Genomic DNA, 72,089 nt, shown 5'->3' with positions numbered 1-72,089 from the left:
TTTTTAAAATCCTTTGCTTCTATTGGGAAGTGAGGAAAAAATAAATCAAACCAATTTCATGATAAAATTTTCATTTCAGCCATTGAATTTGGAACAACGAGTCACTTGAATTTTACAAATTATTTGCTTTGATTTTCACTTTATAAAAAATCATTTCATTATTTTGATATGTTTCTATTTAATTTAATTATTATATTGCTCTGCCGTATTATTTTCTTGTATCCACCTGTAAAGAAATATAATATTTTGTAATTAATATAAAATATTATTAAAAAATTAAAGTCGCTTGTACATTAATGAAAATACGATAATAGAATAAGATAATATGCACGTCATTTAATTAATAAAAAATTAAATAACAAGACCCACTTAAAAAAATATAAAAAATTTAAATACCAAATAAATAAATAAAATTAATTGAAACATGCAAATTTATTAAAAAAAAATTAAACCTAATTAAACCAATTCTAACGTCAAACTCTCCCTGGAGTTTGGATAATTTTTAAGTATGTCTTACAATGAAGTCATGTTGTGTATTTTTTATAAAAAAAATATGTCAGTGGTTGAAAAATTATTATTGTGATATATTTTATTCATGAATGAAGATGGTAAAGTTATGGATTAAAGCTAGAAAAAAAAAACAAGAAAAAATATACTAAAAATATTTGAACACTTGATCACAAAGTGGTGGTGGAGCCAATTCTCACATAAGCCATATGTCACTTCCTTCCTTAACAACTACCAATTGAAAGAATGTTAGAAAATGTGGCTTTCAATTTTTTCTTTTTTTATATTTTCAAATTAAGCAAGTTCAATAATGTTTATCTGAATAAAATAAACATAAACTGTTAAATTCTTTTTGACGAACTAGTTTATGCTCTACTTAATTGTGTATTCTGTCAAGGAAAAAAAACAAAAGGTAAGGAGGGAATAACTACTCCTTAAAGAAGAGATAAAAATTAATAACATTTAGAAACTGTTTTCTAATTGTCTTGATTGTCTTTTTATAATTAAAAGAATTGTGCGTTTTTTTTTCTATTTTTTAAAATATGTAGCAAAAAATGTTTTAAACGGAAACTAGATAGTGACAGGACAAATGACGTGTTTTGTATTATATCAATTAATATTCTATTAATATTCTATTAATATTCTATTTAGCTCTCTCTCTCTCTCTCTCTCTCTCTCTCTCTCTCTCTCTCTCTCTCTCTCTCTCTCTCTCTCTCTCTCTCTCTCTCTCTCTCTCTCTCTCTCTCTCTCTCTCTCTCTCTCTCTCTCTCTCTCTCTCTCTCTCTCTCTCTCTCTCTCTCTCTCTCTCTCTCTCTCTCTCTCTCTCTCTCTCTCTCTCTCTCTCTCTCTCTCTCTCTCTCTCTCTCTCTCTCTCTCTCTCTCTCTCTCTCTCTCTCTCTCTCTCTCTCTCTCTCTCTCTCTCTCTCTCTCTCTCTCTCTCTCTCTCTCTCTCTCTCTCTCTCTCTCTCTCTCTCTCTCTCTCTCTCTCTCTCTCTCTCTCTCTCTCTCTCTCTCTCTCTCTCTCTCTCTCTCTCTCTCTCTCTCTCTCTCTCTCTCTCTCTCTCTCTCTCTCTCTCTCTCTCTCTCTCTCTCTCTCTCTCTCTCTCTCTCTCTCTCTCTCTCTCTCTCTCTCTCTCTCTCTCTCTCTCTCTCTCTCTCTCTCTCTCTCTCTCTCTCTCTCTCTCTCTCTCTCTCTCTCTCTCTCTCTCTCTCTCTCTCTCTCTCTCTCTATATATATATATATATATATATATATATATATATATATATATACACCTGTTTTTGAGTTGGTATATTTTAGTAATTATATATCATGGATTCTAAGTTTTAAGATTAAGGGTATTTTAATAATTTTCATTTTCAAAACTAAAAAAAAACCCCAAACCCTTACTCACCTATCTGATTCCTCTCAACCCTTTGTTTTTCATCTTTCACTCCAACATTTTCTCTATCATCTTATGGTAACCCTGATTTTATAATGAGTTTTCATTTTATAATTTTTGTCTTATCTAATTTTATCCAATTTTCACAAACATAAAGGAATTGATAATTGACCTGAAAAAATTCAAAAATAACAATTTCTTACAAAAAAATAATTTTATAATGAGTTTTCATTTTATAATTTTTGTCTTATCTAATTTTATCTAATTTTCACAAGCATAATGACATAAAAGGAATTGGTAATTGGCCGAAAAAAATCAGAAACACTCGTTGTTAAACAATTTCTTACAAAAAATGATTTTATAATGAGTTTTCATTTTATAATTTTTGTCGTATATAATTTTATGGTTAATGTCTTGGTAGATCCCTGTTTTCGGCATGAATCTCAAATAGGTCTCTTTTCTTTTGGCGTCTCAATTGGGTTCTTTTTTGTGTAAAATTGTAGCAATTAGGGGTCTGCCGTCAAATTGAACAAACGACCGTTTAAGTTTGGTTTGGTGGCATGATGAGTGTATTGATTAATCACACGTGACATTAAAAACGAGTATGAATTGATTTTTTTATTAAAAAATGGATTGCACAGATGTTAAATCATGTAACTTAAGGACAAACTGGGAAAAAAAATTATGTGCAGCCCTGCAACTGAGAAATCGAAATCAGATTGGAGAAAAAAATTGGACTCCAAATTAGGGTTCGTGGGAGAGAAAAAGAAACCCCAATAATTCCCCAATTCAAGCCCTTCAAAGAAATTTCCAAATCCAATTTCATAACCTAACCCCAAAATTGCAACAGTTGAATTCCAAATCATTTTACAATCTGCAGAAAGGGAATAAAAAACCACCACCCCCAATTCGCGGGCCACACGCGAGAACAGAGAACTCAAAAACCCCAAATGAAAACCCTTGCCACGAAACGCAGAAACCCTCGTAACCGTAGAGGGACCGCTGTCGCGAGTGATGAACGTTGTGTGTGATCCGCCGGTTTCGCATCCTCCTCCCTGCAACCAGAACTAAACCAGAAAAAGAAAATGGAAGAAACTCCCTCCCTTACGACGCGAATCAGCGCAAGAAAAAAGGGAAAGGGAAAAAGAAGAAAAATGTCCAACGCGCTGTCGCAAACCACCACAAAAGCCGCTTGGTCGCGCCATCTCCACACCGTCGCCGCGCCATCACTAACGGAGTCATCTCTCGTTCCTGCGATACCCAGCCATACCCCGGAGTAAGAGAAAGGAAGAAATCTCTCTACGTTGCGGTTAAAGCAAAGGAATAGAAAAAGAAAGTGCTTCCAAAGCTGAAATTCTTGATTCAAGCAAAAGAAACAAACGTCCAGAACCCTGAAACTCACCTTCCCCAATTTGATTTCGATTTTGGAATTGCACAGGAGAATAGGGCTTTCGGCACTTTGATTTTCCAACTTTGCCCTTGCTTAAATTATATTTCCACTATGTACATTTAATTTTTTAATTCAAAAATTAAAAAAATATAATTGACACACGTTTTTAATGCCACATAAATTAAAACTACACTGTCAGCATGCTAGGTAATACTCTCCTTAACGACGTTTGATCAATTTGACGGCAAACCTTTATTTGATTCAATTTTACAAAAATAAGGACCCAATTGAGACGCCGAACAAGTCTGGGACCTATTTGAGATTCTGAACGAAAATAGGAACCTACCGAGACATTAAACCTAATTTTATCTAATTTTCACAAGCATAATGGCATATGAAGGAATTGGTAATTGGCCTGAAGGGTTTTTTTTAGAAATGATGATTTAACATATGCAGATGATGAAATTAGAGAGGTTAGTGAAGATGATGAAATTGAAGATATCTTGAATGAACCTTTGCTTGGAACTCTTTATAAAGGCAAATTGTTTAACGGGAAGTGTTTATGATTTTTTCAATTGGAGCTACAGTAGGATGACAGAGAAAATGTTGGAGTGAGAGATAAAATTATTAAAATACCCTTAACCTTAAAAGTTAGAATTCATAATATATAAGGGTATTTTTGTCTACTAAAACCCGGTACACATTGTTAAAATGTACCAACTGAAAAACAGGCGTACGCGCGTTGGCAAACCCATATACACACACACACACACACATATATATATATATATATATATATATATATATATATATATATATATATATATATATATATATATATATATATAAACATAAAATATATTAATATTTTGATATTAAATTTATTGAAATGATATCATTATGATCAATAATTATATATAAAGTATTTTTTGTTTAAATTTGAAACTTTATTACTTATTTATTTTTAAAGAATGTTTTGGAGGATTAATGAAAAAAAAATTAAATTATTTTTAATTTCAATTCTTAATCGATGTAAAATTATTAAAATGGAACATACTTCATTAATATTAACAAAATGTTGATCTCAAAACGTAGTTGTGAAAATACAACCTCAGAATTAAATATTTGAGCCAAATATTGAAACTTATTCATTTATTAAATTAGTCAATTTGTACTCCACCTATGAATTCTGAACTTAGAGGTCACATGTACTAACTCTTATATGTGATATACATAAATAATATGCACTTAAAACATAATAATATAAATCCAATCAAATTGGATGCAGTATGCAATTGTATAATTTGGACATTTATATACATATATGATAGTAATTGATTAAATACAAAAAATATTTCTTAAGTAATCTTACGTCTAATTTATTTTGAATATTCATTGAATACTTCGGTTCAAACAAAAAAAAAATTATAAATACAAATTAGTTCTTCTTAAGTACTCAATTCTCGTACTCACTTGTATATTTAATTCTTTTTTATTTTTACTAACGTGTCAAATTTTTTACAAATATATCTCCTCTCATCATTTTCAACAAACTTAATATTCAGTTATCAAAATACAAACTTAGCTTGCTATGTGAACCGTATTTTTTCAAATAATTAAAGTTACAAACTTATACACTCCAATGACATTATTATTGTAAAAGAAACTAAAAATAATCAATTAATTCTTTTTAATACTATTCAAGGAATTTTTCTTTTGGTGAAGTGATACATGGAGACAATAATTAGATAAACAAACACTGGATTTTCATAGATAGTAGTTGAAAGAAAATTACAAACCAAACTGAAAGTAAAAAACAACAAAGATTACAAACCACTTTCCTCTAGCCATGACTCTAAAAACACTAGCTAGAGGATAAGCTACAGCAACTACAGACAAAACCAAATCATCATAACAACAAAAACAACAACCTTGTAAAAAGTCCCGATCCACCGTAGTAAAAACAACAGGTTTCTCGGGATTTTATCACCAAACTTCATAACATCAAACAGCATCTTCGATTTGTACGAGGAAAGACGTGGACAACGTTATAGAAACAGCAGCGGTAGCAGCTTCAGTCTGCAATAAAAAAGGAACAGACACGAACGCTTTTTTTGTTTTTTGTTTTTAACTTAGTGATAATTTATCTCGAGCACTAGAAACAAGTCTCGTCATATCCCAGAATAAACCTTCAAATTGCATGATCGAGACAGATATTATAGTCTCTGTTATTTTAACGTTCTTCTGATAATTTTGACTTCCGAAAAACCAATCGTTTTGTCTAAAAAGGTGAAAAAGACTGGGTTTTTGAAGGTGGAAAGTATCGGAAGAAAGATAAAATTGGAGGGAAAGAATATCTTACTCGTCCAATTTCAGTGATTAATTTGAAAGTTTAACCGGAAATTGAGACTAGGAAGTGTCGGAGCCGTAATCACTCGGTGGTGGAGTCGATTTTGCAGAGGCACCACCATTGATGTCACCCTTGTTCTCTTCTTCCTTTGAGAAAGTGCTTGCCACAAATTTGAACAAGCTGCTAAATATTTGAGCTTTGATCTGACCCCTTCTTCTTGGAGGAAAACTTGGTTGTTTATTGTGAACTGTTGAGTTATTTGTTGCCATTTTTCGTATCTGAAAGAAGAGAAGCAAGAAAAAGAAGAAAGAAAGATTTTCAGAAACAAGAAAAAGAAGAAAGAAAGATTAATGGAAAAGCCTCTCTGCAGATAGAGATTAGAGAGAGAATGCACAGAGGTGGGAGAAGAAGCGAAAGGGGGAAGAACTTTTAAGCATTGAGAATAGTTCAGATTTCTAGTTTGTTTGATCTGTTTTTATGGTACAAAAAAGTTTTATTTTAATACATTTTTTAATTACAATAAAGTGTAGCATTCTTCTTATTATAAAGAAAAAGAAACGTAAAACCATAATTACGTGGAAAGTACGTTAAGATGGTGGTGCTCACTCGGATACTTGCAAGTGGCAAGTTAGTTTACGAAATTTTGCGGTTTAATTTTGGACTAATGGATATTTTTTTTATTTTTTTATCTATCTTTGGAAGATTTATTTAGTGTGATTTTTTAATTTTTTTTATTTAATTTATATTTTATTTAGAAAAAAATCAATGTATTTTTTTTTTGTAAAAGTTAATGTTGACGCAGTTTAAAAAACATCAAGTATTAATGATTCTGAATTTTTCTAATATTTTACTCTTTTTTTTCGTTTGAAGAAATTCAAAATCATTCACATGCCATAACTTTCCGAATGTCAACGTTAATTTAACAAAACATATTAAATTAACTTGTTTTAAATGAAATAGAAACTAAATTAAAAATTACAAATAAAAAATAAAATCATATTAAATAAACTTCTTAGATATTAAAATAAAAAATCTATTAATTAAAACCGACCAAAATAGTCGTTTCACACCTACATATACCCAATTTATATACTTTCTAGATAGATTAGAGCATTAAAGTACTCGTATTTAGAGGTCAGTGGCGCTTAATTTAACTTATTTTAAACAAAGGATTTTTAATTATGTTGGGAAAGATTAAAAGATCCAAGAAAGAAAGATGTAATTTTATTATTTAATATGAAAGAAAAAAAACTATTTTACTCGTTTTTTCTTCTTCTTTTTTTAATACTAGCAATTTTTTAAAATAAATTGGAACACATTCTAATAGTGAAAGTGTTCAGATTTCAAAAGCCAATAAATTTTCCAACAGCCTCTTATTTTAAATATTATATTCAACAAAAAGTAATTTATTTATTTTTATTTAATAAACCCTGTTATAATATTTGAAATATCAAAATTATGTTTTCTCAAAATTTAAGACTCCTTATCGATAGGTACGCTAATAATAAAAAGAGGTCATAGAATATTCCTTTTCCCAACATATTATGGCGGCTCAATGATGTGGTGGGAGAAATTTCGCCCACATTTTCCATACAAACACCACCCACTTTCTTTATGATAGTTTTTATTTATTTATTTATTTAAATAGCACATATGTACCAAATATTTACATAAATAGTATAATTCATTTTTATATTATAATTTATTTTTTGAATGCTCGAATTATGAACCGTAATTAAAAGAATATTACTTAAAAAAGGATTGTATTTTTATTTTCTTTTTCATTGAAAAAACAAGAAGAATATAAACTATAATATAAAAAACTATATTATCTGTGTAAATATTTAACACAGTATTTATCTCCATGAATTTTATATCCAAATATCTTATTTGAGTGAATATAATCTCTTTCCTATAATCTTAGATCAAACATTTAGGATTTCAAATATATGATTGAATTTTATTTACAATTAATATCAATTTTTTTTCCATTCAAATTAGTTATTTAATCATTTTTAAGCCCTTTATGTTACTTTTATTACGATTGTCTTTTCTATTATGACATGTATCCTATAACCTCAAGTATTGAATAATGGTATATATTAATTATTTTTTATTTGTACTGGCATACATTGTATTATATAAGTTATATCAACATTTATCATAAAAATAATTCAGAAAGTAAAGAGATATCTAAAATCATTTCAGATAATTAAACTAAATTTTTTAAATCATTAAGCATTTACTTTAAAAAAATTGTTTGATGATTAAAATAAAGATTAGTCATATATATATATATATATATATATATATATATATATATATATATATATAATATTTGAAATATATTTAAACCATTTTTGTATGGTAGATATGTATGTGTATAACTGATACAACTAATTTTTGCTAAATTTTCGAATAAAATTTCTCCTTTTTAAATGTCCTTTTATTCACAAAATTCAAAATTAATTTTTGTTTAGGAATCAAACTGAATCCTGTTTAGATCGATGACATGATACTAAATTAATCTGTTTTATATTGTTTTTTCTGTATAGATATAAATACAAGTAATTATATCAAAATATATAGAAAATAAACACGAAATTTGTGGAAAAAATTAAGGTGAGATGATTTATTCTTCGTATGGTACTGAAATACCAAATTAACGAAAGCAACATTTTAAGTCCATTTTTTTAGCATGAGAAAATTAATGTTCGTACAAATAGTGAGAAAAAAAATTGTTGTCTTTTAGATTTTGTTTTTTTTTCAATGTGTATATATGCTAAAAAAGAGAGCTGTAAGGATGATCCATTTAATATAGATATAACGTTTATTTATTTAGTATTTTAAACTATGAAACTTGTAAGACCCATAAAAAAAAAAATCTATATATATATATATATATATATATATATATATTTATAGTAGTAAATTTTAGTATTTTATTAGTAATAATAATTTTAATGGATATAAAATTGTAAATTTTGGATATAAAATTATAGTAATTTTAGAAGGAGAGGTTCAAATTTTTGGTAACTTATTTAGTAAAATTTTTTTAAATGGAATAGTAAAAAGTAAATAGTAAATAGTAAAAAGTAAATAGTAAAAATAAATTTTCAGCATTAAGATTCCTTAGCATGGAAGAAAGTAGTAGGTAGAAATTAGGATCAGATTTGGTGAGAAAATGATTGAAATATTATTTTTAAATAATATTAAAATAATAAATAATATTAAAATATTAATGAATAGTAAATTTTTTTTTACTATAAATAGCCATGGGAGGGAAGGGTATTTTGCACCAAGAAAAGAGGAATCAAGTGAGAGCTTGAGAAATAGAGAAGAAAGAGTTAGGGAGAAATTTTTAGTTGCAAGAAGAGTAGAGGTTCTGAAGGGTTTCGGGGAAACAAATTCGGAGCAGGAGATTAAGTCTGGAATAGAGGTAGGGGAGCTAATCCTTCTTGTATATGATTTTTTTATCCATGTTATGATAATGAATATGAGTTATGAGTATGTTAAAATTTTGGTAATGGTAGTTATCTATTCACTTATATAAATTTAGTTTTCATTATTATAATTTCTTATTTTCGAGTTACTGTTGTGAAAATTTTCTATTAATTGTTTTCACCGTTGGATTTAGCTAAAATTTTAGTATGTGAATCCTAAGACCTATTATTAAACTTTGACCGTTCAGATTTGAAAATAGAAGTCTGTACTTGGAGAAATAAATACTGCAAGTTTGAGTAAATTAGTCACCCTGTAGTTCTGTTACTAAGTTGTCTCGGTAAAAATATAGATTTTGACCTATTTAACCGTTAGATCAACCTCAAAATTTGATATATGATTCTTAGGACATATTAATACAATTTGACCGATCGGATTTGTAATTGAAGGTCTATGTTTAGAGAAAGAAATTTCGAAAGTGTGAAACAATCGGATGAACACTGTATTGTTGTTCTTAAGCTATCATGGTACAAATTTCATATATATTTCATCTACCGTTAGATTGAGCCCAAAATTTAGTATGTAATTCATAAGACATATTAAGTCATTTTGACCGTTCAGATTTGTAATTAAATGTCTGTGATTAGGGAAATTAGTTCCGCATTTTGAGTATAACCGAAAACCACTTAAAATTCTGCACCTGAGTTACCTCGGTAAAAACCTCAATATCTATCTAGTTAACCGTTGGATCAACCTGAAATTTTAATATGTAGTTTATAACAAATAGTGAATTTTTGTGACCATTCAGATTTGAAATCGGAGTTACCGATTTAGAGATATTAATTTCGTATCTTCTCAGGGATCTCAATATTGCTAAATTTCTATTTTTTTGATATCTATATTAAATTTCGGTGTTAATATTATATGCTGTTGTTTAAAATCTGTAAATAAGAAATTTGTTAAAAACTAGTTGAGGAACACTTTGGCTAAGGAAAGACTTGGTACTTAAGTTGTCCATTGTGACGCACCTCTCTTTCCTGGAAGTCTACTCGACAAGTTTTTGACTTAAATCCTATTGAACAGATTTTGTACTGTTAAATTATTATGCAATATATGTTGTTGGAATGGAAATGTATGATTAATTCATGTTATTATGGTAGATATGAAATTATGAATTATAATTGTGATTATTGCATTTTATTATATTGCAATTGAGTTTATGCGTCTGAACATGATATGAGTATTATGGGGAGATTTTGTAAGGATATAATGTGAGTTGAGGAATATGAGTATGGTATGAGTCTTGTGGAGAGATTCAATAATGTTATGGTATTTGTGTATATGTTGATGTTGAGAGTCCCGTAGTTGGGGGTTATCCTGATACTCTAATAATTATCTAGTCTCAAGTAGAGAGGGATGAATTATGTGGTGAGAGGAGCAGGAGGTCCTGGTCTATGTGCCTGTTTTGGACATAGTGAGGGGACTATCCTTGTGGGTGGTATGGAGGGCAGGATGTCCTGGTCTATGTGCCGGTTTTGGACATAGTGAGGGGACTAACATTGTGGATGGTATGAAGGGCAGGATGTCCTGGTCTATGTGCCGGTTTTGGACATAGTGAGGGGACTAAGAATGGCATCACAAGTGGGGAAGCTTTCGTTGAATTACTCAACAACATATCGTCGGGGATAAGTGTATATTGGGTATTGTGAAATGAGTGTCTATTGGGTACTGTGGTGTCTATTGGGTATTGTGAGACGAGTGTCTAATAGGAACTGTGGTATGAGGGTGTCGAACATAATTATTATATGATGTTTATATCAAGGTAATTATACATGTTTTATAAATGATTTGTTGCATGTTAGCTCACCCTACTTGTTTGTGTTTTCTTTTGTGTTTGGGTATGTGCGATGATCGTATAATTCGTTATACGGGAGCAGATGAAGGAATGTCGTCTGAAACAATACCAAGGAAGAAAGAGATCGAAGAATAAGTTAGAAGAATTCAAGTTATATTTAGGAGTTTATAGTTGAAATCTGAGTTTAAAATATATCAACTGTGAATTTTTAAGTGTGAGATTACGGGATGTTACCGTAAATGTAATGTTACAATATATAAATTATGAATTATCCAATGTGGGATATTGGGATGTTACATTAATGGTATCAGAGCAGTTCGTCCTTAGGATGACCTCTGTGTTGTGGGTCTTCCGTGTCTTCTCTGTGAAGAATTGAGTCTAAATGGTATAATTTACCATTTCCTCCAAATCTAGATAGTAGAGTATTATGTCTAACTACTCATGACTTTTACCATAGATGATTTTCCTTTCTTAATTCTGAGGGTTTAAGGAAAGATATTAGAATTAGTTAAAGCCTTGATAGGAGATATAATATTAGAGTTTAAGTTTCAAAGGATGAGTGAAGATGTTGGTGTTTAGAAGTAAAATTTTTAGAAGTTTCTAGAACAAATTAATAGATGAGATATCTTAAGTTTCACAAAAAGGAGTTGAGTTCAAAGGCTAGATTAAGAGAAGCTTTGGATAAGCATGAATGTAGCAAGGTTTGAGAAATCAGTTTGGTTTAGTATATCAGTAACGTTAGAAGTCAGAAGAGAAGGAAGTATTGATGAGAAACAGAGTGGCATTGTGTGAGATTGGTAACATGGATTGATGTATCAGCGATGATTGGAATCTGAAGAAAGAAAATGGTGGAAGATTTGAAGATAAAGTTTAAAATAAAAAGGGATAGGAATACTGAAGTAGATTAAGAATAAATCAAATATTAGACAAAGAAGAGTAGATGAGAAGTTGTATAAGGCATAAAGAGGATTGAGAGAAAGTTTAATAGGAGGAGAAATTTATAAGTTAAGAGAACACGAGGTCTTTAGAGAAGAATGAAGTATTGGAAGGATTCTAAGCTAAATGGATGATTAAAAGGAGATGGTTAGATTTTTTTCAGTAAATGTATTAGAGATAAGATTTGAGAATATGTGATTTTTGTATGAGGAGTAGTGGAGAAAATCCAGGTACGAAAATTTTGGCTTTCGACTTATGCAAATATTTGGTATTTTTGATAGGATTAAAATGTCATGATTTACGGTTGTAAATTTTATTGATTTTGGGATGTTAAAGTTAGTAGAGGTAGTGTAGGTTGAATTGATATTATTATGAACATGGCAAGATAAGGAAGAAGAAGAGTTTGGAAATAGATAAAAAGGAAGGTTGCAATACTAATGTGATTAGGGAATTAGGAATAATTAAGAAGTTGTAGGTTGTGATTGGAGCAATTTCATCAGGCATAGTTATATGGTAGTATTCAAACCTCAATGGTGATGTAAAGGATAGGTAAAGATTTATGTGTCGCACCTTGATCTCTATCAAGTGATGTGTGTGAGTGAACTTGTTGATACTTACTTTTAGTTCGCATAAGATAAAAATTTTAGATTTAGTTAACACTAAATATCCTGGGGTATGGTTTTGATCTCGGGAAGCACGTTATAATTGAGGTGGGTTGTGGTTGATTGCCCTGATAATCTCTCTAGATCGTTTAACTTATGTGGCATAAGTGGTTTATTTAAATGAGTAGGTGCAGTATTGATAAGGAATCTAGTTAGTTTTAAATTCGGCCTTATTGAGATTAAAATAAGTGGTTTCAGAATTTATAACATTGTTGATTGAGTGATCTGTTGAGTCTTATCAGAGATATGCAATTGTTAGGTACTGGATTAGAGACAACATTAAGTTTGTGAATTCATATTAGCTTAGGATGTGGGAAGGTATTTTGAGGACAAGGTTTATATTCCTAAAATTTGGAGTTTATAAGTTAATTCTTGAAGAATGTTTTAACTTAGACTAGAAATGTTTGCTAGGAAAATAATTACATGAAGGTTGAAGTAATTTGGAGTATAATCTTGAAATAAGCTTGATTATTCTAGTTTTGTTAAATATTTCAGAAGTGTTTATCAGGGAAAGAAAATAGTGGTTCAACATTTAGTGTGGGTTAAATAAAAGATGAGGATCAATATTTTAGGGATATCTGACCAATGCAAGTGAAGGATAGACATTATAGTCTAGGGTATGATCGAAAGGATGGTTTGGTTCAAATATGTTTTTAGAAGTTTATGGTCTTCAAGAATTGTGAGTTGACTGTTGTAGTTAAGGGTGAAGGCAGTATTACCGAGAATCAGATAAGTTCATCAAGGACGAGTGAAGGAAATGATGCATGATCTTAAGTGTGGAAGGGTTTATATGGATGTTATAAAGCATACTCAATATAGGTATTACTTTTGGACAAGTTCTTGATAAATGAGTATAGAAAAGAAAACATAAGGATGAATTATTTAGTAATAGTGTTTTGGACTCCGTGTAATCATTAGAGTAATTAGAAATTTTACGAAAAATAGAAGTATAGGGTAAGGTGGAGCAATCTAGTATAAAATTTTGGTAAACATAAGTGGCTTTTGGAGGCGTACGATTTCTAGGAGTGGAAACTGTGTTGAGAAAATATAATGGAAAGTTGTTACGGAAAAAGAATGATTCTTAGAGTTTTAGAGCGTCATGGAAGTCTTAAATAAGGATCTCTAAGGAGAATCACTTTCTGATTATAGTAGGAATGAAAAGTTTTCTCTAATCTTGTGATTTATAGTTTATGAGTGATGAGTTCTTTTAAAACATTAATGGATTATTTTGAGACTAGTGAGGAAGGTTTAATGATGGTTGTGATAGGGCTAAAGTAAGAGTGTTTGGAAGGTTTATGATTTTAATTTTTGTGAGTACATTTCAATTTGAGATGCTAGAAATTTTATGCACAAAATAAGTAGAGAAATGATTCAGGTTATGAGTGTGAGACTTTTCTAGTTGAATGCGTTCAGATGAGTATTAAATTAAAAATTTTTATTTTCGAATTTTCGAGGACGAAAATTTTTGTTGTTGGGGAGAATGTAAGACCCATAAAAAAAAAATCTATATATATATATTTATAGTAGTAAATTTTAGTATTTTATTAGTAATAATAATTTTAATGGATATAAAATTGTAAATTTTGGATATAAAATTATAGTAATTTTAGAAGGAGAGGTTCAAATTTTTGGTAACTTATTTAGTAAAATTTTTTTAAATGGAATAGTAAAAAGTAAATAGTAAATAGTAAAAAGTAAATAGTAAAAATAAATTTTCAGCATTAAGATTCCTTAGCATGGAAGAAAGTAGTAGGTAGAAATTAGGATCAGATTTGGTGAGAAAATGATTGAAATATTATTTTTAAATAATATTAAAATAATAAATAATATTAAAATATTAATGAATAGTAAATTTTTTTTTACTATAAATAGCCATGGGAGGGAAGGGTATTTTGCACCAAGAAAAGAGGAATCAAGTGAGAGCTTGAGAAATAGAGAAGAAAGAGTTAGGGAGAAATTTTTAGTTGCAAGAAGAGTAGAGGTTCTGAAGGGTTTCGGGGAAACAAATTCGGAGCAGGAGATTAAGTCTGGAATAGAGGTAGGGGAGCTAATCCTTCTTGTATATGATTTTTTTATCCATGTTATGATAATGAATATGAGTTATGAGTATGTTAAAATTTTGGTAATGGTAGTTATCTATTCACTTATATAAATTTAGTTTTCATTATTATAATTTCTTATTTTCGAGTTACTGTTGTGAAAATTTTCTATTAATTGTTTTCACCGTTGGATTTAGCTAAAATTTTAGTATGTGAATCCTAAGACCTATTATTAAACTTTGACCGTTCAGATTTGAAAATAGAAGTCTGTACTTGGAGAAATAAATACTGCAAGTTTGAGTAAATTAGTCACCCTGTAGTTCTGTTACTAAGTTGTCTCGGTAAAAATATAGATTTTGACCTATTTAACCGTTAGATCAACCTCAAAATTTGATATATGATTCTTAGGACATATTAATACAATTTGACCGATCGGATTTGTAATTGAAGGTCTATGTTTAGAGAAAGAAATTTCGAAAGTGTGAAACAATCGGATGAACACTGTATTGTTGTTCTTAAGCTATCATGGTACAAATTTCATATATATTTCATCTACCGTTAGATTGAGCCCAAAATTTAGTATGTAATTCATAAGACATATTAAGTCATTTTGACCGTTCAGATTTGTAATTAAATGTCTGTGATTAGGGAAATTAGTTCCGCATTTTGAGTATAACCGAAAACCACTTAAAATTCTGCACCTGAGTTACCTCGGTAAAAACCTCAATATCTATCTAGTTAACCGTTGGATCAACCTGAAATTTTAATATGTAGTTTATAACAAATAGTGAATTTTTGTGACCATTCAGATTTGAAATCGGAGTTACCGATTTAGAGATATTAATTTCGTATCTTCTCAGGGATCTCAATATTGCTAAATTTCTATTTTTTTGATATCTATATTAAATTTCGGTGTTAATATTATATGCTGTTGTTTAAAATCTGTAAATAAGAAATTTGTTAAAAACTAGTTGAGGAACACTTTGGCTAAGGAAAGACTTGGTACTTAAGTTGTCCATTGTGACGCACCTCTCTTTCCTGGAAGTCTACTCGACAAGTTTTTGACTTAAATCCTATTGAACAGATTTTGTACTGTTAAATTATTATGCAATATATGTTGTTGGAATGGAAATGTATGATTAATTCATGTTATTATGGTAGATATGAAATTATGAATTATAATTGTGATTATTGCATTTTATTATATTGCAATTGAGTTTATGCGTCTGAACATGATATGAGTATTATGGGGAGATTTTGTAAGGATATAATGTGAGTTGAGGAATATGAGTATGGTATGAGTCTTGTGGAGAGATTCAATAATGTTATGGTATTTGTGTATATGTTGATGTTGAGAGTCCCGTAGTTGGGGGTTATCCTGATACTCTAATAATTATCTAGTCTCAAGTAGAGAGGGATGAATTATGTGGTGAGAGGAGCAGGAGGTCCTGGTCTATGTGCCTGTTTTGGACATAGTGAGGGGACTATCCTTGTGGGTGGTATGGAGGGCAGGATGTCCTGGTCTATGTGCCGGTTTTGGACATAGTGAGGGGACTAACATTGTGGATGGTATGAAGGGCAGGATGTCCTGGTCTATGTGCCGGTTTTGGACATAGTGAGGGGACTAAGAATGGCATCACAAGTGGGGAAGCTTTCGTTGAATTACTCAACAACATATCGTCGGGGATAAGTGTATATTGGGTATTGTGAAATGAGTGTCTATTGGGTACTGTGGTGTCTATTGGGTATTGTGAGACGAGTGTCTAATAGGAACTGTGGTATGAGGGTGTCGAACATAATTATTATATGATGTTTATATCAAGGTAATTATACATGTTTTATAAATGATTTGTTGCATGTTAGCTCACCCTACTTGTTTGTGTTTTCTTTTGTGTTTGGGTATGTGCGATGATCGTATAATTCGTTATACGGGAGCAGATGAAGGAATGTCGTCTGAAACAATACCAAGGAAGAAAGAGATCGAAGAATAAGTTAGAAGAATTCAAGTTATATTTAGGAGTTTATAGTTGAAATCTGAGTTTAAAATATATCAACTGTGAATTTTTAAGTGTGAGATTACGGGATGTTACCGTAAATGTAATGTTACAATATATAAATTATGAATTATCCAATGTGGGATATTGGGATGTTACAAAACTGTTTAAATTCATCACAGAAAAAGTAAAATTATGTTAATTTAGACACAAATAAATTATTCAATGAAGCAGGATTTAAGAGTTGACTTTTGGTTCCAAAATGTTAGTTGTTCCAACTTTATAATCGCAATACGAGATAAGGTTCATTTACGTGTGCGATAAGTGAAAGCTGAGTTTTTAATTTAATCTGTGTTTAAAAAGAGAAAAGAAATAAAAAGTGTTATGTATTAAAAATAAATTTTATTCTTTTATATATAAAAAATTAGTTTTTCATTTTTTTAAGTTTATTTATTAACTTTGAAAAATTAAGATCATTAAGAAGTTTTTATAAAAGGTACACTGTACATGGATAATCTTCAAAACATTACATTATATTTGACATATTTTAAAAGGTAATTATAATTTAAAAATATGTACTAAATGGTTTTCATATTTCAATGTAGTGACATTATTTAAAATTATCCTTTTCACATTTGTCTTTGAACTTTTGTTAGTTTATGTGAAACCTTTTGACCTGTTCTAGATGGTTTTATAGATTTATAGATAAAGTAATTCATACATTAGAGTTTTCTCTTAAGGTAAATTCTATTATAATGTTTTATTATATTTATTTATAATGATGAAATGTGGGAAGACCTAGAAGATTATATTTTAAAGTTATAAAAGGTTTAATAAAATGATATATAAATATTTTAGTAATAAAAGGTTAAATCATAAATAGGGTTTTATTATAAAGTTTATTTTATAAAATCCTTGTTATTTTTCTATAAAACATTTTTTTTTAATTTTTTTACTTTTTTTAAGCTAGAGAAATAATCTTTAATTTTTTTATCAGTATTTATAGTTGAGATTATAACATAAGACACTCAAACTCTATCTAATCTTTAATTATTAAAGTAAATATTAAAGTTTGCATAATTAATCTCTATTAGTATATTTGAAATTCATAAAAAAAAGTAAAGAGTACCTGAGAATTAATCGAGCAAGATACATACTCACATTCCTTTTTCTTCTGCATTAACATTGGAATGTAGAAATGGGACATTGAGCAGTGACAAACCAACTCATATCCAATCTAATTCAAATTTATTTAATTTTATGAATTAAATTAAATTGATCCCATTTTAAAAAATAATTATATTTTCACTCAATTCAACATGTTTTAATTTTATTGTAAATTACACATCACGTAATGATCTTAGCCATACATCATACTTATGTAAAAAACGAGTAGATCTTTAAAGTTAAAAAAATGAAATTAAACATTCGTTCCGACCTTAATTCGAGACAGCATCACTTTTTCTCTAAAGTTTAGCAATTTGGTTAGTGTTAAAAAATATAACACTGACGGACAAACTTGAACCGTCGACAAAGTACAAATTAAAGAGTACAAAGGACGTTAGAACAAAATTGATGTCGTGAGCGCTTGCATATTGTTTCCAAATCAGCAAACATAGAAAAAATATTAAAAAACGATATTTTAACATACAATTATTTATATTTATTTGATATTATTTTATTATTATTATTTTAAAATATAAACAATTTACTTTTGCTGGTGATAGTTGAAACACTCAACTGGGAATAGACACGATAAGACAACTTTATAAGTTGATGACTCAGCTAGAAAGTGATAACTAAAATATAAAACAGACACTTTCTGGTATGTATATGTTGTTTGAGGAAATAAGGAGGGTCGCGTAAGAAGTTGAAACAAATGAACAAAATATAATATAATACAAATTATCATGTTATTGAATGAGAGTGACTTAGCTCTAGAAAGACGCGTAGAAACACTTTTTTTGTTTGTATTCATCTGTGAGGGAAAGGTTTCAAGACAATAAAAATATTCATTCTTTCTTCCCAATTGTCGGAAACGGAAAATGCTAATGTAATGTATAAAGAGAGTTAGAGTGATGTTTTCTGAATAGCTAAACAAATTATACATAACTGGTGTAATTTATTGTAGTCTTCTTTATTTAAAAATTAAGAAAAATCAATTAATTTTGTAGGTTTCATTTATTATTTTATAGAAATGTCTTCTGACTTTAATTTTATGATAAATTTTATTGAATAAAAGATTATAATTGGAACCCCTAAAAATTACATCCGTGATTGCTTAAAAATTAAAATAACGATGAAACAGGAGCTGTTTGACCCTGTACCTTCTTGATTTCTGTGCATAAATCCAACACATAAGCAATATTTAATACTTCACCAGAATGATCAATCATAAGCTGATTTTTTTAAAAACTAATTCAGCACTTAATATCTTGGCCGAAATAAATAAATACGAAAAATAAAATAAAAAGAAAGACACTGGCAGCTGTTGCGTATGTATGCGCCAGTATTGAGTTTCTAAGAAACACAACAAATGTTGTTATATTAGGCTTTTGATCTTTGTGGTGCTTGCTTAATGTCGAGGTTCTTACTAGAGAAATGCCACCATGGGGCTGGGGCTGGGGCTGGGGCTGGGGCTGGGGCTGGGGCTGGGACTGGGGCTGGACTGGGCTGGGCTGGGCTGTGGTTGTGGCTGGGCTAAGGCTGGGATAAAATATGGGTGTTACTCTCTCCACCACCACATTTTCTCCCTCCACCTCCCCAATCCTATTACATATTTTTTGAATTACAAAACTAACCTTTTATAATTACAAAAATAACCTTTTTACTTTTTAATCTTAATTATTTACTTTAACCCTAAAATCTATCTTTCTATCACCCTTTCTCACCCAAACTCCATCACATCCGTTTCTCATCTTCCATTTTTCCTCCATATCAAAAGTTTTCTTCCTCCTTCAGCGGTTCGGCGGTGTATACTAATAACAATAAAGATCCTCAAAAATACATTATTAAAATACATCAAAATATATTCAAAAATAATATAAAAAAATATAAATTATATTATTTAAATATCTTCAAAATTAATATAAAAAAACTGTAAAATATAAACCGTATAATCTTTAAACGGATGTCAACATCCGTTTAAGGGAAAACGGATGTCGACATCCGTTTAAAGATTATACGGTTTATATTTTAGGGTTTTATTACGCACCTTCACGTCTCTGAACCAGCACCTTGAAGCACCACCACACTCACGGCTGAAGATGAATTGCTTTCCCCGCTTTCAATTTTACTAAACACAAAGTCCACCACACTCTCACGTCACAATTCTATAAAAGAGAAGAAAAAGTGTAACACGAGAGACAACCCAAGATAGTGGAACGTAAGAGACAACCTGGGAAGAATGATAAAGAGAATGAATGTCCACGTGAGATTTTAAATAATATTAACCCTAAAATTTTAATAAGGGTAAAATAGGAATAAAAAAATAAAGAAAAGGGTAAAAGGGGAATGGGGTGGTGGAGGAAGCAAGTTGTGGTGGTGGAGGGAGTAACACCCATAAAATTTCTGGAATATAATTTTCAAAACGCGGTTTTCAAAACTTAATTTATGTGTTCTGGAATAATTTTTTTTAATGGAATTTTTGAAAATATGTTTCACACTCTCTCTTCTTCTTTCTCCTGTGTAGCATTTTTTTCTCTCCTTTTCTTCCTCTATACTAGTGCGGTGGCAGTGATGTGGTAAAATGATGAAAGGTGTTTAGGTCTTTTACAGTATTGTGGAAATGCAGTTAGTAATTAGTATTTGCAGGGATGGAGGAAAAAATAGCCTCTTTCCGATCAGAGATCTGGGCCTGGGAAAGGTGACCCAATGGGTTCTGAACTAAGAATATGGCCCAATCTTATTGTTTTTCGCTGATTCGACGGTATTCAGTTTCCATTTTATGTACAACCAAAAAACAACTTATTTTCGTTATATTAAAGTTAAAAAAAAAGGAGAAGAAACCTTTTTATTCTCTTTTTTTTTTCACAAAAAGACAAATAAATAAATAAACAGAAAATGGGAAGGATCACACGCGAATTTCACTGGCCATAATATGTTTTGAAAAAATGTTATGAAAAGAAATATTTATAGAACAAATCACATGCCCATATATATACCCTTTTCTAATTAAATTTAGCTTGTTCATCTTAAAATGCAAAACATACATTTTCTATATTTTATCTATTTTTTCTTCTGTGATTTTTACTAACAGAAACAGAGTAAATATTTATTTTCACACTCTTATTATTTCTACGTAGTTCTTCTACTTAATTTAACGTTATAGAAATTACCATAAACAATTACGAATAACTTTCGTTTTCATTGATGTAAATTTCTCTTTTCTTTCTATCTTGTGTTTTTTGCGTCACTTTTTCATTTTCTGTTATTTATTGGGCTTAGAATATGGGCCGGCCCCGTTGTATCCTTCATACCACATTACTTAAGCTGAACTCTTTTTTTTTATATAGAAACAAAATTACAATAATAACCTAGTTTTAATGTAATGAAAATATATTTTTCTGTTGTTTTTTTGGTCTAACGACTATTTATGCAAACAATTATCTAAACAAAATGTAGTGATAGTGTAAAACTTTTGAGAAATTGAAAAAAGCTTTTCTATACTTTTTTTTTTACCAAGAAAACTCATGGTAAACTGAAGGTATCCTATTCTTTCCTATGAATGACAAAAGTTAAATTGAGCTTAAAAAGTGGAATCCGTTTATTTTATCGAGAAACATCTTAAACTTTATTTTTTACTTAAATTAATGAAAATCTTTGGTATCTAAACATTGGAAGTCACTAGATAGAAGCATGTGAGCTAATGACTAGCATTTAGATTTAAATAAATGCATAATCTCTACTTAAATAATCATGTGAAAGTGACTCCATACTTTATTATAATATATAAACTATAGTATTATTTTCATTAGTGAACCTTGTTCATTTTAGATGTCAACCTCGCACTACCACTCAAACATTATTCCAAGTCTTTTTAGATTCATGACTTTGCCTTTAGGTTATATTTTTTTGAGTTTATTATAAGTGCTAAATTTCTGTCTATAAGGAAAATTTCCTAACAAAGTAATTTCTATGATCTATGATAGCATTAGGTAACTGTTGACATCGCTGGAAAAGTGCATTAAAACTGTTTTTCTATGTTAATCATCATTATGGCTTTTTATATCAATGATTATGTGAAGACTTTGTTGCGAAAATCAGAAATTGCAAAATGGGTGGAACTGTTTTCGCCACAAATGGCCTTGTAGAAACAATTTGAATCATCAAATGTTCTTGTTTTTTAGGGTTGGTTCACGAGTTGACATACTTAAGAACTAAAACAAAATAGTTTAAGTGAAAAAGATAATTGAAAAAAAAATTCGATTTTTATCCTCACTCAATTAATGAATAATTTATATTAAAATTTTGTTATCAATTAAATTATCCATGCAAAAAATTAATTGATAAAGAAAGAAAACGGTAACAATTATTTATGAATTTAATTATATAGATTTGCAAGATCAAAATAAGGGGTCCATTGCATGTCAAATCCTGTTATAAAACAGGCCGAAAACTTTTAAGACACTTTTCTGGATACGATAAATCTCTTTTATATTATTATTATTATTATTATTATTATGTTTTTTAATATATTATTTAGTCCCTACTCTTTTATAGGTTTGGTTCAAAATGATCCTATTTTTTAAAAAAGTTCAACAAGGTCCCATAATTTGTTAAAAAATGTTCAATCCGGTCATTTTCGCTCACGCAGTTAAAAATCTAACGATGCAAATGCCACCGTGACCAAAGCTGACTGAGCTGTGAAATTTGATGAATACGTATTTAACAGTGCCACGTATTCATCAAATTTCACAGCTCAGTTAGGTTTGGCCACGGTGGCATTTGCACCGTTATATTTTTAACGGCGTGAGCGAAAAGGATCGGGTTGAACATTTTTTAACAAATTATGGGACCTTGTTGAACTTTTTTAAAAGGTAGGATCATTTTGAACAAAACCTATAAAAGTAGGGACCAAATGATGTATTAAACCTTATTATTATTATTATTATTATTATTATTATTATTATTTCTTGAATGAAAATATTAAAATTATGGTAAGACTCGTTTTTGTTAAACAATTTGTTGAATGCAAAAAAAGAAATTACCTTATTAATTTTTGTTAAAAATTTTGGGCCTGGCTGAATGTATTAATGAACTTCGCAATTTCATAACTCAAAAATAAGCCGTGAAAGAAGTATTACTTGCACTAAACATCAGGGGTTTAGGTTGTTTTTAAGTTTAAGTTAAAATAATATTTGCTGTGAATTCGATATACAATTACGAATTGTATTATGCCAACAACAAATTTAAGACTAAAATAATGTTTGAGTTTAGGTTAAAATATTCATATCTATTGTCAAATAATAATATATATATAATTGTTTCTGATTTATTTTCCAATAACTCAAGAAAACTTTTGAAAAAAAAAGTTAAGAAATTAAAATTTTTTTTTCATAAGTTAAAATTTGTACCATCCCAAATTATATAGAAGCGTATAATATAGTAAGCTCACATTATAATATAAGAGAACCGTGAGAAGTAGACTGTAAGTAAAATATTAAAGTTACAGTCATCCCAAAATAGGTTCTAATTTAAAACTTTAAGTACTAAAGAGTGATTCAAAATACATGAAATAACTAAGAAAATCCTAAGGAGACTAGGCTCCAACATCATCTTCCTCCAAAGCCTACTCCAGAGGCACCTCATTCATCTCTGCTCACATCTAAGTGGATGATCATTGCAAAAGAAAAGCATATCCAAGCAAAACACAACACAGAAGCAAGGGTGAGCTAGATATACAAAAATCATGTTATAACAATCACAGACAACATGCAAGTAAGGACAGATACATTACATTACACAAACATGAATTGTTGCACTTTAAACTTGACTCTTCTGGACTTAGAATGATTGCCGAGCTACGACGGGTCATGCACTCGTGGTGGCTTCTACTGCTTTGCAAAGTCGTTGCCAATGAGTTTCACCCTACCACACTCACAAGGTTAGTCCGTCATCACTCACCTTGGGCCATACTGGAAGCACCCAAGACTAGGACCTCCTACTACTACTTACGACATGGTTCAATCCTTTCTACTTGAGAATGATTGACCATTGTAGTTTTAGGATAACCCCTAAGACTGAGCTTCCATGCAAATCATTCTAAACACACTAAAAGGGCACCACCATGTATCCCTCCCTTGAGGATCATGGAATTACGTCCAATACTGATACTTTTCACTTTCATCACAACAATACATCATACCTTCACATACTTTCAATTTAACCACATTACAACAATCATACTTTACACGGAAATCATCACACACACTTAATTTACCCAAAACAATAGCTAAAGAACTTGAACTGAACGCTAGGAGCTTTGAAGAACACTGTGAGCTTTCGCCGAATGCTATGAGCTTTGGCCGAGCACTTAGAGCTTTGCCCGAACACTTAGAGCTTTGAGATCGAGTGTTAGCACAAGACCGAATACTCATTAAGAGACCGAGTGTCAGTAGAAGACCGAACACTCTTTAAGAAACTGAGTGCCAGTACAAGACCGAACACTCTTTATGAGACCAAGTGTCAGTACAAGACCGAACACTCTTTAAGAGACCGAGTGCTAGTACAAGACTGAACACTCTTTAAGAAATCGAGTGCCAGTATAGGACCGAACACTCTTTAAGAGACCGAGTGTCAGTACAAGACCGAACACTCTTTAAGAAACCGAGTGCCAGTACAAGACCAAACACTCTTTAAGAGACCAAGTGTCAGTACAAGATCGAACACTCTTTAAGAAGCCGAGTGCCAGTACAAGACCGAACATTCTTTAGGAGACCGAACGGTCATGAACTGGTAAGACTCAAAAGAGACCAACCAAGTTATGACCGGGAGCAGCACAAAACCGAACGGTCAACTACAGCCTTCTGCATAATTATGCATAATTGCGAACAGAACCCAACATGACCATTTCTAACCATTTTTACTAACTTCTAACACCCTTAATTCTTGTTTTATACGTAATTAAACTTATATAAATGATTCTAAACATTCCTACTACCATTCTAAAGTGATTAAGACTCAATTTCAACTCTAAAACACCAATTTTCCCAACTTAGGGATCCAAAACCCAATCCTACTACTTTACACCTATTTTGATCAATTTAGTGACTCAAACAAGTCACAATACACTAGCTAAGATTGCCCCAACAACCTAATTCCGCTTTAGGCCCCAAATGCCCAAAATCACTACCTCACTTCCCCTAATTTGCCCTAAAACACCAAAATTTCACTTAACTTTCCATTTCATTCAAGCTATAACAAATTTATCACTCCAAGCACTTCCAACACGCCCAATTACAGCAACTAGATTCAACCAATGCAGTTTACAGACCTCACGCTACAATTTCATACATCACACGCATCGACATGTATGACCAACTTACTTTAGAGCTTAAACAAGCAAACCAAACAACACACCTAATAAGGAATTTAACATACATACAAATACTGCAAGCAAATTGAAAACAATATCTAGCTCCCCTTACCTTAGGGTTTCACAGCTAAGCTCACAACTTGATTCAACAGTACTTGACTCCGCAAGAACTCAACCAAACCCTACAAACCACTCGATGGGTGATAGAACAACTCTTTATAGCTAATTTTTTAACAAGAAATTGAAGGAGAAGGTTTCTAATTACATGAAATTAGTAGAATAGCATGCCCTAGGTTCCAAAACAGAGGAGGAAAAAGGAAAAATTACTTACCGGTCCGAATGAAGGAAGTAATCGGTTCAAAATAGAGCCATCTATGTTGTGGACGCTTGGACACCACCTAAACGAACATGCACTGAGTCAGTGAGAGTGAAGGTTAGAGAGAAGACAAAAGAACTTGGAATTCTGAATTTTAGAGAGAGATTGGGTGTTTATGCTAATGAACCAGGATATATTTAAAATCCATTTATATTAAAATAAAATATTCTGGTCTCATTAATATAATACACATATTTACTCTTTTAACCCATTTTACAGGTTCTCACAAAATTAATTTATAAATAAGTTCATATTGAAAAATTTTACGATTCATAACTATGTCTAACACGTTTTTGAAAAAGTTTTACAATATGCTTTTTCTAAAATTTGATTTTAAATTTATATATACTACGTAACTTACAGAGAAACTATTTTCTTTATTTTTCTACTTTAAAAGTTTCCATACATAAATTCGTTTTAACATAACTTATATTCTATTTTACTTTAATTTAACAATTATTATAATTATTTATATATATATATATATATATATATATATATATATTTTAAAGTAAATTTTAAGTTTAATTTAATTTCACAAAATTGATTTTAATAAAAGTAAAATTTGATCTATATATTATTATTTCACAGTAGATATGAATATTCAACAAACTCTTTACAGAATCGCATCAGAGTATAAAAACAAAAAGTGATTTAATAATAATTAACATGACAAATTCAATAAACATTGTTATAAGAAGTCTTTGATCAGCTTTGATATCATCCGAATTTTATAAAGTTTACTTCAACTTAAATTATATATATATATATATAATAGTATAATATAAAATTTCGTTTTTTTATTCCAAGATCTCCGCCAGGTTGTTTTTGGTGTGTTTTCAACCTAATAAAAGTTGACTATTAAATAAAATCAGCAATGTAAAGAAGAATGAAGAATTAAAGAAACTAACTATGAGAAGAATTTCTTTATGAAATAATATTAATGTATATATAGATCGAAAAGGTCAAAGTTCAATATTGTATCTTATAACGAAATTGACATATTCTAAATGGACTGTTCTTTGCCACAGGAGAAAGAAAAATATTAAAGAAACCAAAGAGCAATAGATAGAGTTTTATATTACAAAATTGTTTATTTACTGATTAAATAAATATTATAATATATATTAAATAAGTATATTCATGAATTAAATGACCATAAAAGAAAATTATTATATAATTATAACAATACATGTATATATAACAAAAAAAATAGATAAGTGATTCCATATATTTATTAAATGAGTTTTAATAATACATATTATATTTATATATTGATTAAACAAGTTTTACAATTCATACTAAATAAATTTGTCCCTAGTGGTGTGTCTCTTGAAACATATATAAAAATTTACAAAGTAAAAATCTCATATTATAAATAATTGTTGTTGGTTTAATATTATTTTAGCAATGAGAAATCAAACACAAAATTGTTGTTCTGTACCTACTTTTGTACCCTAATATAGTTAAGTCTATTTATTATTTGAACTCATTAGGTAAAGATATATATACTTGAGTTAGAATTTGATTGAATAAAATTTATCATTCAATATAATAAGAACACCCTAAATTACATTAAATTAATTAAGTTTCTATTAATATATTTTTATCCAATCCAATATAACCCTTCTTTACTCATTATTTAGATTATGTTATGATTTTTTTAGATTAAATTAGATTTGTCTAACCCAATAAAATCCCTATGATGAGGTTAATATTATCCCGTACGACTTCAATTATTGATCTGATTTTAATACACCCTAAGGAACATGCAATAAATGAAAATAAAGATAGTTGGAAAAACCAAAAATAAATATAATAAATATATGGGGAACTTGCAAGTACACGTGTTGAAACCCTAATGAGTGGGATGTGGGGTGGTCAAATTGATATTGATTTTAGAAGCTAGAATTAGGTAGGATTATTGTAGGCGTGCTTCACGTGAACTTGCAATCTTTTAAGATCCTTAGAAATCAAATTTGTTCAGCCACTTTTTTTTTTTTTTAACTTTTGCTTAATTGATAATTGATAATAAATCTTTTTAATGTATCTTAATTGATAATTGATTAGTCTTTAATTTAGGATGCTTTTTTAACAATTTCAAACATAACTAGAATAAACTGTCACAAATGAATTGATAACGTAACATGCTAATCGATTAGGTTAAGATAGTTGAGAAAGTGTTTATTTTGTAGTTAATCAATTAAATCCAAATATAATTAATTATTTATGTAAATTGGTAAAAGTATAGTTTTTGCAGTTAATTATCCATATATATATATATATATATATATATATATATATATATATATATATATATATATATATATATATATATATATATATATATATATATATATGATATTGAATTTTTTTTGTCTCTCTGACTTTATTTTGCTTCTCCTACTCATATTTTATTATAATATCTTTATTTTGATTTTAGTGTAATATCTTATAAAAAAAAATCTGTATTTAAGATAAGATATTAACAATTTCGGTTAATAATATATATTTTATCTTATTTTGTAAATATATATTTTAATGGTTTGTTATTGTACTCACCATCATTAGTTTTCAACTTCTGACTAAACAAAATAATTCGACTATGTTTTATCTAATTTGCTTCCCTTATGTAAGTTAACTGATAAAGAATTTAAGGTTTTATATTTTCAAGAATCTCATGGATTTTATATTTAACATTAATTTGTTTTCATGGAATCTACATCAAAATTCTGTCTATAAGACTGGTTAATGTTTCTGACAAGTTGGAACACTTATTGGCTTCTTCAATAAAATAATAGCAAATTTAATCATGTAAAAAGTTACCAAACACCTAGAAATTAGTATGAGAGGGTGTGAAGATGAAGTCTCTTTTCCCTTTAATTTATCCCATTTTACATCATATTTACACTTTTTTAACATTTTTTTATAATATACATATCTGTGTTAAAAAGAATAAAAAAAATGATTTATATGCGTTGAAGTTTTAAAATGTAGTAATATGATGCATATCATAGTTTAAAGGGTTAAATATGTTTTTAATCCATAAACTATTGGACGTTTCTGGTTTTCGTCCCTGTTTCAAACTAATAAGGTATAATTTGGTCCTCATTCTTTTCGAAACGTTCGTTTTAGTTCTCGAAAACTAAACCCTGTTTAAAAATTTGGTCCTCATTTAGCAACAAATGAAGACTAAAACTAAAATTCCGAGGACTAAAACGAACGTTTCGAAAAGAATGAGGACCAAATTGTACCTTACTTTGAAAGAGGGACGAAAACCAGAAACGGCCAATAGTTTAGGGACTAAAAACATATTTAACCCTAATTTAAAAATCTAATAAAAATTAATAAAGATACAATAAAAAAAATAAAAAATTAAAATGTTTCAAGCTTTATCTCAACCAAATCTGAACATATTTATAACTAGTTGGTGTTAGGTGTGTGCAAAATATTTCATTTACGAGAATAGCCAACTTGTCACATGCACAAAACACGTGAATAGAGAATTTATTTTAATAAAGTATAAGCAATTAGGGTTACCAAATCTTTCTTAATTTATATTATCTTCCAATAGCATTAATGAATCTACTGTAAAACTTGTAGTTTTAAGGAATCACAAGTGTGACGAAACTTCTATACAATTCTAATAATTATGCATTTTCTTCATCAGAATTAAAACTTACTTTTACTATTATGTAAAATCTACAATTTTTTTTACCTTCAGTTTATAAATATGATTTTAGTTTCTGAATTTTAATTAGAAATTAAAAGTTGTTTTAATTTATAATTTTAATACATTTTAGTCTCTAAATTTTAAAAATAAATAAATATAATAATTTTAATTTAATTATGTTAAATATTTTTAATATATGAAACATTTCTTTAATTGAAATTAAAGCGATAACTTCTCAAATAATATAAATAACTTAAATAATGATACGAAATGCGTTTGATATTTAAAAATAATATATAATTGAGTTAAAATACTATATTTATTTATTTTTAAGATTTTAAACAAAAATTATCAAAATTTGAAATAGAAATGAAATTCAATTTCGTTTCAAATTTTTTTTAAAAATATATAAAATGAATTGAAAATTTAAGTTTCATAGTGTTCTATTCCACCGGTGATATTTTTTTAACTTCATGCTTTTAAAATTATAAAGGTTGAATAATTAAGTATTTTGATATATTATTTTATTAATTCAAATATTTATAAATGTAAATATAAATTTTAGTTTAGATTAAAAATTTATGAACTATTTTTCTTCACTCTTTATATATATATTTTTTAAATTTGTACATATTAGTTGTAGTTATGTTAACAAACCAGAAATGTTAATCCTTACGACTTACATGTGTAGTGAGTTTATATAGATTACATGTATGCGTAGCTTGTACAGAAGGAATTAACACATGCTATTATTTTATTACAAATAATTTAAAAAGAGATACGAAAAGAAAATTAAAATGTAAATATTAAATATTATCATTGGGTTAAAAAGGTAAATATGAAAGAGATTCTTTCTCTAGGATTTTCTTTAAAGAATTATTCTAACTTAGCATGATGAAATAGAGGGAAATATTCTTTTTCGTATTGATTTATTAAAATAGTATTATTTTGTATAAAGATATTTAAAATAATAAATCAATGAGCGACTTTGTATCAATATACAAACATTCTAATATAACTTATATTTTATTTTCTTTACTTATATAAACAAATGGAGTGACAATTTTCAATTTTTTATTTCATATTATTAGGATGTTGATAGAATATTTTTTAATGATAGTATATTTTAATATCAACATAAATATATATTATACTGTACAACTATATGAATTAAGTAATAATAATAATAATAATAATAATAATATTATTATTATTAAGGTAGTGAGGATTATGAAGGTAGTAACGGTGGTGATGATAACCATCACAACAATATAATAATAATAATGATGTTCAGAATAATAATTAAAATAATGATGAAAGTGATGATAAGGATCAAAATTATTACGTAGGATCACAATGATAATTAATAATAATGATAATATCATAGGTAATTACTAATATGAATGGTTAAAATGAAAATGATGAGATTAAAGAATAAAAGATGTAATTTATTTTGTTGTCTTTTAATTCAATTTCTCCTTCAAGAAAAGTATAGACTATATTAATAGGATACGATATACTAGAAGATAAGAAAACATATCTTATAGGTGTATCCAACAATTTGGTTACCCAAAGATATTGTATTATACTGTTATGACAATAACAAAAAATGTCATTTCAATTTTTTTATTGGTTTTCTTAATGTTGTTCCTGTATTTGTATATTTAAATTACACTGATTTTAATATTTTGAACTAAACTTAAAAACTTTGTAATATATCATAAGTGTATTTTGAAGGTATGAACATGGACTCGATAGAAAAGGAAAAAACTCAACAAAGAATTTAAATTTAAAAAAATGCCAGCAATGGTAATCCAAATTCCAAATATTGCAAGTAATGGTGTATGTTAACTTGAATTAGATTAAATTGTTCATACACATAATTTTATAAAGTCAGCACCTTTCATTATAATATATTACTAGTTATTATTCAAGAGTATTACGTTCATGATGACGATCTAATTAAAATCATATCATTCAACACGATCAAATTAAACACAGATACAAAATATTGAATAAACACCTTCCAAAATACTTGTTTTCATTATGTTTAATCATCTACACCTCATTTTAAACCCTTTTAATTTACATATATAAACAACTTCATACATAAAAATAAGTTTGTCGGACAATTAATTATATAATTGTAGATATGTTGGGATCTCTTGCAAATACAAGAAAGAAAACGTGGGAGGACAATTGGATCAAAGTAAACTATGAAGTTATACTCACTTTAGCACTAATTTAATAAAAAATGTGTTGCTCTTCACCTGCTTTTTTTTCATGTCTAACAATAAGTAAACTAATTGTATTAGTAGTTTAATCAATCACAAATCGAAAAACTAATTTTTATTAAAATTTATACACAGGTGAAGAATTAGACCTACTTTTAAGACCATAAATTTTAATATTGAACAATTTAAAAAAAGTAAAGTGTGATTATTAACCGTTAGACCATAATTAATTAAGTCAATATTAATAAAAATCCACTCAAAAATCTAGAAATATAAATTTGAAGTGAAGAGTGAATAATTTATATTTATTACACTATTAATATTTAAATTGTTAAATAGTAACTTTGACATTGAAATGTCTTTTATATTTATCTTCCAAATTATTTGAACGAATAATTACAAAATGATTTAAAATATGATATAACTTTTTAATATATTCACAATTTAAACTGTGTTATTAATAAAAAAATTAATCTAAAATCTATAAATATGAAATTAAAATAAGGAGATATGTAATTTATATTTTTACACTTATTAAATAGTAACTATATATGACATTAAAATATTTTCTATCTATATTTTCGAACAATTTCAATGAACTATTACAAAATAACTTAAAGTTGAATATAACTTTTAAATCCTTAAACGATTTATTTAACATTATATATAATTAACCCCGATCTTTTCGAAACATATTTTGCTTTACATTTTTTTCGTCTTTCTTTTGTTCCAAACACAAACTTTATATTGCCATTAAAAGTTAAGCTGTTGGCTCCAAAAATGGTTGATTTTGAGAAAGCAAAAACCACTGAATCTGGACATGGCAAAAGAGATAAAGAATTATTAAAATAAGAAGGAAGTGGAGAAGTGGAATAAAAATAACACGGACGATTAAATAAAATGGAAAAGTTTTATTAAAAAAATGTTAGTGGGAGAAAACTACAGGATAAATGTTAACAGAGTACTTTCCATGAATGGAAGAGAAGCATCCACGTCAGTGTTGGATTCAACCTCGTACGTCTTGCCGACAACGAATCCATAAAAAAATAAACCAAACCAAACCAACTATCCTCTTTACTTCACCCAAATTCAACTTTACATTGTTTATTCTTAAATGGAAATTATAACATAACAACATTTTAACATTATTTATATGTTATTACGTGACTGATCGATATTAATATTTATAATAATTATTGTTGATTATAAAATAATTTTAAATTAATCACAAAATAATACATAAATAATATTAAAATATTATCAAAAATATCGTCAAATATTATTATCCAAATTATAATACTTTTCTAATTCTTTATGACAATTTCAAACTTCTGCGTCTAACTAATCACTTCTTTGTTTTTCTGCTTTTGCATTCCAACACGTAAATTCTTTCATCGTCTCTAATCAATTTCATCAATAACTTTTCAAGGCTAAAATAATATATTTAAATTAAATTTAGTTTTAACTTTTAATTTTCGTATAAAGTTGAAAAATAGAAATACAATCAACAATTTTATACCTAAATTTAGGATTTTTCGTTTGTGTTAGCAATAAGAAGAGACTGTAAGGGTTGTTATAAAGGTGTACGACCGGCTATAACCGGTTGGGATGTCAAATCGAAGTAGTGGGTTGACCGTATTACGAAGGTTACCCGAATTGGAAATGAAAGCTTAGCAAAAGGTTTTAAGGTAGAAGGATTACCGGAAGAGGAAGATGTAATTGTGCGAATAAAAAAAGCATTATTGCCTCGTAAACCTCGTATCCTGCCCTAATATTTATTGCCATTTGCCGAGTATTTTTATGTGTTTCCGCTGCCACGTGTAGGTATAGCTTTTTGGTCTTTCCCTATATTTGTATGGTTGGTTGCAGAAAGAAAATTCAGGAAGAAAGGTGGGACCCAACACACCTTTCACCCATTATTATTTTGTCCCATGATTGGACTTCGACAAGACACCTCTTTGCCCTTTTTTATCATACCAACGAAACCTCGTGTTTCATCCATCCTACTTTACTTATTGCCCTCTATTTTCTAACAAAAATATTTAATATATCACCACTTCCTATTAAAAAAATGTCACTTGTTGCTGATTTATATTTTGAAAACTATTCAAATTTAAATTTACTTTTAACATTTCAACTTGTGGGTTATTTTATTCATTAGTTCGTTATCTAATATAAACTTTTATTTTCAATTTGGTTACCATCTTCTATCATGGTTTCCCCTTTTAAAGTTATATAGGATATAGGAATTTTCAACATTTTTTTTAATTTTATTTTATTGCTACTCTTTTTAATTTTTTAATTAATTTTTTAGAATTTATTATTATTGAGGAGAAGTCTCTCTAGCTTTTTCCCTTGAAGAGGTATGGTAACGTGTGTGTTTTTATATGACGAAATATTAATGTTTTTTTTTAAATGATTAGGTTGTTAGATTGTAGGTAAATTTTATGTAAGATAAATTATTGGTTCAATAGAATAGTTAATTTGATCACAAATTTGAAACTATGCTACTGTTTTAATCAATTATAGCTATGAATAAAATTTAATCGATTAAGATAATAACTTAATTGATTAAAATACGTTTTTATTCTATATTTTAATCAAGTAGAAAGTAACATAATCTATTAAAATAATTTGTAGAAGCTTAATTGATTATGAAAATAATATAATTAGTTAAATACATTAATTTTGTATTTAGACTATATATGTGTTTTAATTCATTTTTAGGTACATAGAACATTTTTTGATTTTGTTGTGTTCTTTTGTTTTGTTTTGGTCTATTTCTTTCTTGGTAAAAGATTTTTTGAGAACACTTCAAATTTTTTAGAAAAATTGTTTTCAATCCAATTCACCTCTTAACTGAGATATAATGGTTTCTATTTTAACAATAATAATTATTTGAATTAAATATTATTATGTTAAAGTTGAAGTGAAAATTTAAGCTAAAAATATTCAATAGTTGTGTATATGTTATTTATACATACATAAGTAGTTATTCTTTGTTTTATTAGTCTTTGAGCAGTAAAATAATGGGTATTGTCATTAGAATTTCTTATTTAAGTCTAAATATTGACACTATCATTCACTTTGGTAAGAAAATTTAACAAGACTACTCATAAATAATAGTGTAAAAAAATAATTACTTTGGTCCCTACTTTTGTTAGTTGTGTTTGAAGTGGTTTTTCTATGTTTGAGTTGTTAAGAGTGATCCCATGTTTTTGTAAAAATAATTCAAGTTTGTTCTACTTGCTGGTGGTGTTAAAAACGCTAACGACATAATGTTCAACTTAGTCAACAGTAAATGATCTGTCAAGTTTTTTATTACGTGACAAGCGAATTGAGGTTAATTACTTTCTCTTTTGTTAGTTCAAATTTCAAAAGGTACTTTACTATTTACCTTTACGAGAGTTTTAGAAATTGTATTTTTGTTAATTAATTTTGTATTTCGTTTGGCATAAATATCAATCTTTTACACTTTAAAAATGAAATCTCCATTTTTCTTGTTTTATCTTTAAGATGAACAGTAGAAGTTTCGCTTTTGTTAATTTCATTTTGATTTAAAACAATTAACTTAACATAGACGTTAAGTACTATGTGTTAGATGTTATAAGATAATTAATGTAATAAAAAGTTGGTTGCATGAACACAAAAAGCCACATGAGTCATAATAGTGAGATTAACACAAAGGAAATTTGCAGTTGGATAGTGGACTCAAAAAATATAATTTGATTAGAGTTATGGGAGAAAATTGACCACACATCCCATAATTTTCGTGTGGACGAAAGGAAAAGTATTTTTTTATTTGTTTGATTAGAAAGTGGAAAACAACAGCATCAAGAAATGAAACATTTTAGCAGACAACAAAGGGAAAAAACAAGTGAGAGACAAAGATGAGAGGGGCATTTATAGATGTCTCACAACGAAGAATGAAGACGATGTTTCGACACGTGTTTTTAGAGTCACTCTTTTGTTGGTGTATAAAATTAGTTATGTAAAAAGTTTATGTGCCTTTTTCGAACAAATACGTCAAAAAATAATTTTTGATATTGATAAAAAAATAATTCCAATAAATTTGATTTTTTTTCCGTGATTTGTTTTTCACCCACAATGTATTTTGCAATTCTATTTTTTAGAAAATGTTTCTCATGTTAAATGTGCTTCTTCTTTTCTGTTGTTATTACGTACATTATTTACTGTGATTCCAAGCAGAGTTCCAAAGTAAAGAAAAAAAATCAGTTTACAATTAAAATATTATCTATGATAAAAGACAAAAGAATCACACCCAATAAAAGAATAGAGCAAATGATCAATTCAAAATAGTAAATTTCAGTTTTTATATCATAACAAGAGAAATTTTATTAATTTTTTAATTACGTTGATTTTATTTCAAATTTATTAATATTTGAGATAAGTGAATATCTCGTTAGTTTTTAGTAATTATTCTGCATGTTGATTAAGAAAAAATTAACATTATTATTATATGAAAGAATCACTAAAATATTAAATTCTCAAATTAAAAACAAAAGGGACAAAAGGGAGATTTTAAATTTTAAATTAAATTTACAAAAACCAAAAAGAAAAGATAAAAAAATTTCATTAAAAATTTTAAATTTATAAACCAGAAAAAAATAGAACAAAAAGACTTTCTTCAATTTTTTTTTATTAGATACACGTCATGAATCTTAAAGATCATATAATTACCCAAATTGTTAATAAAATATAAATAAAACAACGAAATTAAAATTTTTATATGAAGACAATTTTTTTCATTTATTTTATCGTATATGTGAATATTAATAACTACTAAATTAAACATTTAACCAAAAATATATTAAAATAAAAAATTTATGAATGTTTATCTTTATTTTATTGATTTTACTTAACTTTTAGGTAATAGAATAGCTGGGCTTATTTGTTTTTAGGTAAGAAGATTCTGATTGATTTGAATTTAGGTTTGATCCAATGAATTTAGAAGATAAGCTCTTCTCAAATGGATAAGTGGGGTTTCATCTAATTATTGTCCTCAGCAAGTAAGAATTTGAAAAACTGGGTTTTCATTTGGAGAATGGTCTCTTAAATATTTATTAATTTTATAAATGTTAATAAAAAGAAGTTGATAAATTTTAAAAATATTTTTAAATAAATATAAATAGAAAATCAATGTTTAAGTTTACAAATATTTTCAATGTCTTTTCTTTTCTTTTTTCCAAATTCTAATGAAATGTTTTTTTATATAATAATATAAATTATAACAAGAACAAAGATTAAACAATAATAATTTAAATTTAAAATAGATATTTCATTTTTTTTAACTTGAATCTATATTAGATGGTGATAAATAAGATTTATGAAAATGATATTATAATATTATAGTAAATGAATGTCTTTATACAATTATAGAAATACAATTACACTAATGAGAATAGGTTAGCAACTAAAAATAATTATATAAAAGATAATCAAATCAATATTCTATATTATAAAAATAAACAATAAATAAATATTAAAAACAAGTAAAAATAATAAAGGTGTGTCATCATTAAAAGAAATCCCACAAAAAGAAAATAAATCTATAATTAAGAGTATAATAAGATGAAAAATATCTTAGAGGTCTAAAAACACTTTTAAGATAGATTTAAACCCTTGGTTGGTCTTCATTCTTTTTCTTTAAATCTCAATTAGGTATTCAGATTTTGATTAGTCTCAATTAGGTCTATTTTTTAAAATGTGATCCAATTTGGTCATTTTCGTTACTACTATACCAACAATGTTAACTCATATGTTAGTTCGTGATTTTTTTTAATTTTCTTTTCTTTTTTTATTTTAAAAAATTGAAACGTGTCAAATGAATAGTATTCTCAAGTGACATAGATAATGTGTGACGTAAAAATGAAAATGTCACACATATCACTATTGCGACAAGTATCATTATCATGTGAAAAATCTCGATTTAATACATATGTTATCTGTCTCATCTTTTTAAATAGAATAAATTGAACTTTTATATAAATATTACAATACCATTTTTATTAAAATTGATATTTTATTAAATATTTTTAATCATATTAAATTTATTTAAATGTATATTTTATATTGAACTTTATTTAAAATTTGTTTAAAATATTTATATATCAATAATTTCTATGTTAGAGTTAGTTTAAAAATAATAATTTTATAAATTCGTAAAATTTAAAAATAGTTTTATAATGATTTAAAATAAATGTATTAAAATTTTAAAATAAAACTTAAATTAATTTTTTTAAGTAAAATAAAAATTTAAGTAATTAAATATTATTAAAAAAGTTTAATAAAAATATTATTATAAGATTTGTATAAAATAAAATAAAATAAAAATAAAAATTAATAGAATTCATTGTTCGTGGAATGTATTATATTTTTTAAATTATCTTAAAAAATAAATTTTTAGTCTAATTTAATTTTATAAAATAGTTGAATTTTTAACTTTTTTATGATATAATATTTAAAACGAAATGTATACAAATATTACTTAAGAGGGATATAATTTTTTAATAGAGTGCAAAATTAATAACTATGTTTTATTCCTTCGAAATCATAGCTAAAATAAATATTCTTTCAATTTATAAAAATAAAGTCACGTCCAATATAGATAAGGTTTCCTTGCCCTATGACTGTCCTTCCGTGAATCAATTATAATTATTAATTAGAATTGGTAAATAAATTAGTGGTCCCGTTCTACCCTTTGCACGTGGGCTATGGGTACATAAAATACAATGTTTGTTTGCCTTATTTAATTATTTAATATATGGAGACATGAATGAAGTAATAGTAAAATAAGAATTATATAATTCAATGGACATGGCAACGAAATGAACCCATTTATGTGACCCCATGTTAACCAATGTTACTTACATCAACACCAACATAGGTGACCAACAACTTCGTACTAAATTGTATTTAGTTTAATATAAGATGACCCATCAACCATCCAACTCGTCTTCTTTGTTTCAATCTGTCTCACTACACGTGGTTTGTTTCCTAGATAGGTAGAAAGAAAAAAAAATGAAAAAAAATAAAAATAAAATATATATATATATATATATATATATATATATATATATATATATATATATATTAAATACTTTAATGAAAAAATTGGATGACCAATTTTTAGAAGATTTTCTCTCTCAATCACATTTCAATTATAAGGACCAATTTTTAAAAAGTTTAGATAAAAAAATTTAAAATAGACAAAAAAAAAACATATTAGTGTTCTAAGTTAAGAAAATACATATAGTTTTTCATTCGCTTAAAAGATTTCAACTCAAACGTTTATTTATTTTTAAATTTGATTTCTTCGTAAAAATGTTTTATTACATATATAACGACTAAATTAAAAAATATCACATTATCAATTTGTTTAGTATACAATTAATAACAACAAGTAACATCGTAAAATTATGAATACACTTAATATGATTTTTGTTTTACATTTTTTTTACCAGTGAATTAAAAACATCAACTACCATTTGTGTTCTTTATAAATTAGTACAGATAAAAAATAAAACCTGTTTTATAATATGTTTGTTTAATTCCAAATTGAAATTCTAAAAACCATTTTTACTAGTGATTTGTTAAGCTTCAAGCAAAAGTTTAAGTGTAATAATAAGTGGAATTATGATGGTTGGCCACCCAAGAAAACTGCACCATTAATGAGTTTTCACCAATAATTAACGTCTAAATATAAAGCAATGTTTGCAGCATTTATGTCCTTGTGCAAAGATGCCATGGAGTAGTTTGCTTTCAGTAACATATTTTCAACCTTTTTTATGAAAGGAAAAAGAAAAGTGATAGATAACCACGTGTTTAAGATGTTTGAAACAGTGCTACCATGCAATTTGCTTTTTTTTCAAGGAAAAGCAGAAAACTGTTTCAACCAGTGAAAGATAGCTCCTTATTGAAACATAATTTGCAATACGCAAGAAAATTCCAACTTTAATACTACTGTAAAAGATTAATAATTTTACTTTTTTTACACAAAAATAAAATATTAATATGACGTAATATATGTGTTTCATTGTTGAAGTCCCTTACTCAAAGCACTTCATATTGTCTTGAAGGTTGGATGAGCAATCTAGTGGTCCTCCAGTTGGCACGTAGGACGGATGGGCTCCCTGGTGGTCCTCCTTTCTCAAAGTTACGTTGTTCGTTCTCCTCCTCCTTGGCCAAGCCGTGTGGGGACACTTGTCAAAGACACTCCGACGCTCAAGTTAGTAATGTAATCGAACGTTGGACACAACAAGTAATACATATATTGTGCATCATGATCTTAAAGTCATATCTGAGACCTTTATTTATACTAGTCGTGATGGACCTTTAGCTTTCGTTGGCCTAATGACGATCCAATCATACCTTAATCTGCTTTAGGGACTTAATGAGTCATTATTGTTTATAATCAAACCATGTGATCGGTTTGGGTGGTTGGCCTAAGTGATCGGTCAGCCTGGTGGGTGGTCGACCACTTGGTCTAGTGGTCGACCTGGATGGTCAGCCTGGATGATCGCCCGGGTGATTGGCATAGGTGGTCGGCTTGGTGGTCGATCGACCTAGTCTGGTGGTGCCAGAAGACCGTATGATACACAGTCCGATTGTCGGTCTGGGTAGTCGGTCGACCTAGTCTGATGGTGTCAAGAGATCGTACGTTATACAGTCCGATTGTTGACCTAGATGGTCGGTCAACCTAGTCTAATGGTGCCAAGAGACCCGGTACAATATGTATTCTTATGCGTAAAATTTGTTTAACCTTATTACTAAGTTAAGAGAAATAATAATTTGTAAGTATTTTTTTTCTTTAATCTCTTTAGCAATTTTTTTCAAGTGCGTTAAAATTATTAAATACCAAAACAGATAATAATTTTCCGAGTGCTGGTTTGGTCAACAGCTATGATGAGCAATAGTCAACTTTGTTAACTACTACTAGACAATGGTACTGTACACTCTTCGAGGATAAAGCAGCTTTGACACTGATGCATGACAAATTCAACAATCTATCAGAAATATCTTTTCTTGGAAAGGAATGGGTGACTTAAAATTTTTTAAAAAATTATTTAAGTTATATCCATAAACATTAGTTGTCACTAGGGTAGAAAATGAAACAATATTGTTAAGCAATAATATATATATATATATATATATATATATATATATATATATATATATATATATATATATATATATATATAAACTAATAGCATATAACATTGTTAATTAAGTTTCGAGTCGTTTAAAAATTTAAATGTTTTTAATCTAATTTTATTATTTTTTAAAAAAACAATAGTTAAAATTTTACATTTTTATCATTTAATTTATTCGTTAATTAGGTGAAGTAATTCTTATTTTGTTTTTATCATTTTATTTTCTTATAATTTTAATAGGATGTCACAAATATGTCTCTTATTCATAAAATACTAAAATTATAAATTAATAAAAAAATACCATGGTGAAGTATTTGAAGATAATAATTATGATACTTATTTTGTCTTGTGGAAAGTGAAAACTCATCAAATGCCAAATGGAATGAAAATGTATATTGGAATAAATCTTTGGTTGAAAACTACACTGTAAAAGTTATGAAGAGCGAGACATCTTCTGACATCATATTAAGTTTTATGTTAGTCAAAATGAACTAACATGTTTAGAAAAAAGTGTTTTAACTAGAGCTATCAAAATAGGTAACTTGGTTCAGTCTGATCCGATTAACTGCGGATTGGTTATTTAGTGAGCCAATATAACTCGGCTCACTTATTAGTAAGTTAAAAAAATTCAAATCCAGTCCGATCCACCACGGGTTGGTGGCTTAAACAAGTTGACTCACTCACTTAATTATAATTTTTTTTAAACAAAAAATATATAATTTTTTAAATTCAAATCTAAATAAATTTCACCCTAAAATAATGTTAAACTCCAAAGACAATTCAAAATAAAAAAGTATATTATACAATCCAAGCGTAATCCAAAAACAAGCACAGAAGGTGAACAAATAAGTTTTTAATATTGATAATTTTTGTATCACTTGTCCATCTTTAACATTAGAGTCTTGAATAGATAAGTCTATAATATTTTTCTCTCTTGAAACATTTTTTTCATCTCATCTACAAGATAATAATAAAAATACTAACTAATAATATTGAAACACAAAATAATAAATAATTAAATTAAATTAGGTGGCTTGGTGAGTCAATCCGGCTCACCAAGGGTTCAACCTAGGTGAGCTGGGTTCTAAGTGTGTCGGGTTGATAACTAACCCATATAAAAAAATTACATTTTTTTAAAATTCAACCCGACTCAAATCCGTGGTGGGCTAGGTTGGCTCGCGGGTTACAACCCATTTTGATAGTACTTGTTTTTAGGATTGAAAATTGTTTAGTTGAGAAGGTTTTTCGTTACATAACTGATAAGTAGGTTAAATTATCTTATAAGAAAAGACACTTTCCCATGGATTCAAGTTTTTTTTAATTGAGGAGTTCATATTTTTGGGATGTATGGAAGGTAAAATCCTTTAGGGATACACTTTACTCTATTGTTTTTTTTTTTCAATGAATTTTTTATTAAGTTAGGAGTCTATGCTTTAAAGACAAAAAATCAAGTGTTGGAGTCTCAAGCTTTGGTTGAAAGGTAGTCAAAAAAAGAAATTAAAGAGCATTTGGATCAACAATGGTAATGAGTATTGTAAACTCCTTTATGTTATTCAAAGCAACATGATATTTCATACGAGAAGGCTTCTTTTAGAACTCACATTGTTGTTGTGGAAAATGAGGTATAAGTATGTAAAAAGGGGTAGAGTTATGACAGTCCAGTTTTTCAAGGTAAGATAAGCTAGACATTTAAGTTGTTTTAAGTAGTGGTATTGGCTACACAAAAGTGGAATTTTTTTAGGGGAACAACATTTGAAATTATATGAGATTTTATGTAATGTGCTAAAATTTTGTGTAGAAAATTTGTTGATTTTGAGAGGCTGCAGGATATTAAAAGTTTAAATTGTTAGTCTGCGTATGTTTTGTTGAATAATTTGTTAGAGATTGTCTTTTATGAGCCAGGAGTAAGTTTTCATTTTATAATATAGACGTATTGAAAAAGTTGAGGCTTGGGGTGGAAATTTGGTATATTACTGAAATTTAATACTTATAAAATAATTACTGAATATTTTGAATGAGGTATGTTATGACGAAGTGTAATAGGAATTGTTATATTTTTCCATTATGTGAATTAGATAAATAATAATGTAAAGTAGAGGAAAACACATATTTATTGTAGTTTATGGACGTTGTTTGGATTAAATTGATAAGATCGAAGATGATATTGCTTTAAAACTTATAGTCTATGATGTAGTTAGATGATTGTGCTTATAACTTCATCAATACATGGAAGTTAATGTTTAAAGAGATGTGAAGCATAGAAAAAAAAAATTAAATCGAGGCTAGTATTTAAACTTCTTTTGATTGAAGAAAAATGTGGTATGTGACTTGGACTAATGATGGTTGATTATTAGATGGGAATGAGACTCTCCTAAAGTTAGATGAAAAATACCTTAAATTTTATTAAAACTCATACATCATTGTTGGTCAACAAGTAATCATCGTTGGGCGGCATTTAACTCCTGCTGGCCACTAGCTAGAAAGTGAGCACCTGACTTTGTAGTGTTAAACGGTGATTATCTATTGTTGAATGGTATTTTAAGAAATTTCTTTTCTTTTAAATGTTATATTGTATTAAATAGTTATCTTTGCAAGCTACAAATTATAATTATGGTTCTTTGAGTATGTTTGATAATGTAGAAAAAATTGTTGAAACTTTAGTTTGATATAGTTTTCGAATTAGTTATTTTTAAGGGATAATGCTTATTTTAGGGTAAGTCCAAGTGTATTGAAGGATATTTGTTGTGTGAGAGTATCTTAATTGTACTAGTGTTTAACTCGCATAAAGAAAGATAATTGAGTGATTAAAATCAAATGATGCTTCACTTGGCAAACAATATGATATGAAAGAGGATCTTACTTAGAAAATTAGTGAAATTAACCTTGTCATGACTTGATGAATCATAATGATTTATTCATGATTCAGGTTTTGAAAGAAGAAAGAGTTGGTAAGTATGACAAGTACAAAGTCTCACGAGTCTATTCAATATACTATCAAGTTGTTGGGTTGAATAAGTTGTCTCGACCCGTTTTTTTTTGTCGAACTAACCCGCCAAGCTCAATAATTTTTTTCACCCCTAATTTTAATTCGATTTCTTTTTTAAATGTATAAGTTTACCTTGTTTTTCTTTTTTGTGTTTATTTCTCTTCTGAAATTATTAGGGTTAGTCATTAAAAAAAATAATTAGTTTAGATGATGATATATATCATCTTTTGAAATATTGTATTGATTATAGTCTTATATTTTGTATTTTGTTGTACTTGAGTTTCTTTAAACATGTTTTTGTATATGATTTTTTTTTTATGTTCGGTAAGTATACTTATAATATATTTAAAGTATGTTAGGAATTTTTATTACTACTAAGTAACGCCTTAATAGTCTATTTTATTTAGAATTTTTGGAATGTTAAAAAAAATACTTTCATATATATATATATATTTGGTAGATTGAAAAAAAGAAAACTGAATTTTCTTTTCTACAGTGAAAATATTAAAGTTTATTGATTACACGGTACTACAAAAGTGGTATTCTAGGGACAACACTTGCAAGGAAGAATCAACAGTATCAAACCTCCAATTTAAGTTTCTGAATGTGAGCCCCACTAATAATGGGAATTAAATTGCATTTAAGACGTGTTCATTGCTACGTTAAATATGAGTTTGATTGAAAGGTATTTTTAGTCACTATAATTATTTAGTATGTAATTTTATTGTTAAATTTGGTTTTCAAGGTTTTTTAAAGTTAAAGAACTTTAATTTATTACCAATATATAATTCAATTATTTTTAAAAAAATGTTAACATATTTTTCATAATAGCATATGTAAATTAATTATGAAACCCTTTCAAGTAGTTTTTATTCTATGATTGTACTTGTATTTTTCTTAATATTAGATTCAATACTTTTTGTTAGTTTTGCTATTTATTATTTATATAATGTACACATGTACAACTGTTCTTTTACATAATATTAATTATTATATTTACTGAATTTAATTAATATAATGTTAGTACAACAATATATAACGCGTCAGATACATAGATATATAAAACGATAATTTCTTTCGTTATTTTTATTAAACATAATATAATTTGCTTTGAAATAATTATTTATATACTTGATTGTGAATAAATAATCTTTTTTAAATCAAATTTAATTTTGAGGTAAAATTATAATTTTGTTAATTATTCTATTTATAACTTTGTTAACTTAATTATAGTTAAAATTTTTGAAGTAAGCTACTTGATATTTTATTAAGTTAAATTTAATTAAAATTAAAATTAATGTATATTTTTTAGGTTAAATTTAATTAAAATAAAATTTTAATTGATATTTAATTTAATTTATATTATATTTTATATTTTGTTTTTATAATTTTATTTATATTTGATTTTAAAAGTTTATAAAATAAAGTTTTTTTAAATATGTGTCGGATTCACAAATATACGTGAATTTAAAATATTTGCATATGTTTTTAAACAGATATTCAAATAATAGATAAATTTTTTTGTTATAGATCAAATTACGAGTAGATATTATCCATACTTAACTCGATCAGTTGTTATTTCTAGTAAAATAAAAATTTCACATAACTTAAAATTAAAATATGAGTAAGTTAGTTCAAATAAAATAATAACATAACAATATGGTTTGCTCAAGTGATAATAGTTAAGAAAAATTAAGAAGTGAGTTGTTATTGTTGACAATAAACCATCATTACTTATACGTAGGAATTTTTTAGAACTACGATCTGATATTAAAAAGCAAGTCAAACACAAACTTTTAAAAAGTTGAATTCCTGGTTGCCACTCCAAGTTATCCCTTAACTTTCACAAAGATTCCTTAACCTCTCCGTTAAATAGCTTTAAGAGTTGAATTTCTAAGTGTGAAAACATTTTCCCATAAGTTCTATGATAACATTGTACTAAAACCTAAAGTTGTCCTAGAAAGTAAAAGGTTCTTCAAGCACCAAAAAAGTACCATGTATCAATGCTCTACTCTTCTTTTTCTGTCATATCCACATTCAATGCTCATGTTATGCATTGCATATTGTATGAGAATAATTGCATTTTGAAAATAATTACACATTACTTCAGATTTAAGATTAATTATAGTTTAAATATTTTTACTTATTTAAAGATAAAATTGTAATAAAAATTTCAAATTTAAAAATAGACAAAAATTTTAGATGCGGTAATTAATCTTAATAGTGTTATTTCAAAAAATTTGAAGTCGTAAGATTATTCCTTAATGTTTCACACTATATAGATTTAACTCCAACAAGCTATCATATAATATGATCATTAAATTTAAAAGTAATTAATAGAAAAATATATTTATTATATATAATTTGAATAATAGTATATTTTTTTTGTTCAGAAGTTGAAACTCATGCTTTTTTCCATTATTGTCTGTTTCAACATAAAATAAACAATATTAGTATATATATACTTTCTATTTTTATCGTATTTTATAGGCCACCACTCATTTGGCATTATAAGGCATGGGTAAGGTACATAATAAAGTTGTCGACCAAAAACAACTGCAACTAATTATATATTTGACGGATCGTAGGATTCCAATCTTTATTTGCATGGTACAACTCCACTTTTTTATTCTTCTAGTAAAGTAATGTTGGAAGGCACGAATATCTCGTGATTTTGAAGTGTGGGGTAGTTTCGTTTTCAAATATTATTAGTTTGATGTTTTATAAAAATAAAAAGATTACTGAAGATTTTTATTTAAAAAGTATTTTATACTTTATTAAATTTTAAAACTTTTTTTTTCGTTTAATGTTTCGTAAAGAGAGACACTACTCTTATTAACTTTAATATTTGAGATTTATTAGTAACTTATAAAAGTATAAATCAAGATTTTTTTTTATATACATTGTAAAGGTTTACAAATGTTGTTTTAGAATTTACAGTGTATTAAAAATAATAGGATTTGATTATTTTAATATTAAAATGTTAAACTATAAATAAAAGTTTTAAAACCGAGTTTTATTATTTAAAAACACACAACTTCTTTAAAAACAGAAATTATTTTTTTACCGCTTTCTCACTTATTTTTAGGTTTTCTTACTTCTCATTCTTTTATTTGAATATTGAAGACTACTAGAATGATCCTCGTGACAAACTATTTAACTCTAATTAATCAGTTTCTTTATTAGAATAAGTTGATATAGTTTGACCGTTTTGTGTTGTATTGTATCTAGGAAAAAATAAAGCTTTTTATGTGTCTAAGAATATTCTGAGACTCCATGAGCATCTTGAGTTGTCTTACAGGTGAAACAAGCTAACTTTTGATTATGTGTTGAATTGTTTAGTTGGTTTCTTTTGGTTGTGAGATTGTTATGGTATGATTGATTTTTATAAGTTGTTATTTTGAACTGTAATATTTGATGAAGAATGTGAATTTCAAGGGTTTACATGTATGTCATGAACTAAGTGAGATGATCTTGAAATCATGATACACACATGATCCATTTATAAGCTAGTATTAAAACACTTAAGGTACCAACTATCCATCGCAAATTTTAACTATGGATACTCGTGGATATGAGTATTTTTGTCATCCCTAGCTCCAATGATATTTTTGTTGGACGACGACTGAGCTCATTGAGCGATTTATTGTTAAAATTGTTTTGGCGCTAGTATAACTAGAGAGACTTATAATAGTTTGATAACTGGTGATAGTAGCATGAAGTTTTAGACTGAGGACTTTACCTTGGCCTATGATGAGAATGGACTTGAAATCCATTGTTAATGGCTCTACAATAGAGTAATAAAGGTCACCCCAAGTGCAAAACTTTTCAGAGTCTTATATCACTACATATATCCGGATAATTGAGTCTTGTCTAGTCTTTAATTGTGATATGCTTAACTCTATAAGTTCTTGGTGTGATGATAAACTTTAGTTCTTTTATATGAAAACTCTTTTGCATGTTAGTTTACCCATTTTTTATGTTATTTTGTTTTATGTTTGCTTTCTTCTTTTACAAAAATAATTGTAATTAGTGTGAGCAAACAAGGAAACAGAAGTTGATTCAATCACGAGTGAGGAAGATGCAACAATTTAGTTTTCTGTTTAGAACCTTTTATAGAAGATGCTTTTGAAAGACTTGTGTTTCTTTAGTCACATTCACAGTTCCTTTAGCACAGTCTATGTATCTAACTTTATTTAGTATATATTTTGTGAATGACTATATATGTTGGTATTCCCCCTGCTTAATTATTATCAAATATATAATATTTTGTTTAAATGTATTATTCTATTAAATGAGATGTTACATGTTTGGTATCAAAGTAGTTAGTTCCTTAGGATATCTATAGGTTTAAGCATGCTTTGTTTTTATTTGTTTTTATCATGTGTTCTTTGTGATGTTTTGGTTAGTTATATTCATTTCTTTGAGTTGGACGGATGATTTTTTCTATGTGAGCATATCCACCTTTAACCTCAGATACTCCAAATCTGGCCAAAGCCATAGAGCCCATGGAAATGGCTCTACACTGGCAGAATGTTGCCATGATGCAAATCACCAAGGGCTTTGCAACATATGAAAGTTGTTAGGACCTCTTTAGAGTTAGCTAAACAACAACACCTGAATGTCTTACATCAATTAGAAGATAAACATACAGTAGTGGGCTCTTCTAAGTCTTGTTGAAGTTGATTATTGGATTAAGGACATGGAGAGGATCTTTGATGCCAAAAGGTGTCGAGATGAAAATATATTGAGTATATGCTCACTAGAGAAGCAAAACACTAGTGGTCCAGTTGAAGGCTAATGATGGAAGATCAAAGAGAAGTTGTAACATGAAAGGTGTTCAGGAAGTAGTTCTTTGGAGTTGGTGCAAGGAAGCATGTTAGTGGTTGTGTATGCTAAGATTCCAACCTATAGGGCGTTTCCACACCTTGCCCATGGATGATTAGTGACAGTATAGGAAGTTTAAGAATGGTTTGAGATGTGACATCAAAATGATTAGAACTGTCAAAACGGGTAACTCGGCTCGACTCAGCCCGGTCCACCACGAGTTGGTCACTTAGTAAGTCAACCTGACTCACTTATTAGCGAGTTGAAAAAATTTGAACCCGGGCCGATCCACCACGGGTTTGTGGGTTAAACGGATTGACTCACTAGCTCATTTAATTATAAGTTTTTCTTCAAATAAAAAAATTACAATTTTCTTAATTCAAATTTAAATAAATTTTACACTAAAATGATGTTAAACTCTAAAGACAATTCAAAATAATAAAAAAAAGTATCATACCATCCAAGTGTAATCCAAAAACATATACAAAAGATGAACAAATAAGTTTTTAATATTGATAATTTTTGTATCACTTGTCCATTTATAATATTAGAGTCTTGAATAAATAAATCTATAATATTTTTCTCTCCTGAAACATCTTCTTTATCATCATCTACAATATAATAAAAAGATGTTAACTAATAATATTGAAATACAAAATAATAAATAATTTAATTAAATTAGGTGGGTTGGTGAGCCATCCCGGCTCACCACCGGTTTCTAAGTGAGCCGGGTTGAAAACTAACCCGTATAAAAAAATTACATTTTTTTCAAACCAACCCGGCTCAAACTTGTGATGGACCGGTTGACTCAAGGGTTACAACTCATTTTAACAACACTAAAAATGATGGTGGTACACCACTCTCTATTAAGGAATTCCTTACCTTAATAAAGAAAGCGAGAGTAAGAGAGAAGTTGAGCAAAGGTTAAAAAACAACATATGCAACAAGAGAAAGTGAGAGAACTAATTGGTTCCAAGTCTAAACAAGAGGAGTGGAAGAAATTATACTCAAGATCTCAGCCTCAAGATACTATTAGTCTTATGATTATCAAATATATGATTATAAAATATTTCTTCCTAGCAACATATGATTATCAAATATATGATGTTTTGTTTATTAGTCTTATGCTATTATGCTATTAAATAAGATGTTACATACATTACTCTAAAAGAAAATTGATATTATTATTATCTAAAGTAAATGAATATTATACAACTAAACATGTAAAGTGTATTATGACAATATTAATGGATGAGTATAAGTATGAGATGTATATATTAGCAAGAGATTCAAGTTATAATTTTGAATGTCATAAGGTGACATACTTTAGATGCAAATTAAAATTTCAATTTTTTTAAATAATTTCTTCACATAGTTTAATGGTAGAATTAATACGTTGCATATTCTATTATTGAATTTTGTACTATAGGATTAGTATCGTTTACGTGATGGATTGTTATCCAAACAATAATAAAGTTATAAGTCATAATTAAAAAGATTTACTATTGTATAAAAGCTAATACAGATTATGATCAAGATATATATGATGCATAATTTAAGTGATAACTAAAAACTTAAGTGAGAGACACTAAGATAATTCTTTCTCTTTCTCTCTTTTTAAGATAGGAGTCAAGCAATAGAGTAGTTGCTGAGTAGGTGTGTATTAGTCATCGTGGTTATGTTGCCAAACCATATGTGGTGAGGATATCTCGTATTATATTATGGTCTCATTCATTATAGTATTAAGCACAAAACACATTAAAGATTAAAGAAATAAGATATTATATTATCTAATAATCATATACATAATTCAATATCAAGTTGTGAGAAGCTTAATAAAATTATTGTATCAAACTCTCTATAACATATGTAAGAAATCACTTTAACATAAACAGTTAAGGTTGATTTTTACATGTTTTCGATAGATCAAGTGTTTGTCATTATGAAACATGTTTAATATAATTCTTGTAAAAAATGTTAAGTGTAACAAGTTATATTCTTTATTGAGATATGGTCGTCAAATCCTACTATTTAAAGTTTCTTTTTTAATTAGTTAACCCTTATATATTTATATAATTGATGTTAGCATATTTAATTGGTTTAATTAAGCTTTAAATTTCTCATAAATTGGGTATTTTTAATTGAGTCCATTTTTTTTATTGAATATTTAAATTTTTTTATATTAGTCTCTACCATTCTACCATTTAATTTGATAACATTTATCTTATTAGAAATTTTATAATTAATATAAAATAATATTGTCATTAATGTGAAATGAGAACTTTATTTTTTATTAATTTTCATTTAAAAAATGTTGAATAACATATATATTATTAATCTTAAACTCCACATTTCTTTAATACATGGAGAAAAAAAGAAACAAAAATGACATGACAAGATATCACTCACATAACTCACTTAACAAAATAAATTAAATAATAAAGAGTCAATTAAAAAATTAAATATTCAAATAGACATAAACAATTTAATAGAAATTCAATTGAAAATACAAAAGCTTAAAATTTAATTAAGTCAAGTTTAACAATAGTATAATTTTTTTTTAAATTATCAAAATGAACAAATTATAAATTTGGTAAGTTGTGGTTGAAAAATATGTTTTCGTCTAAAAGAAGTCCTGCTACACAAGATAATTTTAACTATTTATTTTTTAATTAAAATTGGGCTCAGTAAGTATGTGTTTAACAAACAATACTTCAAACACAACTTTTATATTATGAAAAATAAAATATTAAAATAATGTCTATAAAACATGACTTCTCCGATTTTATAGTTTTTTTTACAATTTGCTCATTCTAATATTTGTTTTTCAAAGAAATTACACTGCCGTAATACATTTCACTTTCTTAACTGACAAATGCTGTACTAATGAATTAGATTTCCCAATTGGGAGTTATGGATTTATTCTTTAATATACCAATATTTATTTAAAAGACTAACATCTTAATAAATATTCATTTCATCATATAATTTTAGAGATATTTTTTCCATAAAAAATTAAATCATGCATCAGTCCTACTAAATTATGTTGAAAACAATTAATGTAGAACATGATTATTCATTTTTTAAAAATATTTACCGTAAAAACTATTAATTAATAATGGGTATTTATCTCTAAAGTTAACGCGTATACTCAATTTTTTGTAATCTACTTAAAGTACAACATAAATACAACACGTATAAATCACAAAATAAGTACATCCTAATTTGATTTTATAAACATGTGTTTAATATATATTTGTAGTTGGTAGAAAAAGTTGTACGTGAATTACTCAGAATTCAATGTCGGTGTAATTTTTAAAATAAATATTACAAAAATCGGCAATTTTTATATATAGCTACTTATAATTAATTTAAAAACATAAAAAATTGACTTATATCTATATAGTAATATTTTCTTTAAAAGATGTCTTTTCAAGAGAATGACTTTTAAAAATAATAATAATTTCCTATTATAGAAATATAAAACGTTTTTCACTATATAAAATAAATAAAAAAATAGCCAAAAAAGGGTTGATGTGATTTAAGTATACCCAACCGCAAGATCTTGCATCGTCTTTATTGTGGGACCACCAAAGTGTGAAAGCTGATTGTGAATGTGAATTCCAGAAGACGAGCCTTTAAACAACACAAACATGTGAGACTCGGATTTTTCGCAAAAGGGTGGTTACGGTGAAAAAATACAACTACAAAATTTATTTTAACTAATAGAAAATCGTGATTGTGAATTCAATTTCTTTATAAAATAATTAATTCTACTTAATATTATGAAGTCAATAAAATTAAAAGGATAAAAAATTTACTTAATACATAAAGTATTTACATATTTTATTGCTAATAAAAAATATAATCTTAATACAGTAATTTTAATTTTAGTTAACATCGTTAGTAACTAATATAATTGAACCCGTGTTTCCTCTATAGTAATTAATGTTAATATATAATTTATATTAATATTTAAGAACCTTTAAAAATTTTAAAATTTCCAAAACAATAAGTAATGGATAGAAGGTTTTACTTTTAGATTAATTGCATATTAATGTTACATTTCTCTTTTAAAAAATATACATGGAAATTAATAAAAACTAAATTTAGTAGAGTTCAAACAAAATCAATCAATGATTCGTAATTTAAACTTCTATAAAATTTTACAATTTACATCAAATTGCTATAAATATGGTTCTATTTTGTTCTTTTACATGAAATTGATAAATTTGTTTTTAGATGAGACATTTTTGAATTAATTTGGTTTAGATCGACCAATTGCAATATTTTATAATTCATTCAGTTACACTATATAATTTTTTATCTTTATCACTTTCAACAATTCATATCTCAATCACACCACACATACCTAACCACACAAACAAGAATAATCATATTGCAAATATAAAAGCATTTTTACAGTTATTTCAAAATTCATCAACACACAACTCATAACAAAGTTCAAAACATTTTGAATACTTATAAAAGTCAATATTGAGTCACATTTACATATAGATAATCTACTTTAAAGTACAATCAAAATTATATCTATTTTTTTTCTATTTTTAGAACTTGCTTAATTAAACTAAAAATCTCAACTTCTCTATTCTTACTAGAAAGCTAAACATGTAAATATAATACGTTGATTAACAATTTAAACATACTATCACATTCTTAAACAAATTGAGATTCATCTTCATCCTAAAATCAACACAAGGAAAGGTGTAACATCCCAAAAATACAGTATAAACTATATAATAAAATAATTACATTTACCAATAATTCAGATCAGTCTTACACTAGAAGAGCGTACGGTTACAACTAAAACTGTACAGAATAAGCAAATCTGACCGAACGGTTTACAAAAGTTTATACCGAACGGTCAAATAAAATCAAAAGGGGAGGTGATCAAACGACCACCTTACTATACTATACTACTGACCGAACGTCCTATTGTTCGGTCTTCACTTCTACCTCTACCAAATTTTCTTCTTCCAGCGTCTCTTCCAGCAGCTCGTCTCCTTCTGCTCACACCCACACGGATGATCATTGCAATGACAAGGACGAACGTACAAAACCAGACAACACAGGAAAACACAGGGTAAGCTTATGTAATTTAATTCATGCATAAACATACGTTTTTAAACAATCCAACATACAAGATAAATTTCAACATACGTATCATACAAAACCTATTACTAGACTGACTGTCCGGACTGTATGAAATCTGTGTAGCTACAGGCGTTCATGCACCCGGGTGATGTAGTAACTGGGATGCCTTCAACAGCTGCCACCCGAGGTTAGTCCTATCTGTCCAAAGTACCCTTAAGGACTAGGACCTCCTGTCGTTCCCACACATGACCTACCCTCCTCTACGTGAGGACGAGTACTCACGGGACATCAGGATGAACAGCCAGCTTAGCATGCCCACAGTCATACTTTACAAACTCAATAATCATCCATGAGTCGTTCCTCCCTGGAACGCTCGTTCGTAATCCAACATATTTCATCCATATCATATTTTCGTCATCTTTCATTATCAATCTTCTCAATTTCATCTTTCATTATCAATCATCTAAATTTCCTCTTTCTTCAAAGATTATTAAAGACATCAGATACCGAACATTCAATCCTCACTCAGAACGAGGATGAACACTAGAAACGAGACAGAGAAATCTCCCGTTCCAAAATAGAATAAGACCAAGGGGATTACTATCAATTTGAGAAAGAAACCGAGAATAATCATATATAACAGGAACGACTAGAACGAACGTTAATATATCACAGACACGACTAGAACGAACGCTACTTACAAAATGAGTCAATTAAATGAAATGACTCTCGTGAGCTCAAACCAAACACCTCAAAGAACATACCCAATGCTAAGGCTCTAGACCGGAAACAATGAATACAGACACTTCAACGAATAATACTTATAAGAATTTACATAATGAAACCGAATGTTAATAATTATATTTAGCCTTTGGAGTAGCTAAACACCAATCACCATCTGAAGGTCAGTCTAAGACTGAACACTATAGTGAGCGAACCTTATTGGGATTGAACGAACGCTCTTATTATGAAGTTTAGCTTAAGGAGCGAGAACGAGTGCATGGTGTAAGACCCAAACACTTGCTTAGAACGAACACTTGGTATAAGACCAAGTATTACTAAGATCATAGAGAATAGGCTTGATAAATATAATCAGATACTACTTGAGCAGAGTTTAAGAATAACTAAAATATACAAACATACATATATATATATATATATATATATATATATATATATATATATATATTTATATATACTTAAGTTTATCACAGAACACCCAGACATAACTATGCTTGGCCGAACGCTCAAGCATATTATTACAACTCGAAGACGCTCGTCCTCAACTAGGATTCTCCCCAAATGAAAGAATCCAATTCTAACCAAGTTTACTACCATTACCGAACGGTAAATGACCATTCAGTGACGAACGTACACTATCATAGTGGAATTTCATATTCAGAATTCATTTATATTCGCCTCATTTCTTAACAGATAGTTCCATAACATTGTACATTCATATCATAATAATTTTCATAAGATTAAACACCCATAACATAATTAATCATACTTCATATAATCAAACATATCAACAATCATACTTCATATCATTCATCAACTCAACACACGTACATGCCATTCAAACATCATACAAATTAAATCATATAAGCTTCCTTTACCTTTGAGCGTGAATGAACGTCCTTAAGACAAAGTTTGGTTCATCTGACTACAGATCTTTCTAACCTCAACGTTCAACGACTCTTCAAATCAGAATCAAACAACAGAACAAAATGGTTCAGAATGAGGCTATGAATTCATGCAACCAGAACTTGGTTTGCATGTGTCCGAGAACGAACGGCTAAGGATAAGAAGAACTTACCCGTTCAAAACTCGAAACTGATCGGTTCAAACTGACGCTTGGGTTGCCGGGAGTGCTTCTACGGTGCCTGAACGGTGATCGGAGAAAAGAAAGGGTGAGTTTCGGTAGAGAGAAGGGAGAGATTTTTAGAGAGAAAGAGGAGAAATGAAAGATCAGGGTTTTGGAGAAGAAGAGTGCATGTAGAGGGTGTGATGCGAATTTCAGAAAAATCAGTTTTGTTTAAAACGAACGTCCGATCCTCTGCTGACACCTGCACTCCACTATCTGATTTCTGACTCCCCTCAGCTTGACACCTTGCGTCCGTTCAGAGGGGTTTTTGAGTGTGTTTTTAATGATTCTGACAAAAGGTAGACCTCTAGACGTGTAACATTTATCTTAAAACCAAGTTAAAAAAAATGAAAGATAAACTTAATAAAAAAAATTATTTATGGTAGGATAAATTTGTTCTATTTTACGATAGAATTTCTAAGGTAGACTTGGATATAAGAAAAGATTAACACCAAATCTATAAATTTACACAAAAGACATGGAAAATTTGTTTTAAAGAGATAATGATCTTTAGGAATAAAAGTTTGAATAGCTAAATTTTTTATTCATAATTTAACTTAAATTATAAAATATTCACAGACCATCTCATTTAAACCATTTATATTTTTTAGCAAATTAATTTGCTATTTTCATTTTCCTAAGAAGAAAAAAGCGTATTCTCATTCACTTACTATCAAAGAAATAAATATAGATTATTCTCATGCTTTCTTCTAACTCTAAAAAAGAATCACCTGACTTAACATATAAAATTACTCTTATCTTATTAGTTAAAGATGTCAAAAGAGTTTTTGATTCGTGAGACAACTCGGTTCATCACATATTCGAGTCCAGTTAAATTGAAAATTTTTTAGTTTTTCAAATATGGGTTAAACTGAACCCAATTCATGGATTAAACGGGTTTGAGCTAGATTGAAAGAAAATTGACTCGTAATCCAAAAAAAAACAAAACTTTGTTTTTTTTTCATTTTTTAAAGTATTTTATAATAATTATTTATTATTTATAAAAATATTTGAAGAATCAATGAACACTTTTAATAAAAAGTAAATAGTATTAATCAACTTTTATTATATTGCACTAAATACATAAAATAAATTGTAAAAACATTAGTAAGTAAGTCAATCCACTAATATATCAACTTGTGATGAACTAAGTCAGATTACATAATTTTTAACCATTAAAAAGTGAGTCGGATTATACTAACCTTTTCTAACTTAGCTTATGATAAACCAACACAACACATCACGTGTGATTTATATTCACTTTCTTTAATACCTAATATTAGTTGTAGTATTTCTTAATTTGATAATAATAAAAAAATCAAATCTTTCTTCCATGCACACATCATACAACTTTATCATATAATTATGGTTGAGAATGTAAGACCCATGAAAAATATTTATTATAGTAAATTTTAGTATTTTATTAGTAACAATAATTTTAATGGATAGAAAAATGTAAATTTTGGATATAAAATTATAGTAATTCTAGAGGGAGAAGTTCAAATTTTTGATAACTTATTTAGGATTTTTTTTTAGAAAATTGAATAGTAAAAAGTAAATAGTGAATAGTAAAAAGTGAATAGTGAATAGTGAATAGTGAATAGTGAAAAAAAAATTCTTAGCATGGAAGGAATTAGAATAAGAATTCCTTAGCATGGAAGAAATTAGGATCAGATTTAATTAAGTGGATGATTATAATATTATTTTTAAATAATATTAAAATAATAAATAATTTTAAAAAAATTAATGAATAGTAAATTTTTTTACCTATAAATAGCCATGGGAGGGAAGAGTATTCTGCACCAAGAAAAGAGGAATCAAGTGAGAGCTTGAGAAATAGAGAAGAAAGAGTTAGGGAGAAATTTTTAGTTGTAAGAAGAGTAGAGGTTCTGAAGAGTTTTCGGGGAAACAAATTCGGAGCAGGAGATTAAGTCTGAAATAGAGGTAGGGGAGTTAACCTTTCTATGCTTTTATATTTTGATTTAGTATTGTTTTATTACTATTCATGTCTTGAAATTCTGTGTGAATACTGTTAATGCTTATTGTATATCTATCTATGTGGAAATTCGGTGTAAATATTATATGTTGTTGTTTTGAATCTGTAAATAAGAAATTTGTTAAAAACTAGTTGAGGAACACTTTGGCTAAGGAAAGACTTGGTACTTAAGTTGTCCATTGTGACACACCTCTCTTTCCTGGAAGTCTACTCAATAAGTTTTTAACTTAAATCCTATTGGACATATTTTGTACTGTTAAATTATTGTGTAATATATATTGTTGGAATATATTCAGTTTGTATGATTTCTGAAATAATTGGATTTTATTATTTTTGAATTTATGCATCTGAACATGATTGTGAATTATAATGATGTGATTTATGTGGAAAGTATGTGAATGTATGAGATATGTTAGATTCACTGTGATAATATGATGGTATATGGTTATTCGTGTCTTGGGTTAAGTTTCAAAGTGACAGTATGATTCATGAACGTAATTTCATGATCCTCAAGGAGAGGATACATGGTGGTGATGTGGGGGTGTATGGAATGATTACATGGTAGCTCAGTTTTGGGGGTCATCCTGAAACTCCAGTGGTCTTTCTTCTCATGTAGAGAGGATTGAACCATGTGGTGAGAAGTAGCAGGAGGTCCTAGTCTTGGGTGCTTCCATATGATCCAAGGTGAGTGATGACGGATTAACCTCGTGACTGTGGGAGGGCGGTAGTGCCCAAGTTTCATAAGGCGGTAGTGCCCAAGTTTCATAAGGCGGTAGTGCCCAAGTTTCATAAGGCGGTAGTGCCCAAGTTTCATAAGACGGTAGTGCCGGGCGGTAGTGCCCAAGTTTCATAAAGCCACCACGAGTGCAAGACCCGCCATAGCTCGGTAATCATTCTAGTCCGGACGAGTCGGTTTATAAAGTAACAAGTCTTGTGATGTCAATTTACCATGTGTATCAAAGTAATGGATGAGTATGTATGATGTGATTGTTGTATGATGGTATGAGTATGTATGACATAATTATTATATGAGGTTTGCATGCATGTTTCATAAATGATTGGTTGCATGTTAGCTCACCCTACTTGTTTGTGTTTGGGTATGTGCGATGATCGTATAATTCGTTATACGGGAGCAAATGGCAAGGAGGATACGTTGGAAACAGTACTTGATGGGGAAGACAATGTTGCAGCTTAGATTCGCTAGCTTTTATTAGTTAACTTTGATGAACTTTTGTACGTTTAAAGCTTTAAATTCTATGTAATTTCTAGGGAGAAACCCTAATACTCTAAGTTTTCAATTCTATGCTATTCTAAGGATGATTGTAATCCTTAAATTACTCTTGACTGTTTTCCTATATTAATAAATGATGACTTCTTTATTATATATGCTTTATATATATAATTGGGATGTCACACAGAATATATGAAGATTTATGTAAAACAATTTTATAAGTATTTTTTTGGACTGATCATTTTAAAAATCTAATATCAATCTAATAAATTTAGAAGCAACTTCCTAATTTATTTCAAAAATTTTAAAAATCAAACATATTATACTTTTTGCACTTAGTAGAAATTATCTTTTGATAATCAAACATTATGTACAAAACTATATATATATATATATATATATATATATTATCTAATAAAATGAAAATTCATTCATTTCTTATTTGTATATTTTTCTTAAAATTTTAATTTAAACTTGTTAAATTGATTAATTTTAAATGAGAACACAACTTGGACAACCGATTTATGCCATCATTATCTTTTTTTTTTTCAAATGTTGTTTTGTATTTGATACTATTTATTACAATATCTAATGTGAATTTTATCTCGTCAAATTGTAATAAAGCATTATATTAATCAATTTTTAAAAAAAATATATGATTAAAGATATAATAGTTAATATTTTGGGTATATATATATATATATATATATATATATATATATATATATATAAATTATGATATTAACTATGATTATTAAAAACTATACCATTCAAATTTAATATATCTAAATGTCTTAAAAATTCACAAATTTTCTATCGTATCTAAGGTAAATAATCATTTTGATATTGTAAATTATTTATATCTTATGTACTTGAAATTCCAATTTATATAAAGAAAATGATGATATCAATACATTGTTTAAATTTATTCTAAAAAGCCAAGTATTAGGTTTTAAAAACATGGCTCCCATTAAAAATGAATGAAGCTAAAGTTAATCAGTTAAATTACTAAAAATAACTGAACAAGAGACATAAATACCTTCGTAATAATGTCATTCACAGTATTAATTGTTCAGATTTTTTTTTTCTCATAATTCTCAAATCTAGAGCTGTTAAAACGGGTAATCTGGTCCGACCCTATCCGATCTATTCTGGATTGGTCACTTAGTGAGTCAACCCAATTCGGTTCATTTATTAGCGAGCCAAAAAAATTTGAACCCGACTCGACCCACCACGGGTTGGTAGGTTAAACGGGTTGGTTCATTGGCTCACTTAATTAACTTTTTTTTCACTCTCTTCTTCTCAAATTCTTATAACATGTTACTTTGATCGATCAAATTGAAACCGTATTAATTAGACCAATTGATATAAAAGAAAATGAAACAAAAGAAATATATTTTATATATATTCTAAGCTATCAAGCATAAATATATAGCCGTTAACAATACCCATATAACCGTTAACAAAAATATATAGCACAAGATAAAATTGTGATGTTTGTAGATAGGTTTAAAACAAAATGATATATTCCTGAATTATCCATCTATTAAATTGGAGTCCTGGATGGATAAATCTACAATATTATGCTGCATCTTCTTCTTTATTTCCATCTATAATATTATCAATCTATAATCTTAAGATTTTATTTCCAGAAGGAAACTTTTAGAAAGACAGTCACGCGAAAGGCTCTATTGCTAAGTAAAGATTATACATTTTGAATAATTAATTTAATTATTTAATTAAAAAATAGATGGGTTGGTGAGTCAACCCAACCCACCACGGATTTAACCTGTGTGAGCTGGATTCTTAGTGAGTCGGATCAAAATTGATTCACATCAAAATTTTTGTATTTTTCTTCAACCTAACCCGATTCAAACACGTGATGAGCCAGATTATTCACGGGTTTCAACCCATTTTAAAGGCACTACTCAAATCTAAATTAAAGAAAAAAAATTCAACAGATAGTTTCCTTCAACGAGACGGTGACCCTCGCAGAAAGAGAAAGAGCAAGGAAAAATATCTATTCCTATTGTAATATCGGTGACCGGTAACCGAACCAACGGGTCGTCATCATGAGAGAGAAAATGTTTATATATTTCTTCCCTCTTAAAATTAGTCTCAGTACAAAGAAAGTGTTTCTTCGCACTTCTCTCTCTTCCATGGAATCCAATAGTCGGCGACGCTTTCACTTTCTCCGGCGACAATGAACTCATCGCCGGCGAAGTGGGTTCGCGTTGCTCTCTTCTCACTCGTTCCTTCAGTTCCTTCCTTTTGCTCCTCCTTTTCCGGTCGTCGGAAAATTTATCCGGCATCCTCACAAAGATTGAACGAATCGGAAAACTAAAAGCGATTCCGTTTTCTTCTTGACTTTTCTTTTTACCTCTCTCTCTCTTTCTCGATCGCTAGCTCGCTTACATTCTGTTGTTTTCGATCGGATCCATTTCTTTGCCGGAAACACCATCGCCGGCGATATGGAAACGTAGTTCAATAAGCCTCTGCTGACGTTAGAAAACCTTAGGAATTATAAAAGAGAAAAGCAAAATTTAATAGTTAGTTTGGTTGTTTAGTTAGTTAACGTTTGGAACGGTGTAACTAAATATAAACGCGACGATGTTAGATCTTAATCTCAATGCTGAGTGGACCGATTCGGCTCGTGACGGCGACTCGCCGGTTCCGTTAGAAGAGTTTCCTGAAGGTTCGCGGAACCAAATGGCGGAATCAGGGACTTCGAATTCCTCTGTGGTGAATGCGGACGGGTCCAGTAACGGCTGCTGCGACGAGGACTCGTGCTCCACGCGCGCTGATGACGTGTACACCTTCAATTTCGATATCCTTAAAGTGGAAGGCACGAACGACGTCGTAACGAAGGAGTTGTTTCCGGTGAGTGGAGGAGTGGCAACGTCGTCGTTTTCGGCGAGAAAAAGTTTCGTGGATCTCGCGTTCGATCGTGAGGGAGGAAACAGTGACATAAAGATGCTTCAGCCGCAGCCTCAGACTCAGACTCAGCAACCGGCGAAGAAGAGTAGGAGAGGACCAAGGTCTCGAAGCTCACAGTACAGAGGGGTTACCTTTTATAGAAGAACGGGAAGATGGGAATCGCATATCTGGTTAGTGAATTTTTGTAGTGATATGAATTTAGCTCGCTTCGGTTTCGTTTTAGTTGCGTCTTCTTCCCTTTTTACGGGGAAGGGAATATAAGTTTGTGTGAAGTTTGGTTTTGGTGATTCATGGTTGAATTGCATCTGACCTTATGTTCTTTGGTCTATTTTTGTAATTATTTGGTGTAGGGATTGCGGGAAACAAGTCTATTTGGGTATGGATTTTGAATTTATGAATTTGTGAATTTGTGAATTTCGGTGTTTAGGGTACATTTTAAGCATTATTTGACGGAATTGGTATTTGAACTTGTAGGTGGATTTGACACGGCTCATGCTGCTGCTAGGTAGAGATTTGTGCTTATTTTGGTTCTCTTTCTCATAAATTTGGTTTCAAGAAACGGTCCACTGTTTTTTTATTTATGAGGATTTTCCTGTGCTCGTCAACTGACTTGGGGTTTTCAATTTAGAGCCTATGATCGAGCTGCTATTAAGTTCAGGGGAGTTGATGCTGACATCAATTTCAATCTGAGTGATTATGAGGATGATCTTAGACAGGTTATAAAACTCAGAAGACTTGATGAACATGAAACTAGATGGTGCTCATGATTGATTTTTAACCATTTTCTTAATTACGGACAGTTGAAGAATTTGTCCAAGGAGGAATTCGTACATATACTGCGCCGCCAAAGTACTGGTTTCTCAAGAGGAAGTTCTAAATACCGAGGAGTTACTCTCCACAAGTGTGGCCGGTGGGAAGCTCGAATGGGACAATTCCTTGGCAAAAAGTGAGGACCTACTTTTATATATTAACTTAAGTAGTGATGTACTGTGACTATTCTAGATGTTTGAATTCGAGTGCCTATTTGTCGGCAAAATGAGTTGGTTTCTGCTTAGGTCTTAATGCATCTTTAAGCATTTTTCCATGTTTGGAGAAACATGTCTAAGATGTAAGATGCATGTTTTCAACGAAACGATTGGAAGGTATTTTAGTTATAGAGATTGCAATGCTTTCATGCAGGTATATATATCTTGGATTATTCGACAGCGAAGTAGAAGCTGCAAGGTCCTAATGTTACATGAATTACTTTCTTCCTGTACTGAATTTATTACACTGAATTATCGAAACTGATTTGGTTCAATCCAACACGTATCTCCCTTTTTATTTTCTTAAAGCAGGGCTTATGACAAGGCAGCTATCAAATGCAACGGAAGGGAAGCAGTGACCAACTTTGAGCCAAGTACATACGAAGGAGAGATGAAATCTGCAGCCACTAATGAAGGTAACACTGTTATGGCAAATATGTTCTATTTTTTTAAATTCCCAAGTGAATTTCTTAATCAAGAAATGTTCCTTTTCTGAAATGCGGTTATAATTTTGTTAACACAGTTAACAATCAATATCTTGATCTCAATTTGGGCATAGCAACCCCCGGAACTGGGTCCAAAGAAAATTGGCAGCAACTTCAGTTCCCCTCTGTCCATTACAACACGCATGGTGGAATAAGTTCAATGGTATAATTGAACTTACGTATTTATTTATTTTAGGTTTGTTCTCAAGTTCGGGTTAGCTTCAATACCTGTTCAGTTGAATTTATGGCATTTGAATCAACATATGTGGGAAAAGAGTAAAACAAACGAACCTATTTTGATAAAAACTCGGCATATCATGAGACCCATTGACAATATGTTTGTCTCGATAAAGACCGTTTCTAGCCTTTATAGGTTCACATGTATCTAATTACATCCTGTTTTCCTTTGAATTCATTCATCTTCGTAGAACTGTAGGTCTTTGGTATTTTTAATTAACTCTAGACTTGCAATTTAGTGATCATAATTGGCATGGTCCCCTTTATTTGCAGATGGAAACCAATGTTGATTCAGGAGTTGGTAATCCATCTTTGAAAAGACTGGTTGTGAATGAAGACTGTCCTTCTGTATGGAATGGAATGTGTCCTAGTTTCTTTCCCAATGAGGTAATCCGCATAGTGTTCATTTATTGTTTCTTTATTAGGTACATCATTTAAAACATTTACAATTGTTTGCTTCCTAGGACCTCCATTTTCATTAGAATACTGAAGAATGCTTCACTTTTAAATATGTAATTCATGGCAAAAATTGGTTGTTTATGATCAGGATTTACTGATTAATATATACAACCTTTTGGTGTATTTTTTGTTATTGGAGCGGTATTCTGTTTATATATATGTGTGTGTTCCATGTTTACTTATTCTGTTAACAAAAATGAATTGGTCCAAAACATGTTTCAAAAGCATTACTTGGAACATTCAACCTTTGACACAGTTTTATTTTCTTTTTTCGTTTCGGTAATGCATGGTTAATGTATTCACAAAGTAAGATTACAATGGAGGATGGCTTGAGTTTGAAAACATAGATCATCACAACATTGTGTGATTTTCGCAGGATGTTCTGTTAGGTTCATTTTATTCTCATACATTGAACTTGGAGAGTCAACAATTATAATTGTGGCATGCAGTTTTGTATGTGACTATTTAAGACTGTAAAAGATTGTTAATAATTTAGCAGGAAAAAACAGAGAGAATGAACACGGAGCATTCGAAAGGACTGCCCAATTGGGCGTGGCAGACGCATGCCCAGGTCAATGCTACCCCAGTACCAACGTTCTCTGCTGCAGCAGCATCATCAGGATTCTCAATTTCAGCTACCTTTCCTCCCACTGCCACCTTTCCAACAAGATCTACGAACTCCAATCCCCAGAGTCTCTGTTTTACTTCATCCAGCCTGCATTCGTCTGAATATTATTACCAGGTTAAGCCCCGGCAGGCACCACTGTAGCCGATCTTGTACTACTCGTTAAAGGCAAACCACAAAAAGTTTTTGCGCTCAAAATTCTTTGTGTAATTCAGTAACTGATTGGTGTATACTGAGATTTGATTTGACCCCTAATTGCTACCTCTTTGCTTAAACTGTAATGCCCCCTGTTGTGATAAATCATCTCTCAAGCAAATGCTATTTTTAGTGCACTACCATAACGATGTAGCTGTTTTTCTCAAGTTTGTCAGGAATCAAAATTGCTTCATGGCTTGCTCACCTATTTTGAGATTATAGGCACACTAGTTGTGCATCCCAGAAATGGAGAAACGTAAAGTATTTTTATTTTCGTTGTTCAGTACATTGTGAATATTGCCAGTGGGATCTGTGAATATAAATCGTACTCATATGGCCACACTGACGTTACTAATATTTTATATGTGAAGAATGAAACAGACCTAAAAGAAATGTCTAGAATTGATAAAACATTAATTATTCTTTTAATTAAGAGTTTTCTTTTATTTATCTTCGTAATGGTCATAAATATTGTAGTTGGGTGATGGCGATATCTTCCGACCCATCATATCAAAATGATAAAGAGGAAAGAAAAACAGAACTGTATTGTGATTAGTAGGAGCCACCCTGCAACGTTGTAGCATCGAGGATCAGTCTGGTCCAATGAGAATGTCAATGGGTGGCAAAAGTTATATTACACTTGTCAAGATGACAAGTTACTAAATTGGTAACAGAGCAATTTCATTCAAATTTTGATAGCTATTACATGAGTAGAGCAGGCCAAAACTATGGGGAATTGAACAATGTTATTACTATTTATATTGTATACTCAGACAAATGTGCAGTCAATGACAAAGTCTCTGTTTTCCCTGCCCTTGGGTTACAGATGTTAAGCTGTTTGCCTAAAACTTTCAACCCCTCAAGTCCTGTGAGGCAGCTCCATTACAACACTTGTCAGTGTTTATACTCAGACCATATAATAACCATAAATATGTTCACCTTCATCTTACATTGCTACCTAGATATTTTAAATCAAAAACAGACTTTAAATCAATTTTTTTTTCCGGTTGACGATATGTCATATGAGTAGTTTTGTCAACTTGAAATATAATAAGAAAGCGACAATACATCATAAGCTTATCTGCGCACAAATTATATACATATTTTATAATAAAGAGAGAAATAATATGGGGTACACAAATTATTAGTATACTTTTTTTCTCGTATAACAAGACAAAACAACTATCCTTATATATTGTTTTTCTTTCATTTCCATGACTTGAGTAACATGATTGCGATAACTCTAGACTCTGTTTTCTTCAGGTAAACGATTGCGGCTCTATTGTTTGAATTGTTATTGTCAATTAAAAATGCTCCTGCAAAATTTTAATGCAACCACGTTGTTTATTTAGCAATGCTTGCTGAGTTTTTTTTTATTTTATTTTATTAGTTATAGGTGTGAAATTAATCTGTTTTGTGGGGAATATGAAAAAGTGAAGAGATAAAATATGATATATGGATATGTTCTGGTATGGGCATCTATCCAAATGGAGACCATATTCTCCACTTCTTCCATATCTCAACTTACTCCCAGTTCTGCCTGCTCCCAACTAAAGCTAACAAATCATGTCATTTTCATATACCACAAATCCAATCACCACCACAAATGTAACTTGTTTATATTCATTCGAAATACTCTATTTAATAGTTGTTTATGTTTCAGTATTTATTTAAAAATACTAATTACCATAATTTTTAATATTTCAGAAGTCGTTTATACAATTTTCATACTCAAATAATTTGAAAAATTAAAATCCTTAACTTTTCGTACTGTAGAGAAATGGTGGAAGAGAGAAGAAACAGAAATAGATGTCCCTTTGAAAGAAGGAAAAATGGTGAAGATAATATAAACATCATTTAATCAGCAGAAAGAAAAAAGATACTGTATTATATTGTTTTACTTTCCTAATTAACAATAATACTTTTTATTCTCCCTTTTAACTCCCATTTCTACAAACTATGATATTTTTTACATCATTATGGCTCATTTATATTAAATTCTTTTAGTGTCACTTTCCAAAAAAAAAAAACTAGTTGACTACTTGCTGACATTTCCTGGTTAATTATTTTTTAAAAAAAGAGTAACTGAAATGAAATAAATGTAGTTAATTACATTTTAAATAAACTTTTAAATGTTTTAAATTTATGTTTTGAGTTTGAACATTCCTTTACTTTAAACCCCTCTAAATTTTCAGACAAAGTACAGGAATATGTTCAATTTTTTTTATGGATAAACATATTTACCTTGAGTTTATGAAATTATTTATAATTCGAAGCATATTTGGAGAAAGAATTTTTCGAGAATTTGGTTCGAAATTGATTCTACTAATTTGTCAATGTTTATTGGATTAACGTGTGGTTTATTGGATCAACATGTGGTTTTATTGAAATTTTAGAAAGAGATGAAGTCAGTGTTTATATTTTTGTAAGAATGTGTAATTAATTTTTTTTGAAGAAAAACGTTGTATTGATAAGTTAATTAATAAATTTTGTTTTATTCATAAATAACAATATAAGTAATTTAATGTTTCATTTTCAATTTTTTTTATAATAAGTATAGTTTGTTTATATTTCAAAAAATATAATTTTTTTTCATGAGCTTTATAGTATTTTCATACCTTATTTTAATTTTTTTGTTTTAATGAACTTTGAATATCACTATAATTATCATATCTAATATAAATTTATTTTAAACATTCCTTTAATGATAATTATCCTTTCTTAAATGTATTTTAAACATTCCTTAAATGTGAGACAAATTATATTTAAATGCATTTATAGTAACACTTATTACATATATTAACAAAATCCAAAAGATATTTTACAAATGCTTTAGATGTATTTGTTTTACGGTATGATGTTGCATTATAAAAAATTCATTCTTAAAAGTATTTCAAATAGAATAGATATTTCTACTTATATAGAAACTCGTTTAATGTTCCTAAAAATTAATTTTTAAATTCAAAATGATTTAAAATGAAAGTTACAAAAAGGTTGTAAGGTATCATTATCATCCGAACTTTTGCTTCTTACACTCCTATGATTACTATCTGTACTGTCATACTAACAATGACAAAACTAAAATACTCTTAAGTTATAATTTAATCACTAAGCTGACCAAATTATTTTTTCTCTCTTCTCCACTGCATCCTCTTTCAAAATCACTAGACGATCTTTGCACATGATATTTTTTTTTTTAACTTTCACTATTATTTAATTGTGATTTGTGTGTATTTGTATCCACTAAAATTAACTGCTTATTTAATATGAATAATAATAAATTGATTAAAATTTAGTTGTAAAAGAAGAGAGGGATTAACTATATTCCTAATAACTATCAAGAAAACTACCTCTGCATTGCTTAAAATTTTTGCCATTTTCTTAACATTTCTATTCATTGGTTCTAATTAGCCTAATATGTTCAATAGGATCTCAGATAGTGATACTAATAGAGTGTTACTTCCTCCATTACCACACACTACTCCCTACACCTTTCAATTCCTCTATTTCCCCTATAAAATATTTAATTTGTGGTGTTTAAAACGTATTTACCTTCAACACCCACTGTATCAATGCACCCTCACACCCAAGCACTTCCACAAAAATCAGATTTCTCTTGCTTCTTTTTCCTTTAACTGTGCTATTGTGGTTATCGAAGGGTGGTCCAGTGGTGGTGTCAAGCAGAAGGCTCCCAAATATGAATATAGAGTTCAAGATACGGGGTATCCGTAGAACACTTAAATGGATATCAGAATCCGTCGACGAATATAGACATTCATTCAAGGGTAAAAGGATGTCAATATCCGTGGACGGATTTTGAGATCCATTTAAGTTTTCTACGAATATCCCATATTTGTTGTCGTCTTTCGGTTTCTCTCCTTCATTTAACACATAACATAGGCACATAGCATCACCCAGCACACAGACAATGCATGTTCACTTCATGGAAATGGGAAATGGGAAAAGAGGAAGAAAAGAATAAGAGAGGAAGAGATAAACTAAGAGTGTGGAGGTGGGGTGTGGTGTGCGACTGAGTGATAAAAAAGTAAAAAATTAAGATTTTAAGAAAAAGTTAAAAAAAGTAAAAGGTAAAAGTGAAAATAATATTTTTGGAATTTAAAAAAAATTAAAAAGATGCATAGAACAGTGTGTGTGTGTGTGGTGACGAAGGAGTAACCCTCGTACTAATATATACTTATGTTCTCTCCACCATGGTGTGTAGACAAAGTAAGCCCAAGGAATATGGTAAAACTTATATGTATTCTAAGATTATTAATTAAAAAAAATCATAAAACAAAGTAAGTTTCACATCTCATTTAATTTGTTGAAAAATGATGCACAGACATTCAAAGTGCTATAGGGCGTTTATCGAAAAAAAACACAGATACTATAAGAAATGTGATATAATTAAAAAATATATACATGGGAAAAGGATGATTACGAGATAGATGTTTAAAAATAACAAATATTCATATATGATTATTTACTTTCTCTTTTTTTTTCATTTGTAATATATTTTAAGCGTCAAATTTTTTTTTATAAACACAACCTCAATTCGATTTGAAGATAAGTATTTAACAATTTTAACTTACAAAGTATATTTGATTTTATAAAAACAAGTTTTAATTTTATAATGATTTTAAATAATTTCAATTAAAGTATTAGAATAATATATTAGTTATTTTGTCTTTGTCAACTTTCTTAGTTGTCTCCATATATTATCTTGCATTGTATAGTTTTGATATTAATATGACTATTGTCTTTTATTGTTGGAGGAGGATGAATAAGAAGTAAGGAAAAAATAAAAATCAAAATATGATTTTAGGAAAATTGCAAAACAAATGTGTTATATGAAAATAAATGGAAACGAATAAAAAAATAAAATAAAAATTTAAATATATTATCGGAAGATTACAAAACTAATATGAGATTGGAGTTCAAATTTCTACTTTCAATTTCATCATTTGGATCATCATCACACCACAGTTAATATATATCTAAATTGTTACATTCTGAAATATCTTCCTATGATTATGTCTCTATACTTACAACTTTCCTTTCATTCTTATTCATAAACTGATGAATGGATGTAATGTTGTCAATCCCATCCACACCAAAACCATATGGCTAATAGGATGTCACGTGATTTTTTCGTGACACGTTCATCTTTGCCTTCCAAATAAAGTCATGTCCCTATAAAGGGAGAAGACTTCTATTTTGTTCTACTTTTATTCATCCTAAAGGTTCCAATTTTTTCTTCTTTGTTCAGAATTTGAGTTTATCATTAACATATTGTCGAAGAGATTAATTTTATTCTTGTTAGTTTTCTTGTACCTTATCCAATAATAAAAATTTAATTACAAAACTAGGTCAAACACCGAATAAAATGTGGAGGTAAATAAATATAAATTAGTAAGATAACGAAATAAGATAATAACTGTCATTCGGTTAATAAAAAAATTAAATAACTCAATTGAAAATTTTAAATATTTTTAATTCTCAATAAAACAAAAAATTAATAAGAACTTAATTGAAAATATCATATTTTATCAAAAACTTGAAACTTAATTAATCTTAAAAAAATACTTGAAAAAGTCTTTTATTATCATTGTTGTTAGCAATGAAAACTTTTATATAAACTATATAACTGTAAAGTTTTCTCAATTATAAATGTCACCAGATAGGATCAATCAGAAGTAGTAGAAGTGTTATATAAACCAAAATTATGTGATGTAAAGTAAGACAATTTTCATAACTCATATTAATTTTTTAAAATGGAATAAACGAAGTCACATATAATATAGAAATTATTAAGGACTTATGATCATACAGTCCTTAAACATATAGCAATTCATCCTTCAATCCCTTATTTGGTGTCAAAAAAATTGAAATATGGGTGAAGGCAACTATAATTCCATCCCTAACTATGAGAAGTTAGTATTAATTAGTGTTTTTTTTCTTTCACCCCATCATTTTTTACTACACCACCACAAATTTTAAAATAACTGTTTTACTCTTTGTAAAAGTTATTTTTGGATTACTAGTGTTGGAAATCTTCTCAAACAAACGTTCTTCAAATTGATCAGAGTACTTTCTGAAACACATTTCAAAGTTAGTTTTCTAGAATAAAATTTTTGAAATGAACATGATATCCTCCTGAAGGAGTTTTCTAGTCGGAGTAAATTTTTGAAACATGAAATATATTCCGGAACATGATTTATAGAACATCATTTTTGGAACACATGAAATACATTCCGAAACAAATTTTCTAGGATGAAGTTCTCTTCTACTTCCTAACCTTAAAGAGTGCAAAGGCAATGGAGAATAAATGTATAGTTGGAAGACATGGTGCACTGAAGAAGGTAATTTAGTTAGCATGGCTAATGGGCCTAATCTATTAAGATAGTGCTTAAAAAAGGTTGACTTCTCAAGAAGAAAGTTGGCTAATTAGTTAAAAGATAGAATAATAACTTACATAATAATAGAAACTGGACCCTAACTATCCCCAAATGGATCCTTTCATTTAGTGATGACTAGAGGATGAATTTGTTTGGAGTTGTTTTTTTTAATTAATGAAATAAAATTAGTTATGTTGTTTAATATGTTTGTATAATTTATTTATTTTCAAAATGATTTACATTTTTTATGATGCAAATCTTATCTATTTTTAGAGTAGTAATTAGTTTAAAACTTACTCATTTCACAAGTTTATACAAATCCATTTAACAACCTCTTAAATGTTTAATCTTTCAACTCGATTATACCGGTCAAAATGCAACAACATACGCACACATTACTAGAAAATTATGTCACCCTCCTATTAAACATTTTTTATATTTTTTTAATTAGGCGTGCATTTCACATGTTATTTTGAAAATTAGTTAAGAAATTTATGTCATCTTAAAATTATACTTTTTTTATCTTTATCTAAATATTTATTTTTTAAATTGAAATATATATATATATATATATATATATATATATTACAATTATAATATAATAGAACTCAAAAAATACTTGTCTACTATAAATTTAATTATATATTTATTTGAATAAATTCTAATTGTCTATCATCATAAAAATAATGAGACTTTATATTATTTATCTTGGTTATCATCATTACCAATACCAATATTATAATAACAATTATTATTACTAATATTATAATTTACATCACTAATATTTCAAACATCCTCATTATACCATCAACACCATAATAATTTATTAGCCTATAAATATAAAATTAATTGTTTATAAAGACGAGAAAATGAAAAGTAGAAAGTTATTAGTCCTACTCAAATTTAAAAGTTCGTTAGTCTTACTCGTTTAAAAGTCGGTTAGTGAAATAGAAAGTAATGTCTTACTAAAATTTTAAAATTAGTTAGGACGGGTTAATGAGCAACACAAAAATCAGTAAAGTTATCAGATACACTCTGGACCAATTTGTGAACACAAACATTTAACTTCGGAGTTAGGAACATCACCCAATATACATATTCATTCTTTCTAGTGTTTCTTGAAGACTTTGTGGCTTGAGAAAGGGTATATCCTTAAAG

The 72,089-nt window shown here is 28.5% G+C and overlaps 1 protein-coding gene and 1 long non-coding RNA gene across 6 annotated transcripts; one reads left to right on the top strand and one right to left on the bottom strand.

The window, feature by feature from the left end:
- Positions 1-5,023: 5,023 nt before the first annotated feature.
- Positions 5,024-6,114, bottom strand: LOC148201743 (uncharacterized). The gene is made up of 2 exons (XR_015785254.1): positions 5,642-6,114; positions 5,024-5,358 (listed from the first exon to the last, which is right to left on the bottom strand). It is a non-coding gene; the product is annotated as an uncharacterized LOC148201743 (long non-coding RNA).
- A 54,582-nt stretch (positions 6,115-60,696) lies between these two features.
- On the top strand, positions 60,697-64,816 carry TOE2 (target of early activation tagged (EAT) 2). Of its 5 annotated transcripts, none has more exons than XM_047313854.2 (10): positions 60,697-61,677; positions 61,858-61,883; positions 61,982-62,012; positions 62,136-62,223; positions 62,308-62,453; positions 62,687-62,731; positions 62,845-62,948; positions 63,056-63,180; positions 63,528-63,641; positions 64,213-64,816. In XM_047313854.2, the coding sequence occupies exons 1-10, from the start codon at positions 61,181-61,183 to the stop codon at positions 64,480-64,482; spliced, it is 1,446 nt and encodes a 481-aa protein (XP_047169810.1). In that variant the 5' UTR covers positions 60,697-61,180; the 3' UTR covers positions 64,483-64,816. The 5 variants fall into 5 exon arrangements, with proteins under 5 accessions (XP_047169810.1, XP_087965259.1, XP_047169812.1 ...); XM_088109133.1 differs by having other exon boundaries at positions 64,210-64,816; XM_047313856.2 differs by lacking the exon at positions 62,687-62,731.
- Positions 64,817-72,089: the final 7,273 nt, after the last annotated feature.

This window comes from Vigna umbellata, chromosome 3 (genome assembly GCF_029865625.1).
Source record: "Vigna umbellata cultivar VRB3 chromosome 3, Vumbellata_1.0, whole genome shotgun sequence".
Classification (NCBI taxonomy): Eukaryota; Viridiplantae; Streptophyta; class Magnoliopsida; order Fabales; family Fabaceae; genus Vigna; species Vigna umbellata.
The sequence above is the reverse complement of the archived record's forward strand: the minus strand, read 5'-3'. Positions and strand labels throughout refer to the sequence as shown.

Bases quoted from the DNA above. Each gene is read 5' to 3' on its own strand.
- TOE2 (XM_088109133.1), top strand. From the start codon at position 61,181: ATGTTAGATCTTAATCTCAATGCTGAGTGGACCGATTCGGCTCGTGAC. The intron at 62,454-62,686 runs GTGAGGACCTAC...GCTTTCATGCAG, and splicing joins GGACAATTCCTTGGCAAAAA to GTATATATATCTTGGATTAT. The intron at 63,181-63,527 runs GTATAATTGAAC...CTTTATTTGCAG, and splicing joins ATGGTGGAATAAGTTCAATG to ATGGAAACCAATGTTGATTC.